The 69,884-nt window shown below is 54.2% G+C and overlaps 1 long non-coding RNA gene across 1 annotated transcript; it reads right to left on the reverse strand.

Annotated features, from left to right (window-relative positions):
* Window positions 1-1,443: 1,443 nt before the first annotated feature.
* LOC144673818 (uncharacterized) lies at window positions 1,444-39,400 on the reverse strand. Its single transcript, XR_013574431.1, has 3 exons — window positions 39,270-39,400; window positions 21,422-21,498; window positions 1,444-1,526 (listed from the first exon to the last, which is right to left on the reverse strand). It is a non-coding gene; the product is annotated as an uncharacterized LOC144673818 (long non-coding RNA).
* Between the last annotated feature and the right edge of the window lie 30,484 nt (window positions 39,401-69,884).

Genomic DNA, 69,884 nt, shown 5'->3' on the forward strand with positions numbered 1-69,884 from the left:
CTCAGTGTTAGTGGGGTTTGGGGCTCAGTGTTATTGGGGTTTGGGGGTTCAATATTAGTGAGGTTTCGGGGTTCAGTATAAGTGGGGTTTGGGGGCTCAGTGTTAGTGTGGTTTGGGGGTTCAGTATTAGTGAGGTTTGGGGGCTCAGTGTTATTGGGGTTTGGCGGCTCAGTGTTATTGGGGTTTAGGATTTCAGTGTTACTGTGGTTTGGGGGCTCAGTGTTACTGTGGTTTGGGGGCTCAGTGTTAGTGGGGTTTGGAGGCTCAGTATTAGTGGGGTTTGGAGGCTCAGTGTTAGTGTGGTTTGGGGGCTCAGTGTTAGTGGGGTTTGGGGGCTCATTGTTACTGGGGTTTGGGCGCTCAGTGTTAGTGGGCTTTGGGGGCTCAGTGTTAGTATGGTTTGGGGGCTCAGTGTTAGTGGGTTTTGGAGGCTCAGTGTTAGTGGGGTTTGGGGGCTCAGTGTTAGTGCGGTTTGGGTGCTCAGTGTTAGTGGGGTTTGGGGGCTCAGTTTTAGTGGGGTTTGGGGGCTCAGTGTTAGTGGGGCTTAGGGGCTCAGTGTTAGTGGGGTTTGGGGGCTCTGTATTAGTGGAGTTTGGGGGCTCAGTGTTAGTGGGGGTTTGTGGGCTCAGTGTTAGTGGAGTTTGGGGGCTCAGTGTTAGAGGGGTTAGTGGGCTTAGTATTATTGTGTTTCAGGAGTTCAGTATTATTGGAGTTTGGGGGCTCAGTGTTAGTGGGTTTTGGGGGCTCAGTTTTAGTGGGGTTTGGGGGCTAGGTGTTATTGGGGTTTTGGGGCTCAGTGTTACTGGTGTTTGGGGGCTCAGTGTGAATGGGTTTTGGGGGCTCAGTATTAGTGGGTTTGGGGGCTTATTATTAGTGGGGTTTGGGGGCTCAGTATTAGTGCGGTTTGGGGGCTCAAGTACTTGTGGGGTTTGGGGGCTCAGTTTTATTGTGGTTTTGGCGCTCAGTGTAAGTGTGGATTGTGTGTTTAGTGTTTTTGAGGTTTGGGTTTCAGTGAACAAGGGATTTGGGGGTTCAGTGTTTGTGGAGTTTAGTGTTCAGTGTTACCTTGGATTGGGGATCAGCGCTCATGGCGTTAATGAGGACCCTCAGTCACTGCAACTCATCTCCGCTCTATCACTGCATCCCACTCCCTTCAGTCGCTGCATCCCGGCCCCCTCAGTCACTGCACCCTACTCCCCTCAGTCTCTGCATCCCGCTCCCCACAGTCGCTAAATCCCTCAGGCACTGAATTCCTGAGGCACAGTGACTAAAAGGAGATGTGTGTGTGCCTTCTTGTATTTCTGTTAGTGACCCGGCACATCCATAATCACCCTCCTGGGTCATTTATAAACAGCAATGTACCTGTACAATAAGCAGCATTACAGAATGGCGGCGGCTTCAGCTCATAAACGAAGTAACTGCTGCAGAATTAAGCTTTATCTTTCGGTTCCATAAGCAGCGATTTCCACCCGAGTTAAAACAAACTGTCCTGGTCACAACCCCCTGTCCCAGGGTGGGATGTGAACCTGAAATGAGGTTTATAAATATTGAAGAATGTAACCGATGTGAACAATGCTGGAGAATGAATGTAAATCTGATATTAGAAAGTCTGAAATTACCCTTTAACCAGCCTGGACGATATGTCGAGCAATGAGGCACTGAGACAACAGAGTCAGGAATCTTCCATCCTCCAGAACTGAAACAACAATCACAGAATCATAGGATTAAGAAAAAATACAGCTCAGAATGAAAACAGAATTACCTGCAAAAACTCAGCAGGTCTGGCAGCATCGGTGGAACAAAATCAGTTAACGTTTCGAGTCCTCATGACCCTTCGGCAGAACTGAGTATAGTTAGGAGAGAGGTGAAATATAAGCTGTTCTAAGGTGGGGGGGGGGGCGGGGGGAGAGAGAAGTTGAGGGTGTGGTGATTCTGGGGATAAGCAAGCAGTGATAGGAGCAGATAATCAAAAGATGTCACAGGCAAAAGGATCAAAGAGGTGTTGAAGGTGGTGATATTGTCTAAGAAAAGTGCTAATTAAGAATGAAGACGGGACACTCAAGGTACAGCTCTAGTGGGGATGGGGTGGAAAGACTAACAAAGTTTTAGTATTAGATTTAAAAATAATGGAAATAGGTGGGAAAAGAAGAATCTATATAAAATATTGTAAAAAAAAGGGGGAGGGGGGAGAAACGGGGTGGGGATGTGGGGAGGGGGAGTTTAACATCTAAAGTTGTTGAATTCAATATTCAGCCCGGAAGGCTGTAAAGTGCCTAGTCGGAAGATGAGGTGCTGTTCCTCCAGTTTGCGTTGGGCTTCACTGGAACATTGCAGCAAGCCAAGGACAGACATGTGGGCAAGAGAACAGGGTGGAGTGTTAAAATGGCAAGCGACAGGGAGGTTTGGGTCTTTCTTGCGAACAGACCGCAGGTGTTCTGCAAAGCGGTCGCCCAGTTTGCGTTTGGTCTCTCCAATGTAGAGGAGACCGCATTGGGAGCAACGAATGCAGTAGACTAAGTTAGGGGAAATGGAAGTGATATGCTGCTTCACTTGAAAGGAGTGTTTGGGCCCTTGGACGGTGAGGGGAAATAAAGTGAAGGGGCAGGTGTCACTGACCTTATATATTCTGGAGATCTTCCTCCCACAGCTTCCAACTTGATAGTCGCCAAACCTCGGACAGCCCGCTTTTACCTCCTACTCAAAATCCACGAACAGAACTGTCCTGGCAGACCGATCGTGTCAGCCTGTTCCTGCCCCAAGGAACTCATTTCTCGTTATCTTGACTCCCTTCTCTCTCCCCTTGACCAGTCCCTTCCCACCTACATCCGTGATTCCTCAGACACCTTACATCACATCAACAATTTCCAGTTCCCAGGCCCCAAACGCTTCCTCTTCACCATAGATGTCCAATCGCTCTACACCTCCATCCCCCACCAGGATGGTCTGAGGGCCCTTAGCTTCTTCCTTGAACAGAGGCCCAAACAATCCCCATCCACCACTACTCTCCTCCGTCTGGCTGAACTTGTTCTCACACTGAACAATTTATCCTTTAACTCCTCTCACTTCCTCCAAATAAAAGGTGTGGCAATGGGTACCCGCAAGGGCCCTAGCTATGCCTGCCTCTTTATGGGGTATGTGGAACATTCCTTTTTCCAGTCCTACTCCGGCCCCCTCCCACAACTCTTTCTCCGGTACATCGATGATTACTTCGGTGCTGCTTCATGCTCTCATCGGGACCTGGAAAAATTTATTAATTTTGCTTCCAATCTCCACCCCTCCATCATTTTCACATGGTCCATCTCTGACACTTCTCTTCCCTTCCTTGACCTCTCTGTCTCAATTTCTGATGATAGACTGTCCACCAATATCCATTACAAGCCTACCGACTCCCACAGCTACCTCGACTACAGCTCCTCACATCCCGCTTCCTGTAAGGACTCCATCCCATTCTCTCAGTTCCTTTGCCTCCGTCGCATCTGTTCTGATGACGGTAACTCCAAAAACAGCTCCTCTGACATGTCCTCCTTCTTCCTTAACCGAGGTTTTCCACCCACGGTCGTTGACAAGGCCCTCAAATGTGTCCGGCCCATAACCCGCGCATCCGCCCTCATGCCTTCTCCACCTTCCCAGAAACATGATAGGGTTCCCCTTGTCCTCACTTATCACACCACCAGCCTCGGCATTCAAAGGATCATCCTCCGCCATTTCCGCCAACTCCAGCATGATGCCACCACCAAACACATCTTCCCTTCACTCCCCCTGGCGGCATTCCGTAGGGATCGTTCCCTCCGTGACACCCTGGTCCACTCCTCCCTCACCCCCTACTCCTCAACCCCCACCTATGGCACCTCCCCATGCCCACGCAGAAGATGCAACACCTGCCCCTTCACTTCCTCTCTCCTCACCGTCCAAGGGCCCAAACACTCCTTTCAAGTGAAGCAGCATTTCACTTGCATTTCCCCTAACTTATTCTACTGCACTCGTTGCTCCCAATGCGATCTCCTCTACATTGGAGAGACCAAATGCAAACTGGGCGACCGCTTTGCAGCACACCTGCGGTCTGTCCGCAAGAAAGACCCAAACATCCCTGTCGCTTGCCATTTTAACACTCCACCCTGTTCTCTTGCCCACATGTCTGTCCTTGGCTTGCTGCATTGTTCCAGTGAAGCCCAACGCAAACTGGAGGAACAGCAACTCATCTTCCGACTTGGCACTTTACAGCCTTCCGGGCTGAATATTGAATTCAACAACTTTAGATCTTAAACTCCCCCTCCCCCCATGCCCACCCCGTTTCTCCCCCCTCCCCCTTTTTTTATCCAATAATTTATATAGATTCTTCTTTTCCCACCTATTTCCATTATTTTTAAATCTTAAACTAAAACTTTGTTAGTCTTTCCACCCCATCCCCACTAGAGCTGTACCTTGAGTATCCTGTCTTCCATTCTTAATTAGCACTTTTCTTAGATAATATCACCAACCTCAACACCTCTTTGATCCTTTTGCCTGTGACATCTTTTGATTATCTGCTCCTATCACTGCTTGCTTATCCCCACAATCACCCCACCCTCAACTTCTCTCCACCCGGCCCCCCACCCCGCAACCTTAGACCAGCTTATATTTCACCTCTCTCCTAACTATACTCAGTTCTGCCGAAGGGCCATGAAGACTCGAAAGGTTAACTGATTTCTTCTCCACCGATGCTGCCAGACCTGCTGAGTTTTTCCAGCTAATTCTGTTCTTGTTTTGGATTTCCAGCATCCGCAGTAGCTTTTAGCTTTTCATTTTTATTTCTGTGTTTAATTAACTGCCACCTCCCTTCAAGAAATGCCCTCTCTGAAGAAGTATTGTGCTGTACTCCGACAGGATTTCCGCCTGTCTCTTCTGCCCTGCTCACCTTCATTGCTTTCCATTTCTCTCCTGGTGTTTGACAAGGTCTTTACTAAAACCCACTTTCACAGCCATATCGCCTTTCTCAGCGACTGTCTCCGTCTCCGACTCACCCCACGTGGATTTCAATTGAAATTCCATGCCTCTTGTTTCGAACTGACCGAGGATTACAGGTATCTCCGGGACATAAAACGTTTCTCGGACTGCTGTTCCCGTCGCATTCTGAGATCCACAGTCAGTGCCGTGCGCCGCTTAATGAACACAATCGACCTCTCCCTTCAGCAGCACTGCTGCACCCTTTCTCAAAGCTGCACGTGCCCCCAGTTTCATTTTATTCTTCGCCTCATCCGACGCCTCAACAAGAAACTTTTTCTCTTTCTCTCAAGTGCTAAGGAACGCAAGCTCCAACAACTCATCGACACCTAACACCCATCTGGGACCCTCCACCCCTGCTTGTCCCTCCGTCCCCACCCCATCTTCCAATCCCAGCCTCAGCCGCGTATTCACTGTACCCCCTGACCTTCCCCTCTCCGATTCTGAACGTTCAGTGCTCAGCAAAGGACTTAGCTGCATACCCTTACGCCCTCATCTCAATGAATTACGGGCTTGGCATGATGCTGAAGTCTTCTTCCGCCGTCTTCGTCTCCGTGCTCACTTCTTTGGGCAAGAGTCCTCTCCCCATTCAACGGATCCTTTTACCCACCTCCAATGTTCTCCCTCCACCTGGACCCCTCCCTCTGGATTCTTACCTTCTCTTGATCTTTTCATTGAGAACTGTTGGCGTGACATTAGCCGTCTCAATTTCTCTGCTCCTCTCACCCATTCTAATCTGTCTCTCTCTGAACTTACTGCACTCCGTTCTCTCAGGTCCAACCCCAACTTTGTCATCAAACCCTCTGACAAGGCTGGTACTGTTGTTGTCTGGCGCATGGACCTCTACCTTGCGGAGGCTGAGCGCCAACTCACAGACACTTCCTCCTACCTCTCCCTGGACCACGACACCACCACAGAACAACAAGCCATTGTTTCCAGGACTGTCACTGACCTCATCTCCTCTGGAGATCTTCCTCCCACGGCTTCCAACTTGATAGTCGCCCAACCTCGGACGGCCCGCTTCTACCTCCTACCCAAAATCCACAAACAGAACTGTCCTGGCAGACCGATCGTGTCAGCTTGTTCCTGCCCCACGGAACTCATTTCTCGTTATCTTGACTCCCTTCTCTCTCCCCTTGTCCAGTCCCTTCCCACCTACATCCGTGATTCCTCTGAAACCTTACGTCATATCAACAATTTCCAGTTCCCTGGCCCCAAACGCTTCCTCTTCACCATGGATGTCCAATCCCTCTACACCTCCACCCCCCACCAGGATGGTCTGAGGGCCCTTAGCTTCTTCCTTGAACAGAGGCCCAAACAATCCCCATCCACCACTACTCTCCTCCGTCTGGCTGAACTTGTTCTCACACTGAACAATTTATCCTTTAACTCCTCTCACTTCCTCCAAATAAAAGGTGTGGCTATGGGTACCCGCATGGGCCCCAGCTATGCCTGCCTCTTTATGGGGTATGTGGAACATTCCTTGTTTCAGTCCTACTCCGGCCCCCTCCCACAACTCTTTTTCCGGTATATCGATGATTACTTCGGTGCTGCTTCATGCTCTCGTCGGGACCTGGAAAAATTTATTAATTTTGCTTCCAATCTCCACCCCTCCATCATTTTCAGATGGTCCATCACTGACACTTCTCTTCCCTTCCTTGAGTACTCTGTCTCAATTTCTGGTGATAGACTGTCCACCAATATCCATTACAAGCCTACCGACTCCCACAGCTACCTCGACTACAGCTCCTCACATCCCGCTTCCTGTAAGGACTCCATCCCATTCTCTCTGTTCCTTCGCCTCCGTCGCATCTATTCTGATGACGCTACCTCCAAAAACAGCTCCTCTGACATGTCCTCCTTCTTCCTTAACCAAGGTTTTCCACCTACGGGCGTTGACAAGGCCCTCAACCGTGTCTGGCCCATATCCCGCGCATTCACCCTCACGCCTTCTCCTCCCTCCCAGAAATATGATAGGGATCCCCTTGTCCTCACTTATCACCCCACCAGCCTCCGCATTCAAAGGATCATCCTCTGCCATTTCCGCCAACTCCAACATGATGCCACCACCAAACACATCTTCCCTTCACCCCCCCTGGCGGCATTCCGTAGGGATCGTTCCCTCCGGGACACCCTGGTCCACTCCTCCATCACCCCCTACTTCTCAACCCCGACCTATGGCACCTTCCCATGCCCACGCAGAAGATGCAACACCTGCCCCTTCACTTCCTCTCTCCTCACCGTCCAAGGGCGCAAATACTCCTTTCATGTGAAGCAGCATTTCACTTGCATTTCCCCAAACTTAGTCTACTGCATTCGTTGCTCCCATTGTGGTCTCCTCTACATTGGAGAGACCAAACGCAAACTGGGCGACCGCTTTGCAGAACTCCTGCGGTCTGTCCGCAAGAAAGACCCAAACCTCCCTGTCGCTTGCCATTTTAACACTCCACCCTGTTCTCTTGCCCACATGTCTGTCCTTGGCTTGCTGCATTGTTCCAGTGAAGCCCAAAGCAAACTGGAGAAACAGCACCTCATCTTCCGACTAGGCACTTTACAGCCTTCCGGGCTGAATATTGAATTCAACAACTTTAGATCTTAAACTCCCCCTCCCGCCATCCCCACCCCGTTTCTCCACCCTCCCCTTTTTTTTTCAATAATTTATTTAGATCCTTCTTTTCCCACCTATTTCCATTATTTTTAAATCTAAAACTAAAACTTTGTTAGTCTTTCCACCCCATCCCCACTAGAGCTGTACCTTGAGTGTCCTGTCTTCCATTCTTAATTAGCACTTTTCTTAGATAATATCACCACCTTCAACACCTCTTTGATGCTTTTGTCTGTGACATCTTTTGATTATCTGCTCCTATCACTGCTTTTTTATCCCCACATTCACCCCACCCTCAACTTCTCTCTCCACCCGCCCCCCCCACCTTAGACCAGCTTATATTTCACCTCTTTCCTAACTATACTCAGTTCTGCCGAAGGGTCGTGAGGACTCGAAAAGTTAACTGATTTCTTCTCCACCGATGCTGCCAGACCAGCTGAGTTTTTCCAGGTAATTCTGTTTTTGTTTTGGATTTCCAGCATCTGCAGTAGCTTTTAGCTTTTCGTTTTTATTACAGCTCAGAATGAGGTCATTTGGTCCATTATTTTGCCAGTAGCTCTTTGATTGATCTGTGCAATTAATCCAACTCCGCTCCTGTTCTAACCCATTAACCTGAAAACCTCCCCTTCCAGAATTGACCTCGTCTGGGGGCGAGCTGCACATGCGCAGTATGGGAGTGAACTGCACATGCGCAGATTGGGAGCAGCAGTACATGCGCAGAAACGGAGCGAGTAATGCATGCGCAGTTTTGAGAGAACTGAGAGGGCGCGGGAAGAGCTGGCGGTGAGAGGTAGAGGGGGCTGGGAGAGAGAGAGGGCATGGAGAGGGAGAAGTGACGGGGTGGGGAGAGGGGGCAGGAAGAGGGTCAGGGGGTGGGGAGTGGGTGAGGGGGCGGGGAGTGGGAGAGGGGGCGGGGAGAGGGAGCGGGAAGAGGGAGAGGGGGCAGGAGAGTGAGATGGGGTGGGGAGAGCGAGAGCGGGCGGGGAGAGTGAGATTGGCCGGGGAGAGGGAGAGCGGGGGGCGGAGAGTGAGAGGGGGCGGAGAGAGAATGAGGGAGCGGGGAGAGGGGGAGGGGGCGGTGAGAGTGAGAAGGGGCGGGGAGAGGGAGAGCGGGTGGCGAGAGTGAGAGGGGGGAGAGGGAGAGGGGGTGGGGAGAGGGAGAGGGGGCGAGGAGAGTGAGAGGGTGCGGGGAGAGTGAGAGAGGTGGAGAAGGAGTGAGGAAGGCGAGAGTGAGATGGGGCGGGGAAAGTTAGAGGGGGCGGGGAGTGGGAGACGGGGCGAGGAGAGGGGGCGGGGAAAAGGAGAGGGGACCGGGAGGGTGAGAGGGGACGGAGATAGGGAGAGGGGGTCGGGAGAGGAAGAGGGGGTGGGGAGAGGCATAGAGGACAGGGAGAGAGAGAGGGGGCTGGAAGATTGAGAGAGGAGGTGGGGAAAGGGAGAGAGGGCGGGTGGAGGTGTCGGGGAGAGGGAGAGGGGAAGGGGTGAGGGAGAGAAGGGAAGGAGAGGTGGCGGGGAGAGTGAGAGGGGGCGGGGAGAAGGGATAGGGGCGGGGAGAGGGGAAGTGGGCGTAGAGAGGGAGAGGGGGTGGGAAGATTGAGAGGAAATGGGGAGGGCGGATCGGGAGAGGGAGAGGGGGCGAGGAAGTGGGATGCGGATAGGGGGCGGGGATGGGGAGAGCGTTGGGGGAGAGGCAGAGGGGGCGGGGAGAGGGAGAGGGGATGGGGAGAGGGGGAGAGGGAGAGGGGATGGGGAGAGGGGGCGGGGAGAAGGACGGGGGGCGGGGAGAGGCAAGGGGGCGGGGAGAGGAGTCGGGAAGAATGAGAGGGTGAGAGGAGAGTGAGAGGGGGCTGTGAGAGCGAGAGGGGGCGGGAAGTGGGAGAGGGGGTGGGTCGAGTGAGAGAGGACGATGAGAGGGAGAGGGGGCTGGAAGATGGAGAGAGTAGGTGGGGAAAGGGAGAGAGGGTGTAGGGAGAGAGAGAGGGTGCGGTGAGAGTGAGAGGGTTCGGTGAGAGTGAGAATGGCATGGAGAGGGAGAATGGGCGGGCACACAGAGAGGAGGTGGGGAGAGGGTGCGGGGTCGGGGAGAGTAAGAGTTGAGGCAGAGAGAGGGGGCGGGGAGAGGGAGAGGGTGCAGGGAGAGAGAGAGGCGGTGGGGAGAGTGAGAGACGAGGCAGGGAGAGGGAGAGGGGTCGGGGAGATGGAGAGACGAGGCAGGGAGAGGGAGGGAGGTCGGGGAGAGTGAGCGGAGGTGTGGAGAGTAGAGGGGGTGGGGAGAGGGAGAGGGGGCAGAGATTGAGTTAGGGCGTTGGGAGAGAGCGGGGGCGGGGAGATAGAGAGAGGATGCGGGGAGAGGATGGGGGGGCAGGGAGAGGGGGCGGGGAGAGGGAGTGTGGGCGGGGCGAGTAAGAGGGGGCGGGGAGACAGAGAGAAAGTGGGCAGAGGGGGTGGGGAGACAGAGAGGAAGTGGGGAGATGGGGTGTGCAGACAGAGAGGAGGTGGGAAGAGGGAGAGTGGGCGGGGAGAGTGAGAGATGAGGCACGGAGAGGGAGAGGGGGCGGGGAGATGGAAAGGTGGGGTGGAGAGAGGGAACGGGGGCATGGAGAATGAGAGGGGGTGCAGAAAGTTAGAGAGGATGGGGACAGTGAGAGGGGACGGGCATAGTGAGAGTAGGCGGGGAGAGTGAGCGATGAGGCACAGAGAGGGAGAGGGGGCGCGGAGAAGGAATGGGGGGAGGGAGATGTGTTGGGGAGAGGGATAGGGATCGGGGAGAAGGAGGGGAGGTTGGAAGAGTGAAAGTGGAGAGGCGGAGAGGGAGAGGGGTTGCTGAGAGTGGGCAAGGAGCGGGAGAGGAGGTAGCGAGAAGGTGAGTGGATGGGAAGAGGGACAGCTGTCGGGGAGAAGGTGAGCGGATAGGGGGCGGGGAGTGGGAGAGGAGAGAGGGGGCGGGGAGTGGGAGAGGTGCAGTGAGCGGGTGAGGGAGCGGGGAGAGGATGAGGGGAGAGGGGGCAGGGAGAGGGAGAGGGGTCGTTGAAATGCAGAAGGTGCGGGGAGAGGGAGGGGAGATGGGGAGAGGGGGCGGTGTGAAGGAGAGGGGGTGGAGAAAGCGGGTGGGGTGAGTGTGCGGGGAGAGGGGACGGGTAGAGTGAGAGGGGCGGGGATAGGGAGACGTGTTTTAGAGAGGCAGAGAGGGCCGGGAGATGGAGAGGGAATGGGGGGAGGGGGTGGAGAGAAAGATAGGGGGCGGGGAGAGAGAGAGGGTTTGGGGAGAGGGGGCGCATAGAGGTGGGCGGAGATAGTGAGAGGGGTTGGGAATTGGCAGAGAGGGTTGGGAGAGTGAGAGTGGGCAGGGAGAGGGGGCGGGGAGTGGGCAAGGGGGCGGGTAGAGGGAGAGGGGGAGGGGGAGTAAGAGGGGACAGAGAGAGGGAGAGTGTTTGGGGATATTCAGAGTGGGCGGGGAGAGGGAGAGGGAACGGGGGAGGGGGCGGAGAGAGTGAGGTGTTTGGGGAGAGTGAGGGGGGGCGTGGAGAGGGAGTGGGGGCGGGGAGAGTGGAGAGGGGAAGTGGAGAGGCAGAGGGTGTGGTGAGAGGGGGCGGAGGGAGGGGGAGGGGTTGGGGTTGGGCAGAGACGTCGGGGAGAGGGAGAGCGGGCGTGGAGAGGGAAAGGAAACGGGGGGGAGCGGATAGAAAGTGAGGGGGCGGGGAGAGTGAGAGGGGGTTGGGAGAGTGAGAGGGGGCGGGAATAGTGAGAGGTTGTGGGGAGAGTGAGAGGGTGCGGGGAGAGTGAGAGGGGACGGTGATTGTGAGAGGGGGAGGGGAGTGTGAATGAGGTCGGGTAGTGTGACTGGGGTTGGGGAGAGTGAGAGGGGGCGGGGCATGTTAGAGGGGGCGGAGATAGTGAGAGGGGTTCTGGAGAGAGCGGCGTCGGGGAGACTGAGCGAGGAGGTGGTGAGAGGTAGAGGGGGCGGGGAGAGGGAGAAGGTTCGGGGAGAGGGAGAGGGGGTGGGGAGAGGGAGAGGGGGCGGGGTGAGGGAGAAGGAGTGGGGAGAGGTAGAGGGGGTGGGGAGAGGGAGGGGCGAGAGGGGGCGTGCGAGGGGGGGCAGAGATGGACTGATGTGGGGAGAGGTTGAGGAGGTGGGGAGAGTGTGCAGACAGAGGGAGAGGGCTCGGGGAGAGGGAGAGGGAATAGGGGAGGGAGCGGGGAGAAGGAGATGGGGCAGGGAGAGGGAGAGGGTGCGGGGAGTGAGAGAGGGTGAGAGGGTGTCAGGGAGAGGGAGTGGGGTCGCGGAGAGTGAGAGAGGTCGGGGGAGAGTGAGATGGGATGTGCAGAATGAGTGGGGGCAGGGAGATGGAGAGGGGGCAGAGATAAAGTGAGGGGGTCGGGAGCGATCGGGTGCGGGGAGATTGAGAGAGGGCGGGGAGAAGGAGAGGGGGCGGGGAGAGTGAGAGATGAGGCACGGAGAGTGAGAGGGGTTGGGGAGAAGGAGAGAGTGTGGGGAGAGGGAGAGGGGTCATCGAGAGGGAGAGGCATCGTGGAGAGGGAGAGGGGTTTGGGGAGAGGGAGAGGGAGCTGGAAGAGTGAGTGAGGAGGTGCGGAGAGGGGGTGGTGAGAGTTACGAAGGAGCGGCAGAGGTAGCAGCGTGTAGGAGAGGGGGCGGGAAGAGGGAGAGGGAGTGGGGAGACGGAGAGTGGTCGGGGAGAGGTCGAGGGGGCTGGAAGAGTGAGAGAGGAGGTGCGGAGTGGGGGTGGTGAGAGTGGGCAAGGAGCGGCAGAGGGAGCAGCGAGAAGGAGAGGGGGCTTGGAGAGGGACAGGTGTCAGTGAGAAGGTGAGGGGAGAGGGGGCGGGGCCGGGGGCGTGGAGAGGGGGCGGGGAGAGGGAGAGAGGACGGGGAGAGGAGGCGGGGTGAAGGAGAGGGGGCAGGGAGAGGGGGCGGGGTTAAAGAGAGGGGGCGGGGAGAGGGGAAGGGGAGAGGGAGAGGGGTTAGGGACAGGCAGAGAGGGCGGGGAGAGGGAGAGGGAACGGGGGAGTGGGTGGAGGGAAAGAGAGGGGGCGGGCAGAGTGAGAGTGGGCAGGTAGAGTTAGTGGGGCGGGGAGAGTGAGAGGGGGCGTGGAGAGGGAGTGCGGGTGGGGAGAGGGGATGTGGAGAGGGTGCGGGGAGAGGGGGCGCGGAGATGGAGAGTGCGGCGTGCGGTTGAGGAGGCGGGGAGAGGGAGAGGGGACGGGGAGAGGGGGAAGGTTGCAGGAGGTGTGGGGAAAGAGGGTGGGGAGAAGTAGAGGGGGCGGGGAGAGGGCGAAGGGAGAGAGCACGGGGCCAGGGGGCATGGGGAGGGTGCAGGGAGAGGGGGAGGGTTGGGGAGAGGCAGAGAGGGCGGGGAGAATGGGGGAGGGGGCGGTGAATGGGGGAGGAGTCGGTGAGAGTGAGGTGTTTGGGGAGATTGAGAGGGTGAATGGAGAGGGAGTGGGGGCAGTGAGAGGGAGAGGGGGCATGGAGAGGGAGTGGGGGTGGGGATAGGGGAGAGAGGAAGAGGAAAGGGAGAGGGTGTGGGGAGAGGGGGCGGAGGGAGGCGGAGGGGTTGGGGATAGGCAGAGAGTGCGGAGAGATTGAGAGGTGGCGTGGAGAGGGAAAGGGAACGTGGTGAGTGGGCAGGGAGAAGGAGAGGTTGCGGGGAGAGTGAGAGGGTGTGGGGAGAGTGTGAGGGGGCGGGGAGTGTGAGAGAGGGCGGCGAGTGTGAAAGGGGGCGGGAAGTGTGAGAGGGGGCGGGGAGTGGGAAAGGGAGCGGGGAGTGTCAGAGGGGGAGGGGAGGGTAAGAGAGGGCAGGGAGAGGAAGAGGGGGCGGGGAGAGGGAGAGGGGTCGGGGACAGAGAGATGTGGTGGGGAGTGGGAGAGGGGCGGGAAGAGGAGAGGGTGCGGGGAGAGTGAGAGGGTGCGGGGAGAGTGAGAGGGGGCGGGGAGAGGGGGTGGAGAAATGGGGTGGTGTGGGGAGAGGTTGAGGAGGTGGGGAGAGTGGAGATGGAGCGGACAGAGGGACAGGGATCGGGCGGGGAGAGGGGGCGGGCAGGGTGAGGGCAGCGGGGAGAGTGAGAGGGGTCTTGGAGAAGGAGTGGGGGTGGTGAGAGGGGAAGGGGAGAGGGAGAGGGTGCCGGGAGAGGGCGCGGAGAGAGGTGAATGGGTTGGGGATAGGCAGAGAGGGCGGGGAGAGTGAGAGGGGGCGTGGAGAGGGAATGGGAGCGGGGGGATGGGGCGGGGAGAATGAGAGGGGGCGGGGAGATTGACAGGGGTCGGGGTGAGTGAGGGGGCGGGGAGAGTGAGAGGGGGCGGGGAGAGGGAATGGGAACGGGGGGATGGGGCGAGGAGATGGAGTGGGGGCGGGGAGATGGAGAGGGGTCGGGGAGATGGAGAGGGGTCGGGGAGAGTGAGAGGGGTCGGGGAGAGTGAGAGGGGGCGGGGAGAGTGAGAGGGGGCGGGGAGAATGAGAGGTGGCGGGGAGAGGGAGAGTGTGCGGGGAGAGAGAGGAGGTGGAGAGAGGGAGCAGGGAGAGGGAGAGGGGTCGGTGAGAGGGAATGGGGAGAGGGAGAGGGGGCGGGGAGAGGGAATGGGGAGAGGGAGAGGGGGTTGGAAGGGAGAGAGGAGGTGCGGAGAGGGAGATGGGGCAGGGAGAGGGTGACAGGAGAGGGGGCTGGGCGAGGGGGCGTGGAGAGGGGGCAGCGAGAGGGAGATGGGAGAAAGAGAGTGGGTGCAGAGAGGGGGCGGGGAGAGTGCTCCAAATATGGTCCAACTGACAGTTAACGAGTCTAGAACTGTGCACAGTGCTCTGAATGTGGTCTAACCGAGGGTACAGAGACCAGAACTGTGCACAGTGCTCTGAACGTGGTCTAACCGAGGGTACAGAGACCAGAACTGTGCACAGCTCTCTGAATGTGGTCTAACTGAAAGATACAGAGACCAGAACAGTGCACAGTGCTCTGGATGTGGTCTAACCGTGTGTACAGAGACTGGAAATGTGCACTGTGCTCCGAGTGTGGTCTGAGCGAGGCATACGGAGAGCAGGACCGTGCTCAGTGCTCCGAGTGTCGTTTAACCGAGTGATACACAGACCGGAACTGTGCACAGTGCTCCGAGTGTGGTCTATCTGAGAGATACAGAGACCGGAACTGTGCACGAGCTCCAAGTTTGAATAAATGAAACTTCTGTACAGGTTTAACATCCCATCTCTCTCTCTCAGTCCCGTACTCTACAAATTTACCCCAGAGCGCTGTTTCTTTCCTGGTGACCTTATTGACTTGTGTCAGTTTTTATTGCTTTGTGTACCTGTGCTGTCAGATTCCTCTACACCTCTGTGTCATTTAGACTCTCTCTTTTCTTAATCTTTATCACCTCGTGACTCTTTCTGCCTCATTCACCCACCCCACAATGACCGAATTTTGAGTTCCTTTGCTAATTACCCCATCATTCTGCAAATGTGCTCACACCTTCCTGGAGCATGTCAACTGTCCTTCTGTATGAGCTACACTGTGCAGTTTGCTATCAGCATCAGATTTTGATGATGTGATTCTGGTTCGTGTGTCCATATTGGGACATTGTAAATGTTAAACAGCGATGGTCCCAGCATTGACCCCAGTGGATCGCCACTTCCCAGTTTTGACAGTCCCAAGCCCCACTAGTCCGAGTAACTCCCTGTTATCTGTATCTCCTTTCCACATCCCCTTTATGTTCTGTCTCTGTCGAATCCACTCCTTCCCCATTCCCTGTATTCACTCCGTATCCCATTGTCCGGAATGATTCCCCCAATCGCCCTTTGTTCTCTTCTCTATGTTCAATTCACGCCTATTGATAACTTTACCTCAGATTTCTCCTCCATCTTTGTATTGATGGGTTGACCTGGATTTCCCCCTTCAAGTTACCTGTTAAATCGGTACCATCCGTACTTCAGGTCCCTATCACACTTCCACTGGTAGAGCACTCAGCCCCAGTACAATCGATGCTCCTCCAGGGCTGGTCCAGGACGGTGTGATTTACACACGGGTCAGTGAGTGCGGAGCCTGGGTCTGAGTGACAGAAAGATGTCCCGTATTGATGCATGAAGTACAGTTAATGTCACACTGCAACTTTTAGCCACAAAGCAAAAATTACCTCAGTATCATTCTCCACCCACATGGATAATACCCACAATTCAATGCTGGAAATCTGGACCCTTCTCTGAATCAGGTTTCCACCAGCCTCCCCCTCTCACTCCCTCACCTGCTCACTGAATGCGCTCTATTCTGAAGTTCCCTGTTATCTCCCAGGTGAATAGCCACAATTCCAAATACACTTCGTCCCCATAGCAAAACGACATCCGGCAATCCAAGATTCACTCTGTGTTCCTGAGTGTTGCTGTCTTACACAGTCGGATATAGGGGACGGGAAACGTGAAATCTCCGAGAGTTACCACATCACACCCACATATATGTTGACGGCACCCACCCCTCACTCAACGCCCTCCCTCGAAATATGGAGAAAACGAAGCCACTGTCATCGGTCCCGCCAGAACCTCCTGTGGCCACTGCCGTTGTCTCTCTCACTGTGAACTGTCTAATACTGAACCATTTCGTTCACAAATTTGGTCCAAATTGAATATTCAAATGTTAAAATCTGTTTCAAGTTCAGTTGCGGAGTAAGAGATTGTTCTAGCCTACAACTAGTAGATTTTAAAGTAAGTTAAATAGTTAAACAAAGAACTGTCTCTGGATTAATTCACATTTGCCTGAATAGTTTTCAATGACTGCAGCAAGGAGCTGAGATGGAGAGGGCCTCATCAATGCTCAGTATAACACAGGGACTTATACAATGTGCTGTCAGTGATGGGGACACAGTCAGTGAAAAGGGACTTTGGCCTGAGTAATTCAGAGACTAAGCGAGAGTGTTTGTGAATTTGGCTCGATGTGAGAATTCGAACGGTAAATCTGTTTCCTGTTCAGTTTTTGAGAAAGAGTGATTCAGATTCTGGCCTGTCACACGCCCAAAGATAGAAAAGTCTGAGAGGTGGAGACACTGAAATAGCCAGACAGTAATATTCTCTAGACTAAGAGTGGAGGAACGTGCAGACTGAAAGACACAGATTCGTAAAAGGGAAAGTTTTATAAAGAGTTAGAGCTTAAGAGACAGACAGAGAGATGGATAGACTCACACACTCAGAGAGAGATACACTCAGTAACAGGGAGAGATAGAGAGAGAGAGTTAAAGAGAGTGCGACTGGTAGATATAAATAGAGACATACAGATTCAAGGAGATCGGCGGTTAGTAAAAGAGACAGGGCTTGATGGGACGAAAGTGTTAGAGAAAAGGCACAACTAACGATAGCTAGAGAGTTAGAGCTGTTGTTATTGTGAAAAAGAGGGATATAGACACGCAAGCGCGAAAGAGAGACAGATAGAGACAATGAGCAACACCATGAAGGGAAGACGTTTGAAACAGGAAGAGATAATAGGGAGAGAGAACTACAGTTTGATAGTTTAAGTTATAAATGGTGTGAGAGAGAATTGGAATGAGAGATTACGAGGGAGAGAGCGAGCAAGAGAGATATTTAAAGTCACAGATATAAAGGGAGGCAGAGGCACACAATTTGTTTTAGAGGTAGAGAGATGGAGATAGAAATAGCAGAGATAAAGAGGGATGGGTAGAGAGAGCAAGATAGAACATTATAAAATACAGTAGCAAACGGAGAGAGGGAAAATGACATTTGATAAGTATCGTTGGAGAGAATAGGAAAGGAAGACATTGAGAGAGATAGAGAAAGATAACGACACAGAGAAAACGAGAGACAGAGAGATACAGAGATAGGGAGAGAGAGAGAGATAAAGGCATTGTGTGGACAAATGAAGAGGCGGACAGGCTGTTTCAGATGGAGAGAGTGTATAGTATGATCAATAGTACATCAAAAGATGGATTTCAACAAATGACTTTACTTAGAATCTGGAATCAGGTGAAAATGTAGAACCTCCTCCCAGATTGGCTGAGATCAATGCCAGATAAACAGATGAATGAGAATTGAAAAGACGAATAGGGGTTGATGAAGGAGGAGAGCAGGATGGTCGTGAGCGGCCTGGACATAAACGTGAACGAAGTGGTCCGTGTAACCACTTGGTACGAGAGAGGAACACACAGAGTGCACAAATCATTTCCACAGATGCTTCCAGACCCATCACAAGACCTGACTGCCCTCCCTCTCTGGAAGGGATAAATCAGAGGAAGACTGGAGATGGGGATTGACAATATGTCGTCAGAGAATGCTTTTCTTATTGAGAATGTGTGGTACTCGGGGAGTGAACATTTCAGTAGGCGCTTTGGGTAACGAATGTGATTGATTTAATCACACAATACTGATACCTGAGCTGACAGACCCAGCGGGTTTAGAAGATGGTTTTTCAGTGGGTTTTTGTGATGTTGTGTATTTGGGTTTCTGAATTGTGGAAGACTCTGGTGCTGGAGTGTGGGAATATAAACAGAAATCTGCGCAGATGACTGAACAGTTCATATTAGTAACTCACAGATGCCAATCTAACTATGAACCAGTATGCTCGGTGACAGAACTAAATTGACCCGATACATAAATATGACAACCCATATTCATAGAATTCCATTCCATCAGTCTCGACATCCCACTCAACGCATTTAATAACCCCAGTCCCCTCAGTCACTACTACCCGCAATCCTCAGCCACTACATCCTGTTCGCCCCAGGCATTGTATCCCATTCCCCTCAGTCACTGCATCCCACTCCCCTTATCCCTGCATCCCACTCTCTTCAGTCAGGACATCCCATTTCCCTCAGTCACTGTATACCACTCCCCTCAGTAACTATGTAATTTCCCTTCAATCAAAACATTCTACGCACCTGACTCACTACATCAAAACACCCATCAATCACAATATCATTGCCCCATCAGTCAATAAAACCTACGCACCTCCATCACTACATCCCACACCCCTTGAGCACTACATCCCAAGCCACTCGGTCACTACATCCCAGTCCCCTCATTCACTGCACTTCACACCCCTCAGTGTTGCATCCCGCTCCCCTAGCTCACTGTATCCCATTCCCCTCAGTCACAATATCATCCCTCCCGCAGTTAATGCATTCTGCACACCTCATTCACTACATCCCACTCGCCTTGGTCACTGCAGACCACTCCCCTCGGTTAGAACACCTCACTCCCATCAGTCACAAAATCCCACTATGCTCAGTCACTATATCATTCCCCCCTCAGCCACTGCATCCAACTCCACTCAGTCACCACATCCTACTCGCCTCAGTCACTACCTCCCACTCACCTCAGTCACTACATCTCAATCCCCTCAATCACTGCATCCCACTCACCTCAGTTACTAAACCCTACTCATCTCAGTCACAATATCCCACTCACCTCAATCACTAAATCCCACTTCCCTCAGTCACTACATCCCACTCGCTTCAGTCACTACATCCCACTCCCAACAGTCACAGGATCCAACTCCCATCAGCCCCTACATTCCACTTACCTCAGACAATATAACCCACTCCCTCAGTCACTGCATTCCACTACCACCAGTCAATATATCCCACTCGCCTCAATCACGACATCCCACTCTCTTCAATAAATTAATCCAACTTTCATCAGCCACTACATCCAACTCCGATCAGCCACGACATCCCACTATAGATATCTGGCAATCTATCTCACTCCACTCAGATACTGCATCCCAATCCATTCAGTCACTACATCCCTCTCCCCTCTGTCACTTCATCACACTCCCCGCAGTCTTTACATCCCACTCCCGTCGGGTACTGCATCCAAATGCCATCAGTCACTACACCCAACACCCTTCAGTCACTACATCCCACTCCCCTCAGTCTCTACATCCTTCTCCCCTCACTCACTAAATCCCACTGCATTCAGCCTTTTGCGAAATCTGCATCGCAGCAGCTCCTCGAGCCGTATCAATGCTGGTTGGCACCTTCAGGGCAAGTGAAGACATGTGCCCTTTTTACAGAACTCGCTGTGGTATTTCAGGCACTTTTATAAGTCCCAGCAAATTAAAGAAGTCTGGGTGAATGTACTTGTGTTAGATATGATGTTGGGGAAGTGGTGGTGGTATGAATGGGGTGGGTTGGGATTGATGGATTGCTCGGCCGTCTGTGGGGTGTTGTGGGGGAGGGGTTTATGATGCTGGGCAGGGGACACTTAATAAGAGTTACCTCGCTCACTTCATAACATTCATCTCGCTGACTGAACAAGACACCGCTCAATCACTACATGACAGTAGGGAGGAGAGTCGTCTGGCTGGGGGTTAGTCAGGAATTGGAGACGGCAGCCTTGTATGTTGGGAGGTTTTGGGAGAGGGTATGGTCAATTCAGGGAGGAAAGATTTGTTGTGGTTTTCTCGAGCGTGTGTGCGGGTAACCACGTGCAGGGGATGGGGAGCATAATCAGGGGTGTGGTTGGTGGTTAGGCTTGGGGGATAGTCAGAGGTTGTGGAGGTGGTCGTTATTTGGGAAGGGTAGTTGGGGTTTGGGTTTGTGATCCAGAGGGCAGTAGGATATCAGAGTGCAGCCGTGGTCAGGGGGTAGAGGGGGGTGGGGGTGGGGGGGGGACGGGGGTGCTGTCGTCCTGTGTGAGACTGGGGTGGGGGCCAGGTCCTCACTAACTGAGCAGGTAGAAGCGGTTTTAATCTTTTTAACATTTCCTGGGTAACTATTCTGCTAAATGTCGCAGAACCATCCAAATTCCTTAACTTCAATCAGATAATTAGGTATTTCCTTGTGCAGCGTAATTGTCCATCGGAAGTTCCATATTCCGGGGCAATATCAGTGCAGCCCTCACATGGGGAGTCCCCGGGTTTCCCTCGTGAATCTCCCGGGGTACCTCCCGGGCACGAGGCCCCTCAGCCACCGGAGATGGGAAGTCCTGGGAGATTATACCAGAGGGATTTGTGGAGAGACCCAGCAACGGGAATCAGCCCATCGTAACTTTAAACCTCACAGGCAATTTAATTGCGTGTGTGTGCATCAGGAATTCCACAGGATCCTCACACATTTCCCCATTTGTATCAAATCTCAGACGATTCTGAGGTTAGAGGATTCAGGCCGTTATGTTGGTGTTTTAATCCTTGATGGTTATGCACCCCCACCCACCCGGTCCACAGTTCACTCCCACAGCCCCCACAATCCATCACAATAATATTCCTACCAGACCCACAACCCTCAAATAAACCTCTACTCCTCCAATCCCGGATCCCCAACATTGGCAGGCGTGTGTTCAGCTACCTGGGCTCTAAGCATTGGAAATCCCTCCCTAACCCGCTCTCCCTCTTCACTCCTCTCTCCCCCTGTAACAGGCTCTTTAAAGCCTATCCCTTGATCTGTGTGTGTCTGTTTGATGTCCGTGATGATAACAGGGTCTGAAACATGTCCCGATCGATTTGGGTAAAGTTGATTTCATGCTTTAAACCTTTATTCGTTGTGGTTCTCACAACAACGAGGAGCAGGTGGAACATTAATATTTCAGTGAGCAACCCGGCACATCCAGAGTCACCCTCCTGTGTCATTTATAAACAACAATGTACCTGTGCAATAAGCAGCATTACAGCCTGGCGCCGGCTTCAGCTCATAAACGAAGTAACTGCTGCAGTTTTTAATCTTTATATCTCGGGTCCGCTCGCAGGGATTTCGTTGCCAAGTAAAACAAACTGTCCTGGTTACCACCCCCTGTCCCACGGTGGGATGTGAGCCTGAAATGAGGTTTATAAATATTGATGAATGTAACCGATGTGAACAGTGATGGACAGTGAATGTAAATCTGATATTAGAAAGTCTGAAATTACCCTGTAACCAGCCTGGATGATATGTGGAGCAGTGAGACACTGAGACAACAGAGTCTGGAATCTTCCATCCACCAGAACTGAAACAACAATCACAGAATCATAGGATTAAGGAACGATACAAGTCAGAATGAGGCCATTTGGTTCAGCATGTTAACACTAGCTCTTTGAATGATCTGTGCAATTAATCCAGCTCCGCTCCTGTTCTAACCCATTAAACTGAAAACACCCCCTTCCAGGATTGACCTCGTCTGGGGCGAGCTGCACATGCGCGGAAGGGAAGCAAGCTGCATATGCGCGGATTGGGAGCGAGCTGCACATGCGCGGCTTGGGAGCGAGTTGCACATGCGCGAATTGGGAGCGAGCTGCACATGCGCGGACTGGGAATGAGCTACACATGCGCCGAATGGTTGCGACCCGCACATGCACGGAGGAGAACGAGCTGCACCTGCGCGGACTGGGAGCGAATTGCACATGCGCGGAAATAGATCGTGTTGCACATGCGGACTGGTAGCTAACTGCACCTGCGTGAATTGGTAGCGAGAAGCCCATGCACGGAAACGGAGCGAGGAACGCATATGCGGTTTTTCAGCGAGCTGCACATGCGCAATGTAAATAATTAGGGAGCCCAAATGTGGAGAGATCTGAGCGGGACAGGGAGAGGTTCGGGGAGAGGGCGAGTGGGCGAGGAGAGAGAGGGGGCGGGGAGAAAGATAGGAGGCGGGAAGAGGAAAAGGTAGAGGGGAGAGTGAGAGGGGCGGGGAGAGGGCGAGCGGGCGCAGAGTGGGAGAGGGGGCGGGAAGCGGGATTGGGGGCGCGAAGAAGGAGAGGAGGCGGGGAGAGGGATAGGGGGCGGGGAGAGGGGACGGGGAGAGTGAGAGATGTCGGGGAGAAGGAGAGTGGGCAGGGGCGGGGAGAGGGTGCGGGGAGAGTAAGGGGAGAGAGAGAGGGAGAGAGGACGGGGTGAGGGATAGGGTGCAGGGAAAGGGAGAGGGGGCGGGGAGAGGGAGAATGAGAGAGGGCGGGGAGAGTGAGAGCGGGCAGGGAGAGGGAGAGGGGTCTGGGAGAGGGGGCCGTGGAGAGGGCGAGGGGGCGTGGAGAGGGAGAGGGGTCGGGGAGAATGAGAGGAGGCGGGGTGAGGGAGTGGAGGCGGGGAGAGGGAGATTGGGAGGCGGCGGGGAGAATGAGAGGGGGCGGGGTGTGGGCGAAGCGGTGCGGAGAGGGAGAGGGGATGGGGAGAAGGCACGAGGAGAGTGAGAAAGGTGGCGGGGAAAAGGAGAAGGAGAGGGGGCGGGTAGCGGGGGAGGGGAGAGTGAGAGGGGGCGGGGAGGGGGAGAGGGGGGGGGGGAAGCGATCCGGGATAGGGAGAGGGGGCGGGGAGAGGGAGAGGGGCGGGGAGAGGGAGAGTGGACGGGGAGAGGGAGAGGGGGCGGGGAGAGGGAGAGGGGGGCGGGGAGGGGGAGAGGGGGCGTGGAGAGGGAGAGGGGGTGCGGATCTTGAGAGGGGGCGGGGAGAGGCTGAGCGGGCGGGGAGAGGGAGAGAGGGAGGGGTGGGTGGTGGGGCGGTGTGAGGTAATGGGTGGCGGGGGTAGGGAGAGGAGGCGGGGAGAGGAAGAGGGGGCGCGGAAAATGAGAGGGGGCGAGGTGAAGGAGTGGAGACCGGGAGAGGGACAGGGAGAGTGAGAGAGGGGGGGGAGAGTAAGAGGGGGCGGGTATTGTGAGTGGGGGCGGTGTGAGGGAATTGGTGCGGGAAAAGGAGAGTGAGAGGGGGCGGGGAGAGTGAGAGGGGGCGTGGAGAGGGAGAGTGAGAGGGGGCGTGGAGAATTAGAGGAGGCGTGGAGAGGGAGAAGGGGCGGGGTGTTGGAGTGGGGGCGGGGAGAGGGAGAGTGAGGGGGGCGGGGAAAGTGAGAGGGTGCGGGTAGAGGGAGAGGGGGCGGGGAGTGGGAGAGGGAGAATGGGCGTGGAGAGGGACAGGGGGAGCAGAGACGGAGAGGGGGCTTGGATCGGGGGTGTGAGATGGGAGGGGAGATGGAGAGGGGGCGCAGAGAGGGAACGGGGGCGGGGAGAGGGAGTGTGAGAAGGGAGGGGAGATGGAGAGGGGGCGCAGAGAGGGAGAGGGGGCGGGGAGAGGGAGAGGGGGCGGGGTGAGGGAGTGCGGGTGGGGAGAGGGAGATTGAGAGGCGGCGGGGAGAGTGAGAGGGGGCGGGGTGTGGGAGAAGCAGCGGGGAGAGGGAGAGGGGACGGGGAGAGTGAGAGAGGTGGCGGGGAAAAGGAGAAGGAGAGAGGGCGCGGAGAGGGAGAGGCGGCGGGCAGCGGAGGCGGGGAAATTGAGAGGGGGTTGGGAGTTTGAGAGGGGGCGGGGAGAGGAGTCGGGTGAGGCAGAGTGTTCGGGGAGAGGGAGAAGGGGCGGGAGAGCGTTCCGGGAGAGGGAGAGTGGGCGGGGAGAGGGAGAGGGGGCGGAGAGAGGGTGAGGGGGCGGGGAGAGGCAGAGGGGGCGGGAAGAGGGAGAAGGGTCAGGGAGAAGGAGAGGGGGCCGGGAGAGGGAGACGGGGAGGGGAGGGGGAGAGGTGGTTTGGAGAGGGAGAGGGGGTACGGATATTGAGAGGGGGCAGGGAGAGGGAGATGGGGCGAGGTGAGCGATCCGCGAGAGGGAGAGTGGGCGGTGAGAGGGAGACGGGGTGGAGAGGGGGAGAGTGGGCGGGGAGAGGGAGAGGGGGTGGGGAGTGGGAGAGTGGGCGGGGAGAGGGAGAGGGTGCGGGGAGAGTGAGAGTGGACGGGGAGAGGGAGAGGGGGCGGGGAGAGGGAGAGGGGACTGGGAGGGGGAGAGGGGGCGTGGAGAGGGAGAGGGGGTGCGGATCTTGAGAGGGGGCGGGGAGAGGCTGAGCGGGCGGGGAGAGGGAGAGGGGGTGGGGTGGGTGGTGGGGCGGTGTGAGGTAATGGGTGGCGGGGGTAGGGAGAGGAGGCGGGGAGAGGGAGAGGTGGGTGTGGAGAGGAGGCAGAGAGAGGAAGAGGGGGCGCGGAGAATGAGAGGGGGCGAGGTGAAGGAGTGGAGACCGGGAGAGGGAGAGGGAGAGTGAGAGAGGGGGGGGGGAGTTAGAGGGGGCGGGTATTGTGAGTGGGGGCGTTGTGAGGGAATGGGTGCGGGAAGAGGGAGAGTGAGAGGGGGCGTGGAGAGTTAGAGGAGGCGTGGAGAGGGAGTGGGGGCGGGGGGTGGGAGAGGGTGATGGGGCGGGGAGAGGGAGAAGGGGCGGTGTGATGGAGTGGGGCGGGGAGAGGGAGAGTGAGGGGGCGGGAAAGTGAGGGGGTGCGGGTAGAGGGAGAGTGGGCGGGGAGTGGGAGAGGGAGAATGGGCGTGGAGAGGGACAGGGGGAGCAGAGACGGAGAGGGGGCGGGGATCGGGGATGTGAGGTGGGAGGGGAGATGGAGAGGGGGCGCAGAGAGGGAGCGGGGGCGGGGAGAGGGAGTGTGAGAGGGGGCGGGGAGATGGAGAGGGGGAGCAGAGAGGGCGAGGTGGCGGGGACAGGGAGTGTGAGAGAGGGCGGGGAGATTGAGACGGGGAGCAAAGAGGGAGAGGGGGCAATGTGAGTGAGTGTGAGAGGGGGCGGTGGGATGGAGAGGGGGAGCAGAGAGGGAGAGGTGGCGGTGTGAGGGAGTGTGAGAGGGGGCGGGGAGATGGAGAGTGGGGTAGAGAGGGAGAGGGGCGGGAAGAGGGTGATCGAGTTGAAAGGGGACGGGAAATACAGGATTGAAGGGGTTTTATCTGAATGCACGCAGTGTACAGAATGTGATAAATGAGCTTTTGGTGCAGATTGAAATTGGCAGTTATGATGTGGTTGGCATTACAGAGACATGGCTGCAAGGTGATTAGGACTGGAAGCTAAATATTCAAGGATATACATCCTATCGAAAAGATAGGCACGTTAGCAGAGGGGGTGGGGATGCTTTGTTCATAAGAAATGAAACTAAATCGATAGCAAGAAATGATGTAGGGTCAGATGATGTAGAATCTGTGTGGTAGAGTTGAGGAACAGCAAAGGTAAAAAAAAAATCATAATGGGAATTTTATTTAGGCCTCCGAACAGTAGTCAGGATGTGGGGCACAATATAGACCAGGAGATAGAAAAGATTTGTAAAACAGGCAAGGTTACAGTTATCATGGGGGATTTCAATCTACACGTAGCCTGGGAAAATCAGGTTGGTAGTGGATCCCGAGAAAAGGAATTTGTGGAATGTCTACAAGATGGCTTTTAGGAGTAGCTTGTGGTGGAGCCCCTAAGGAACAGGCAATTTGGAGGTATGTAATGAGGCAGATTTGATAAGGGAGCTTAAGATGAAAGAACCCTTAGGAGGAAGTGAGCATAATATGATATAATTTACCGTGCAATTTGAGAGGTAAAAAGCTGGAATCAGATGTAATGGTATTATAGTTGAATTAAGGCAACTACAGAGGAATGAGGGAGGAGCTGGCCAGAATTGACTGGGAGATGATCATAGCAGGAACGACAGTGGAACGGCAATGGCAGGAGTTTCTGGGAGTAATTTGGGAGGCAAAAATTCATCCCTAGGAAGAAGAAGCATACTAAAGGGAGGACGAGGCAACCATGGCTGACAAGGAAAGTCAGGGACAGCATAAAAGCTAAGGAGAAAGCATACAATGCAGCGAAGAGCAGTGGGAAACCAGGGGATTGGGAAGCCAATAGAGGCATAGACTATTTTCTAAATGGGCAGAGAATTCAGAAGTCTGGAGTGCAAAGGGACTTCGGAGTCCTAGTCCAGGATTCTGTAAAGGTTAACTTGCAGGTTGAGTCAGGGAGGGAAAGGCGGGGGGTGGGTAGGGAGATGTGAGGGGGATGTTGAGGGAGCGGGGAGAGCGGGCGGGGAGAGGGGGCGGGGATAGGGAGAGGGGAGATGCTTTGTGGAGAGGGAGAGGGGATGGAAGAGGGAGAGCGGGCGGTGAGACGGGGCGGGGGCGGGGTGAGGGGCCGTGGGCGGGGATAGGGGACAGATAGAGGGAGAGGGGAGAGAGGGCAGTGAGTGGGACAGTGTTACTGGAGAGTTGGAGGGGTCCTGGAGCGTGTGCACGGTTAATGAGAGGGTGAGGGGAGAGGGGGCATGGAGTGAGAGAGGGGGCGGCGAGAGGGAGAAGGGGCGGGGACATTGAGAGTTTTTGGGAAAGGGATAGGGGTCGGAGAGAGGCTGAGGGGTTTTGAAAGGCAGAGGGGTGGAGAGAGTGAGAAATGGCGGCAGAGGGATAGGGTGTGCGGGACGGGAGGGAGCGGAGAGAGGGCGCGGGGAGAGGGTGCAGGAGCGGGGGTGAGGAGAGTGAGAGGGGACGGGGAGAGTGAGGGGGGCGAGAGGGAGAGGCGGCAGGGAGAGGGAGAGGGGGCGGGGATAGTGGGAGAGGGTGGGGAGAAGAACAGTGGGCGGGGAGAGGGAGAGTGGGCGGAGAGAGGGAGAGGGGGCGGGGAGAGGGAGAGCATATGGGGAGAAGGCGAGCGTATGGGGAGAGATGGCGGGAACAGGGACTGGGGGCGGGGACAGGGGGAGTGGGTGTGGAGCGGGTGAGGTGGCGGGGGAGATGTAGAGGGGGCGGAGAGAGGGAGGGTGTGGGGAGAGGGGGTGTGTAGAGGGAGCAGGAGAGGGGTTGAGGAATTTAAGAGGGGATGGGAAGAGTGAGGAGGGGCGAGAGGGAGAGAGGGTGGTGAGAGTGAGAGGGGGTCGGGAGAAGAACAGGCGGAGGGGAGATGGAGAGCTGGCAGGAAGATGAAGAGTGGGTGGAGAGAGGGAGAGGAGGCGGGGAGTGGGAAATGGAATGGTGCCGGTGATAGTGTGATGGGGCGGGGAGAAGGAGAGTGGGTGGGGAGAGGGGGCGGGGGTGGGGAGAGGGAGAGGGGCTGAGAGAGAGGGAGGGGAGAGCGAGATGAGGCGGGTTAGGGGGCGGTGATATTGAGAAGAGGTTGGGATACGGGGCGGGCGAGGGGGCGGGGAGAGGGGGCAGGGAGTGTGAGAAGGTGTGGGGTGAGGGGGCGGGGAGTGTGAGTGAGGACGGGGAGAAGGAGAGGGGTAATGGAGAGGGAGCGGGGTGGGGATAGTCATAGGAGGTGTGGGGAGGGAGATGGGGTGGGGAGAGGGAGAAAGGGTGGGGGGAGGGTGTGGGTAGAGGGAGAGGGTAGATGGGGTAATGAAAAGGAGAGGGGACGGGCAGAGTGAGAGGGGGCAGGGAGAGGGGGGCAGGGTATGTGAGAGGAGGCAGGGAGACGGAGAGGGAGAGTGGGTGGGGAGGGGGAAAGGGGGCGGGGAGAGGGAGAGCGTGCGGGGAGAGTAAGAGCGTGCGGGGAGAGGGAGTGGGGGTGGGGAGATTGAGAGTTGGCGGGGAGTGGGGGCCTGAACAGGGAGAGGGGGCATGGACTGGGAGAGGGGTGGCAAGAGGGAGAGGGGGCGGGCAGAGTAGGCGAGGGCGGCTATAGTGAGAGGAGGTGGGGATAGGGAGAAAGGGCGGTGACTGGGGTTGTGAGAGAGGGCGGGGAGAAAGAATGGGGCAGGGAGAGGGAGGTGGGTGAGGAGAGGGAGTGGGGCCGGTTGGTGGACAGGGGGCGGAGGGAGTGAAAGTGTGTGGCTGATGGGTGAGGAGGCGGGGTGATGGAGATGGAGCAGGGAGAGGGGGCTGGGTGAAGGAGAGTGGGTGCCGAGAGGGGGCAGAAGAGGGAGAGGCCTGGGGAGAGGGAGAGGGGGTGGGGAGAGGTGAGGGGGTGGGGAGAGGGGGCGGGGAGAGCGCTGGGGGAGAGGGAAAGGGGGTGGTGATAAGGAGAGGAGAGGTGGAATGGTGAGGGTGGGAGAGTGTGTGTGAGAGGGGGCGTGGAGAGGCGGCATGAGAGTGATTGGGGGCGGGGAGTGTGAGAGGGGGTGGTGAGAAGGAAAGGGAGAGGTGGCAGTGTTAGTGTGAGGGGGCGGGGAGAAGGAGAGGGGGCGGAGAGAGTGGGCAGGGGGAGTAAGAGGGAGAGGGGGTGGGGAGAGGGGTCATTGAGAGGGGGCGTGGAGAGGGAGAGTGAGAGGGGCGGGGAGAGGGAGATGGGCGGGGAGAGGGAGAAAGGGTGGAGTGAGTGTGAGTGGGCGGGGAGAATGAGAAGGGGCGGTTAGAGGGGGCGGGGAGAGGGAGAAGGAGTGGGGAGTGTACGAGAGGGCGGGGAGTGGACAAGCGGGCGGGGAGAAGGGGAGCGGGCGAGGAGAGGGTGCCGGGGCGGGAGTGGGGTGAGGAGAGGGGACGGAGAGAGAGAGAGTGGGCGGTGAAACTGAGAGGGGGCTGGGAGAGGGACTGGGGAGTGGGTGAGGGTGCAGGGAGAGGGGGTGGGGCTATTGAGAGTGGGTGGGGATACGGGGCGTTTGAGGGGGCGGGGAGAGGTTATTGGGAGAGTGAGAGTGGGCGGGTAGAGGGAGGGGGCGGGGAGAGGGACTGGAGGCAGGGACATGGAGAGATGGGGCAGGGACAGGGAGATGGGGCTGGCAGAATGAGAGGGTGCGTGGAGACTGAGATGGGGCAGGGAGAGAGAGAGGGGGCAGGGAAAGGGTGAGTGGGTGGGGAGAGGGAGCGGGGTCGTTGAGAGGGAGAGGCAGCGGGGAGAGGGGGTGTGGCCAGTGAGTGGGAGTGGGAGTGGAGAGAGTGAGAGGGGGCGGAGAGAGGGTGAGTGGGCCGGGAGAGCGAGAGTGGGCGGGAAGAGTGGGTGGGGAGAGGGATGGTGGTCAGGGATAGGGAGAGGGGGCTGGGTGAGGGCGTGGTTAGAGGGTGGGGAGGAGGGGAATTGGGAGAGGATGCGGAGAGAGGGAGAGATGACGGGGCGAGTGAGGAAAAGGGGCGGGGATAGGGGGGTGGGGTGGTAGAGGGAGAGGGGTCGGAGAGAGGGTGAGGGGTCGGGGTGAGGGAGAGGGGGCGTGTATAGGGGGAGGGGGATGGGAGAGGGAGAGGGGCCGGTGAGAGTGAGATGGGGCGGAGAGTAGGAGAGGGGGCGGAGAGAAAGAGAGGGGCAGAGAGCGGGGGCGGGGAGAGGGAGAGAGTTTGGGAGAGGGAGAGGGGGCGAGGAGAGGGGTAGGGGCGGTGAGAGTGAGATGGGTTGGGGAGTGGGAGAGGGTGCAGAGAGAGGGAGTGGTGGCGTGGAGAGGTGGCCAGGGCCGGGAGAGAGTGAGGTGGCGGGGATAGTGAGAGGAGGCGTGGAGATTGAGAGGAGGCGGGGAGAATGAGAGGGACGGGGAGAAGGAGTGGGGGCGGGGAGGGTAAGAGGATGCGGGGAGAGTGAGTGGGGCAGGAAGTGGGAGAGGTGGCAGAGAGAGGTGGATGTGGCATGGAGAGGTGGCGGGGGCCGGGAGAAGTAGAGGGAGAGGGGTTGCAGAGTATGAGACTGGGAGCGGGGACAGGGAGAGGGGGCTGGGAGAGAGAGAGGGGGGCAGGGAGAGTGAGAGGAGGCGGGGAGAGTGAGAGGAGGTGGTGAGAGTGAGGGTGGCAGGGAGAGGGGGCGTGGAGAGTGAGAGGATGCTGGGAGAGTGAGAGGGGGCATGGAGAGGGACTGCGGCTTGGACAGGGAGAGGGAGTGGGGAGTGTTTGACGGGGCGGGGAGTGTGAGAGTGGGCGAGGAGAGGGAGAGTGGCAGGGAGAGTGAGCGGAAGCAGGGTGAGGGAGAGCGGGCGGGAATAGGGAGAGGGAGAGTGGGCGGGAATAGGGAGAGGGCGAGGTGGGTGGGTAGAGGGAGAGTGTGTGGGGAGAGTGTGAGGGGGCGGGGAGAGCGAGAGCGGGCGGGGGTGGGAGAGATGAAAGGGAGAGGGGGCCGGGAGAGGGAGAGGGGGCGGGGAGAATGATAGTGGGCAAGGAGAGTGAGAGGGGGAGGGGAGTGTGAGAGGGGTGGGGAAGAGTGAGAGGGATGGGGAGAGTGAGAGGGGGTGGGGATAGGGAGAGGGAGAGGTGGCGGTGATAGGCAGAGGGAGAGGGTGCGGGGAGAGGGAGAGTGGGTGAGTAGATCGAGGGTGGGGAAAGGGAAGGGGTGCAGGGAGTGTTAGATGGGGTGGGGAGAGGGAGAGGGTGTGGGGAGAGGGAGAATTGCTGGGGAGATGGAGCGGGGTGGGGAGAGGGATAGGGGGTGGAGAGAGGTAGAGGGGATGTGGAAAGGGAGAGGGGGCGGGGAAGGGAGAGCTGGCGGGGAGATGGAAAGGGAGCGGGGAGTTGTAGAGGGCATGGGAAGTGGGAGAGTGGGCGGAGAGAGCGGGAGGGGATGGGGAGAGGGGGAGGGGACGGGGAGAGGGAGGGGGCGGGGAGAGGCAGAGTGGCCGGGAGAGGGACAGGGGACGGGGATAGGGAGAGGGAGATGGCGTGGGGAGAGTGAAAGGGGGTGTGGAGTGGAAGAGGGCGTGGGGAAAGGGCGTGGGGAGAGGGCGAGGGAGCGGGGAGTGGGAGATGGGGCGGAGAGAGGGAGAGGGGCCTGGGAGAGAGATTGGGCGGGGAGTGGAAGATTGTGCGGGGAGTGGGAGAGGGGATGGTGAGAGGGATATGGGGCGGGGATAGAGAGAGGGAGCTGGGAGACGGAGGGGGGCAGGGAGACGGAGAGCGGGCAGGGAGTGTGAGACGGTCGGGGAGAGTGAGAGGTGTGGGGAGAGTGAGAGGACGGCAGGGCGAGGGAGAGGGGGTGGGGATAGGGAGAGGGAGAGTGGGCGTGGAGAGGGAGTGTGGGCGGGGAGAGGGAGATGGTGCAGGGAGTGGGAGAGCACATGGGGAGAGGTAGAGTGGGCGGGGAGAGTGAGAGGGGGTGGGGAGAGTGAGAGGGGTGGGGAGAGTGAAAGGGGGCTGCGATTCGGGAGAGGGAGAGATGACGTTGATAGGGAGAATGGGTTTGGAGAGTGGGAGTGGGTGGGGCGAGGGAGAGGGGGCGAGGAGTGTAAGAGAGGGGGTGAGAGTGAGAGTGGGTGGGGAGTGTGAGAGGGGTCAGGGAGAGGGAGAGCGGGCAGGGAGAGGTAGAGGGAATGGAGGGAGGGAGGGGGACGGGGAGAGGGAGAGGGGGAGAGGTAGAGGGAGAGGGGGCGGAGAGTGGGAGAGGCGGAGAGGGAGAGGGAGACTGGGCAGTGAGTGAGAGAGGGGACGGGGAGAGGGAGAGGGGACGGGGAGAGGGAGAGCGGGTGGGGAGTGGGAGAGGGGGTGGAGAGAGCGACAGGCAACGGGGAGAGGGAGAGGGGATGGGGAGAGGGAGAAGGAGAGGGGATGGGGAGAGCGAGATGGGGCTGGGAAAGTGAGAGCAGGCGGGGAGAGGGGGTGGGGTGAGGGAGTGGGGGTGGGGATTGGAAGAGGGCGTTGGGAGTGGGAGAGGGCGTGGGGAGAAGGAGAGGGGGTGGTGAGTGGAAGAGGGTGTTTGGAGTGGGAGAGGGGGCGGGGAGTGTGAGAGGGGCAGAGAGAGGGAGAGGGGAAGCGGAGAGGGAGAGGGGGCTGGGAGAGGGAGAGGGTGCGTGGAGAGGGGGTGGGAAGGGTGGGCGCGAGAGCGAGATGGGGCGGGGAAAGGGAGAGGGGGCTGGGAGAGGGAGAGGGGGCGGGGAGAGGGAGAGGCGTCGGGGTGAGGGAGAGGGGGCGGGGAGAGGGAGAGGGGGCAGGGAGTGGGAGAGGGTGCGGTGAGAGGGAGATGGGGCGGGGAGAGGGGGAGGGTGCCGGGAGAGGGAGAGGCGACGGGGAGAGTGAGATGGGGCTGGGAGAGTGAGTTGGGATGGGGAGAGTGGGAGGGATGGGTAGAGGGAGAGGCGTCTGGGAGAGGGAGAGAGGGCAGGGGCAGGAGAGGGGATTGGAGAGTGAGAGTGGGCGGGGAGATGGAGGGGCCGGGGAGTGGGAGAGGGGTGTAGAGAGGGAGTGGGCGGTGGGAGGGAGCGTGGATGGGGAGAGGGATAGGGGGCGGGGAGAGGGAGAGGGGGCGGGGAGTTTGACAGTGGGGGGGAATAGGGAGAGGGGGCTATTAGAGGGAGAGGGGGCGGCAAGTGAGAGAGGGGGCGGGGAGAGGGAGTGGGGAGTGGGAGAGGTGGCGGAGAGAGGGAGAGGGGACGGGGAGATGGGGCGGGAGCGGGAATAGTGGGCAGGGAGTGGGAGAGGGGGTAGCGAATGGAAGTGGGCGTTGGGAGGGGGACAGGGAGCAGGGATTTGTTAGAGAGTGAGGGGGCAGGGAGTGTGAGAAGGGGTGGAGAGAGGGAAAGGGAATGGGGAGAGGGAGAGGGTGTGGGGAGAGGGTTAAGGGACGGGGATAGGGAGAGGCGGCTGGGAGAGGGAGAGAGGGCGGGGAGAGTGAGATGGGGCGGAGAGAGGGAAAGTGGGCGGAGAGACAGAGAGTGGACGGAGAGAGGGGGCGGGGAGACAGGGAGGAGGCGGTGACAGAAAGAGGGGGTGGTAAGTGGGACGGTGGGTGTGGAGAAGGGTCGGGGAGAGGGACAGCGGTTGTGAAGAGGGAGACGGGATGAGGAGAGGGAGAGGGGCAGTGAGAGTGAGAGTGGGCGGGGAATGGGAGAGGAGGCGGGGAGTGGGAGAGCGGGCGGAGAGAGGGAGTGGTGGCGGGGGCTGGGAGAGGGAGAGAAAGAGGGGGTGCGGAGTAGGAGAGTGGGCGGGGTGAGCGGGCGGGAATAGGGAGAGGAGGTTCGGAGAGGGAGCGTGGCGCGGAGAGTGAGAGGGGGCTGGGAGAGTGAGAGGGGGCGGGGAGAGGGAGAGGAGGTGTGGAGAGTGAGAGGGATTGGGGAGAGGGAGAGCGAGTGGAGAGAGTGAGAGGGGGTGGGGTAAGAGGGTGGGGTGGTGACAGGGAGAGGGGGCTTGCAGAGGGAGAGTGTGCGGGGAGAGTAAGAGGAGGCGGGGAGAGTGTGAGGGCGGGGATAGGGAGAGGGCGTGGGGTGGGTCAGAGGGAGCAGGGAGTGGGAGAAGGTGTGGTTAGAGGGAGAGTGGGCGGAGAGATATAAAGGCGATGGGGAGAGGGAAAGGGAGTGGGGACAGGGAAAGGGGATGGGGAGAGGTAGAGGGGGCGGGGATATGGAGAGGAGACGGAGAGAGGGAGAGGGGTCGGAGAGAAAGAGAGTGGGCAGAGAGAGGGCACTGGGAGATGAGGAGGGGGTGGGGAGAGGGAGAGCGGGTGGTGAGTGGGAGGGGAGAGCGGGCGTGGAGAGGGAGACGGGGTGAGGAGATACAGATGGGCAGTGAGAGTGAGAGGTGGCGGTGAATGGGAGAGGAGGCGGGGAGTGGGAGAGGGGGCGGAGAGAGGGAGAGGTGGCATGATGAGGTGGCGGTGGCCGGGAGAGGGGGTGGAAGAAGGGGTGCGGAGTAGGAGAGTGGGCGGGGAGAGTGGGCGGGGATAGGGAGAGGAGGAGGGGAGAAGGAGAGTGGGCGGGGAGAGTGTGAGGGGATGGGGAGAGTGAGAGTGTGCGGGGAGAGTGAGGCGGGACGGGGTGAGGGAGAGGAGGCGGGGAGAGTGAGAGGGATTGGGGAGAGGGAGAGGGGGTGGAGAGCGTGAGAGGGGGTGGTGACAGGGAGAGCGGTCTGGGAGCGGGAGAGGGTGCGGGGAGAGTGACAGGGGGCAGGGAGAGGGAGAGGGGGCGGGGATAGGTAGAGGGCATGGGGATGGGCACAGGGAGCAGGGAATGGGAGAAGGCGTGGTTAGAGGGTTAGGGTGCAGGGAGTGGGAGAAGGGGCGGAGAGATGTAAAGGGGATGGGGAGAGGGAGAGGGGGCCGGGATAGAGAGAGGGGGCAGGGAGAGGGAAATGGGACGGGGATAGGGAGAAGGGGCGGGGATAGGGAGAGGGGGCTGGGAGAGGGAGAGTGGGTGGGGAGAGTGAGATGCGGCGGAGAGAGGGTGAGAGGTCAGAGAGAAAGAGAACGGGCGGAGAGAGAGGGCGGGGAGATGGGGAGGGGGCGGGGAGAGGGAGACGGGTTGTGGAGAGGGAGAGGGGCGGTGAGAGTGAGAGGTGACGGGGAATGGGAGAGGAGGCGGTGAGTGTGAGAGGGGCGGAGAGAGGGAGAGGTGGCGTGTAGAGGTGGCGTAGGCCAGGAGATTGAGAGGAAGAGGGGTTTCGGAGTAGGAGCTTGGGCGGGGAGGGAGGGCGGGGATAGGGAGAGGAGGTGCGTTGAGGGAGAGGGGCGGGGAGAGTGTCAGTGGGCGGGGAGAGTGAGAGGGTCGGGGAGAGGGAGAGGAGGCGAGGAGAGTGAGAGGAAGAGGGGAGACTGAGAGGGGGCGGTGAGAGTGAGAGGGTGTGGGGAGAGGGAGAGGGGGCGCTGAGAGTGCGACGATGCGGGGAGAGTGAGAGGGGGCAGGGTGAGAAATTGCGGCGGGGACAGATAAAGGGGGCGGGGAGAGTGAGTGGGGGCGGGGAGAGTGAAAGGAGGCGGTGAGAGTGAGAGGGGGCAGTGAGAGTGAGACGATGCGGGGAGATTGAGAGGGGGCGGAGAGAGGGAGTGGGGAGAGGTAGAGGGGGCGGAGAGAGGGAGAGGGAGTGAGGAGAGGGAGAGGGGGCAAGGATAAGGAGAGTGGGCTGGGTGAGGAAGATGGGGCGGGGAGAAGGAGATAGGGCGGGGAGAAGGAGATGGGCTGGCGAGACTGAGGGCGCGGGGAGAGAGAGAGGGGGCAGAGAAAGTGAGAGGGGGCAGGGAGAGGGAGAGGGTCGGGGAGAGGATAAGTGGGCCAGGAGTGGAAGAGGGCGTGGGGTGAGAGAGATGGCCGGGGACACTTAGATGAGTGGGGAGAGTGAGAGGAGTGGGGACAGTGAGCGTGGACAGGGAGGGGGAGAGGGGCTGTGGATATGGAGAGGGGATGGTGAGAAGGAGGGTGGGTGGTGAGAGGGAGCGGGGAGTGGGAGAGGGCGCGGGGATTGGGAGTGTGTGCGGAGAGAGCGAGAGGGGAGCGGGAGAGGGGATGGGGAGAGGGAGAGTGGGTGGAGAGTAGTCGGTGATAGGGATAGGTGTGGGGAGTGGGAGAGAGGGCGGGGATAGGGAGGGGGCGTGGAGTGTGAGAGGGGGCTGGGAGAGTGAGAGGCGGCAGCGAGTGGGAGAGGGGTCTGGAAGATCGAGAGGGGTCTGGGAGAGGGAGAGAGAGTGGGGAGAGGGAGAGGGGAGGTGCAGTGGGAGGGTGGGCGGGGAGAAGGGGCGGGGAGAGCAAGAGGGCCTGGGGAGAGGGAGAGGGAGAGGGGGCTCGAAGAGAGAAAGGGGGCGGGGAGTGTGAGAGGGCTAGGGAGAGTGGGTGGTGCAGGGCAAGGGAGAGGGGGCGGGAGAGGGAGAGGGGCTGGAGTGAGGGGGATGGGGCGGGTAGAGTGAGAAGGGGTAGGGAGAGGGAGAGGGAGAGGAGGCGGGGAAAGTTCCAGGGGGTGGGGAGAGGTGGAGGGAGCGGGGAGAGGGAGAGGGGGCGGGGAGAGTGGGCGGGGAGAGGGAGAGGGGGCGGGGAGAAGGAGAGGGGGCAGGGAGAGGGAGAGTGCGCGGGCAGAGGGAGACGAGGTGGGGTGAGTGAGAAGGATTGGGGAGAGGGAGAGGGGGCGGAGAGAGAGAGTGGGGGCGGGGACAAGGACAGGGGGCTGGAAGAGGGAGAGAGGGCGGGGATAGTGAGAGGAGGCGGGGAGAGTGAGAGGGGGCGGGGAGAATGAGAGGGCGCAGGGAGAGGTAGAGGGCGCGGGGAGAGGTAGAGGGCGCGGGGAGAGGGAGAGGGCGCGGGGAGAGGAAGAGGGGACAGGGAGAGCGGACAGGGAGAGCGGACAGGGAGTGGGGAAAGGGGATGGTTCCCGATGGAGAGGGGATTGGGAGAGGGGACAGGGTGTGGCTCCCGATGGAGAGGGGACGGGGAGGGTTCCCCCGGGTGAGGGGACGCATAGAGGCCCTGGAGTGAGAGGGTACGGTGGGAGGGGACAGGGGTAGGGCCTCGAGGGAGAAGGAATGGGATGAGGTCCCCTTGGTGCAGAGGATCTGGACGGGTCCCCGAGCGAGAGGGGACGGAGAGGTTCACGAGGAAGCGGGGACAGGGAGAGGGTCACCGGGAAGCGGGGACAGGGAGAGGTTCACGAGGAAGCGGGGACAGGGAGAGGTTCACGAGGAAGCGGGGACAGGGAGAGGTTCACGAAGAAGCTGGGACAGGGAGAGGTTCACGAAGAAGCGGGGACAGGGAGAGGTTCGAGGAAGCGGGGACAGGGAGAGTTTCACAAGGTAGAGGGGACAGGGAAAGGTCCGTGAGGGAAAGAGGGCAGCGAGAGGTTCACCTGGGGTAGGTGAGGGAGGGAGGTTCCCGAATGTGACCGAACGGGGAAATTTTCCCAAGGGAGAGGGGACTGGGAGATGTCCCTGAGAGACTGTGGACGGGGAGAGGTTCCCGAGGGAGATGGGAGAAGAAGGGGTCCCTGGACAGTGGCACGGGTAGCGGCCCTCCAGGAAAAGGGACCGGGGCGGTCCACGAGGGAGTGGGGACGAGGTGAGAGGACGGGGAGAGGGCACAGTGAGAGTTTCCCGATTGAGAGGGGACCGCGAAAGTTGACCCCATGGGCGTGGACGCGGAGAGGCTCCCGAGGTGGAGAACTGAATCACGAGGCGACAGGAAGATGCCCCCGCGGGAGAGGGAACGCGGCGAGGTTCCCGAGGGATAGGGGACGGGGAGAGATTCCCGAAGTAGGGGCCCGAATGGCGAGGCGACAGGAAGAGACCCCCGGGCGAGAGGGGACATGGAGAGGTTCCTGAGGTAGGGGACCGAATGGCGAGGCGACAGGAAGATGCCCCCAGGGGAGAGTGGATGGGGAGAGGTTCCTGAGGGAGAGGGGTGGGGAGAGGTTCCCGAGGTAAAGGGGACGGGGAGAGGTCCCCGAGGTACAGCCCCGAATACCGGGGCGACAGGAAGAGGCTCCCAGGGGAGAGTGGATGTGGAGATTTTCCTGATGGAGAGGGGACGGGGAGAGGTCCCCGAGGGATAGGGGACGGGGAGAGATTGCCGATGTAGGGGCCCGAATGGCGAGGCGACAGGATGAGGCCCCCAGGGGAGAGGGACGGGGAGAGGTTCCCGAGGGAGAAGGGACGGTGAGACGTCCCCGAGGGAGAGGGGATGTTGAGAGATCCTCGAGGTGGAGGGAACGGGGTAAATTCCACCCAGTCTTGGGGAATGGGTCAGGTCCCCGACGGAGACGGGACAGGGAGATGTCCCCGAGGGACAGGGGACTGAGTGGTGTCCCTGATGGAGAGGGATGCGAAAGGACACCGAGGGAGAGGGGTCTGGGAGTGGACACCGAGGGAGATGGGACTGGGAGAGGACACCGAGGAGATGGGACTGGGAGAGGTGCCTAGTTCATAACAAAGTACACATTTACGTTGTACGTGTTTTTATACTAATGACTTTCAATCTGTGCCTCCTTGTTTCCAGTTGTAATTACAGTGTAAATAATTTCTCATTACCTGCTCTATTCAAACCCTTCATACATTTGAACACCTCTGCTAACCCTCTCCGCTCCAATTCTCTGCCCGAGGGAGAACAATCCATGTTTCTCCCCATGTGGTTCCAGACCCCCAACACCGCCCACACCCGCCCTCCGCACCCACCCCGCGCCATTCCATAGCGTGGAGACATTCTGGTGAATCCCCTCTCTTCCCTGTTCAAAGCCTTGAAACCATTATTAAAATGTGGTGCCAGCGATCGATACATGCCTCGAGATGAGGCCTCGTCCCAAGTTACTAAAAACTATTTCGAGATGTGGGAATCATTGGGTGGCCCAGAATATATTACCCACCCATAGTTATACTTGAGAAGGTGATGGTGAGCCGCCTTCTCGAGCAGCTGTAGTCCATGTGGAGTAGTTACAACGAAAGTGCTGTTAGGGAGGGAACTCCAGGCTTTTCACCCAGCGACAGTGAAGAAACAACGATACAATTCCAAGGATGGTGAGTGACCTGGAGTGAAACGTCCAGGTGGTGGAGTTCCAATGTGTCTGCTGCCCTTGTCCTCCTCGGTGTTAGAGGCTGTGCGTTTGGAATGTGCTGCCTAAGGAGGCTTGGTGAGTTTCTGCAGTGCATCTTGTAGATGTTATACACTGCTGCTACCATGGATCGGTGGTGGAAGGAGTGAACGTTTAAAGTGCTCGATGAGTGTCAATCAGGTAGGGCTGCTTTATCCCGGAAGGTCTTGAGTTTATTGAGTTGTTGGAGCTGCACTAATCCAGGTACATGGAGATTATTCCATCACACCCCTGACTTGTGCCTTAGAGATGTGGACAGGTGCCTTGTGGACAGGCTTTGGGGAGTTAGGTGGGTAGTTATTCATTTCGTTTATAGTGGAGGATTGCGCTATTGTAATGCCTTTGGGTGCCACGGATAAAAGGTTAGATTCTCTCTTGTTTTTGATGGGCATTGCCTGGTGATTGTGTCGTGCGAATGTTACTGTCCACTTATGGTAAGGCTGTGGCCTAGTGCTCATGTCAGTAAACGAGTGACCCAGTGAGCCAGGCTCATGGCCTGGGGACACAGGCTCAAGTCCAAACACTGCAGCTGTTAAATTAAATGCACTGAGTTAATCTGGAATATAAAGCTCATCTCAGTAACTGGGCAACAGGCCATGGAGCATTGTCGGAACAAATTACGTGTTTATCTTTTGGGAAGGAAATCTGCTGTCCTTCCCTGGACTGCCCTACATGTGACTCCAGACCCACAGCAATGTTCTCGAGTCTGAAATGTCAGAACAATCCGCTCAGTTGTATCAAACTGCTATCTAAAAAAGGAAAATTAATTTGCTTTTGTTCTCTCTGTCTCCATTGATTTCACTGATGATCTCTGCTTCTCTCCACTTGCTGTGTCTACACACACACACTTTCCTTTCTTTGTCTTGTTTAATCAGAAAGTTTCCCTGAACATTACCTTTTAAATCGGTACCATCCTTCCTGAAGATTGTCATCACACTTCACCTGGCCGGAACACTCACTCCATTTACAATCGATGCTCCTCCATGCCTGGTCCAGGACGGTGTGATCTACACAGGGGTCAGTGAGTCCCGAGACTGCGACTGAGGGACAAAAGATGTTTCACATTAATATAAAATAGATCTGAAGTTTCACAGCGAATTCCCTGTAACCCCCAAAGCCGCAATAAGATCAGTTTCTCTGCCCCCCACCCCGACACATCCCCACCCCCCACCCCATCCACCCCCACACTGCCCCACGCCCCTCACCCGCACCACACAAACCGTTTGAAAATGTCGCAAATTCAACCTGGAATCATTCCTCCTTCTCTGAACCGGGTTCCCATCTGTTTCCCAGCTCAACCTCGCCCTCTAACTCAATGCTCAAGGAGTGTGTTCCCTATATTGGATTAAACATTCACACACAAGTAACAGAAAACAACAACAACATCAACATCACCTCAAACTAACATAAAAGCTGGAGTTAGAGAGCAGGGTTGGGGGGAGAGAGAGCGGGGCCCAGGGTAAAGAGCGGGGCCGGGGAATAGAGTGCGGGGCCTGGCGGATAAAGAGCGGGGCCGGGGGGACAGAGATCAGGGCCATGGATATAGAGAGTGGGGACGGTGGGAGAGAGCAGGACCAGGGATACGGAGTGGGCCCGGATGGATAGAGTGTGGGGCCGGGGGGATAGAGATTGGGGCCGGGGGGATAGAGAGCGGGTACGGGGGGATAGAGAGCAGGGCAGGGGGGATAGAGAGAGGGGCCGGGGGGAGAGAGAGCGGGGTCGAGGTGATAGAGAGCGTGGTCGCGGTGATAGAGAGCGGGGCAGGAGGATAGAGAGCTTGGTCGAGGGGAGAGAGTGCGGGGACGGGGAGAAAAAAAAACCGGACCAGGGGAAGAGACAGCTGGGCCAGGGGGATAGAGAGCGGAGTTTGGCAGATAGAGAGAGTGGAGCTGGGGTGAGACAGCGGGGCCGGGGTGGGAGAGCGGGGCCGGGGTCAGAGAGCGGGGCTGGGGTGAGAGAGCGGGGCCGGTGGGATAGAGAGCGGAGTTTGGGGGATAGAGAGCGGGGCCGGGGGGATAGAGAGCAGGGTTTGGCAGATAGAGAGAGTGGAGCTGGGGTGAGACAGCGGGGCCAGGGTGGGAGAGCGGGGCCGGGGTCAGAGAGTGGAGCTGGGGTGAGAGAGCGGGGCCGGTGGGATAGAGAGCGGGGTTTGGGGGATAGAGATCGGGGCCGGGGGGATAGAGAGCGGGGTTTGGCAGATAGAGAGAGTGGAGCTGGGGTGAGACAGCGGGGCCGGGGTGGGAGAGCGGGGCCGGGGTCAGAGAGCGGGGCTGGGGTGAGAGAGCGGGGCCGGTGGGATAGAGAGCGGGGTTTGGGGGATAGAGAGCGGGGCCGGGGGGATAGAGAGCGGGGTTTGGGGGATAGAGAGCGGGGCTGGGGGGATAGAGAGCGGGAACAGGGGGATAGGGAGCGGAGCTCGGGGGATAGAGAGCGGGGCCGGGGGGAGAGAGAGCGGGGCCGGGGGGATAGAGAGTGGGGCCGGGGGGATAGAGAGCGGGGCCGGGGGGATAGAGAGCGGGGCCGGGGGGATAGAGAACGGGGACGGGGGGATAGAGAGCTGGGCCGGGGGGATAGAGAGCGGGGCCGGGGGTATAGAGAGCGGGGCCGGGGGGATAGAGAGAGGGGCCGGGGGGATAGAGAGCGGGAACAGGGGGATAGAGAGCGGAGCTCCGGGGATAGAGAGCGGGGCCGGGGGGGAGAGAGACCGGGGCCGGGGGGATAGAGAGCGGGGCCGGTGTGATAGAGAGCGGAGATGGGGGAATAGAGAGCAGGGCTGGGGAGATAGAGAGCGGGGCCAGGGGGATAGAGAGAGGGGCCGGGGGGATAGAGAGCGGGGCCGGGGGGATAGAGAGTGGGGCCGGGGGGAAAGAGAGCGGGGCTGAGGGATTAGAGAGCGGGGCCGGGGGGATAGAGAGAGGGGCCGGGGGGATAGAGAGCGGGCCCGGGGGAATAGAGAGCGGGGCCGGGGGAATAGAGAGCGGGGCCGGGGGGATAGAGAGCGGGGCCGGGGGGATAGAGAGCGGGGCCGGGGGGATAGAGAGCGGGGCCGGGGGGATAGAGAGCGGGGCCGGGGGGATAGAGAGCGGGGCCGGGGGGATAGAGAGCAGGATCGGGGGTTATAGAGAGTGGGCGAACAGTGGGCAAGAGAGCGGTTTTTGGGGGATAGAGAGAGGGGAGGGTGGGATAGCGATTGGCGCGAGGGGATGGAGAGAGGAGCCGGGGGGATAGAGAGCGGGCCCGGGGGAATAGAGAGCGGGGCCGGGGGGATAGAGAGCGGGCCCGGGGGAATAGAGAGCGGGGCCGGAGGGATAGAGAGTGGGGCTGGGGGGATAGAGAGCGGGGACGGGGGGATAGAGAGCAGGATCGGGGGTTATAGAGAGTGCGAACAGTGGGCGAGAGAACGGTTTTGGGGAGATAGAGAGAGGCGAGGGCGTATAGAGATTGGCGCAAGGGGATGGAGAGAGGGGCCGGGGGGATACAGAGACGGGGCCGGGCGGATAGAGACAGGGGCCTGTGAGTTAGAGAGCGGGGCCGGGGTGAAAAGAGAGCACGGCCGGGGGGATGGAGAGTGGGGCCGGGGGGATGGAAAGTGGGGTCGGGGGGATCGACAGCGGGGCCGGGGGGATAATGAGCGGGGCCGGGGGGATAGATAGCGGGGCCGGGGGGATCGAGAGCGGGGCCGGGGTGATAGAGCGTAGGGCTGGGGGGATACAAAATGTAGCTGGGGGATAGAGAGCGGTCTGGGGGGATAGAGAGCGAGACCGGGGGGTTAGAGAGCGGGGCCGAGGGGATAGAGTGCGGGGCCGCGGGGAGAGAGAGCGGGGCCGGGGGGATAGAGAGCGGGGCCGCGGGGAGAGAGAGCGGGGACGGGGGGATAGAGAGCTGGGCCGGAGTGTTAGAGAGCGGGGCCGGAGGGATAGAGAGCGGGGCCGGTGGGAGAGAGAGCAGGGTCAGAAGGATAGACAGCATTGCCGGGGGGATAGAGAGCGGTGCCGGTAGGATAGTGATCGGGGCCGGGGTGATATGGAGCATGGACAGGTGGCGAGAGAACGGTTTTTTTGGGATAGAGAGAGGGGCAGGGTGGATAGAGATTGGGGCTTAGGGATGGGGAGAGGGGCCGGGGGGATAGAGAGCAGAGCCGGGGTGATTGAGAGCGGGGCCGGGGGATAAAGTGCGGGGCCGGCGGGATGGACAGCGGGACTGGGGTGTTAGAGAGTGGGGCCGGGGGAGAGAGAGCGGTGCTGGCGTTTGAGACATCTGGGCCGGGGGGTAAGTGGGCGGGGGCAGGTTGTAGAGAGCGTGGCCCAGAGGAGAGAGTGCGTGGCCAGGGGTCGAGAGAGTGGGGCCAATTCTTAGTGAGCATGGCCGGAGGGAGAGAGGGCGGGTCTGGGAGAGAATAGAGAGCGGGGCTGGGGGGATAGAGAGCGGGGCCGATGGAATAGAGAGCTGGGCCGGGGGGATAGAGAGCGGTGCCGGGCGGATAGACAGCGGGGCCGGGGTGATAGAGGGGCCGTTTGTTACAGATCGGGGCTGGGCGAGTAGAGCGCCGGTCCAGGGTGTCGAGAGTGGGACGGGAGGGAGAGAGAGCGGGCGCATGTGGTAAGAGAGAGGGGCCAGGTCCATGAGAGAGCCGGGCTGAGGGTAGATAGAGTGGGGCTGGGGCAAAATGATGAGAGTGCAGAGGGAGCATTGCAGGAGGGAGAGACAGCGTGGCTAGGGCAAGAAAGAGTCAGCGGGGACGGGGGGAGAGTGGGAAGGGCCTGCGGCAAGTACCGTGGGTGCAGGGAGGTTTAGTGAGCGGGACCAGGGTCTAGAGAGTGAGGTCGGGGGGAGAGGGAGCGGAGCCGGGTGGGTAGAGAGCGTGACCAGGGGTTTTAGAAATTGGGGCTGGGGTAAAAGAGAGCGGGTCCGGGGGAAGTGTGTGCGGGGCTGGGGAGAGAGCGAAAGAAGGGCCATGGTTTAGGTAGCGCGGCCAGGGGTTAGAGAGCAGGGCAGGGGGAATAGAGAGTGGGGCCGAGAGTTAGAGAGCAGTGCCGGGGTGAGCGGGCGCGGTGCCAGGGAGAAAGAAATGGGGCTGGGGTTTAGATAGCGCGGCTGGGGGTTAGAGAGCGGAGCCGGGGGGTTAGAGAGCGGAGCCGGGGTTAGAGAGATGGGCCTGGGGGTTAGAGACTGGGGCCAGTGAGTTAGAGTGCGGGCAGGGGGGAGAGTGAGCGGGGCCTTGTGGTTAGAGAGCGGGTCCGAGGGGAGAGAAAGTGGGGCAAGGGAGAAAGAGAGCAGGGCAGGGGTGGTGAGAGAACTGGGGCTGAAGGGAGAGAAAGCTGGGCCATGAGGATAGAGAGCGGGGCCGGGGGATAGAGACCGGGGCCGGAGGTTATAGAGAGCGGGGACGCTGAGAGGGAGATCGGGTTTGGGGCGAGATTGAGCGGGGCCTGGGTGAGGGAGATCGGCGGCAGAATGAGTGGGGCCACGTGGAGAGAGATTGGCGCCAGGGGGATGAGAGAGCAGGACCAAGGCGATGAAAGAGCGGGGCCATGCGTTTAGAGAAAGCAGCGCCTGGGGTAGAGAGAGCGGGGCCGTGGTGGTAGCGAGCGGTACTGATGGGAGAGAGATCCGGAACGGGGTTTTAGGGAGTAGGGCCCGGGCGTATTAGGGGTAGAGAGCTTGGCCAGATGGACTGAGCACAGTACCGTGGTAGAGAGAAAGAGAGTTGGACCGGTGGCTTTGAAAGTGGGACTGGGTGGGGTTAGAAAGAGCGGGAGCACGGAGTAGAGAGCGGGTGTGTGTTGAGAGTGAGTGTGGGTTGAGTCTTTACAGAACAGGGCCGAGGCTGTTAGAGGGAGGTTCCGAAGGGTAGGGAGCAAGTCCTTGGGTAGTAAAGAGCTGGTCCCGTTATGCAGAGAGCGCTTCCGGCGTGTAGGTAGCGGATCTGGGTGATAGAGAGCTGGGCCTGGGGATAGAGAGCGGCAGTGGTGTGTAGAGAGCGTGGCCCGGAATAGAGACAGCTCGGCCAGTGTGAGAACGAGTGGGGCCAGGGCTAGAGAACGCACCTGCGGCGCGAGTCCCTGGCTGTTAGGAAAGAACGTGTCCAGATATAGAGAATGGTGCTAGTTGGAGAGAGCAGATCCAAGGGAGGTTGGTTGAGGTGGGGAGAGAGAGCGTCTTTAGGCGGAAAAGTGCAGGGACTTGTGAGGGAAAGTGTGTGAGTGTGTACCTTATAGAGAGAGAGGTGCAGCGTGTGAGTATGTCTGATGGGGGTGAGTGTGTGAGTGTGTGTGACATAGAAAGGGGGAGGATGTAATTTTGAGCGACAGAGAGAGGGGGAGAGTGTCATTGTGCGAGGGGGAGAATGTAAGTGTGTGAGGCAGAAAGAGGGAGAGAGTGTTAGTATGTCTGAAAGAGAGGGGGAGAGTGTGAGTGTCAGTGACAGAGGGAGAGAGCGTGCCTGTGTGAGAGAGAGAAGTGAGAGTGTAGTTTGTGTGACAGAGAGAGGGGGAGAAAATGTGTGCATGTGTAAATGGAGAGGGGGAGAGTGTGAGTGCGCGTGATAGAAAGAGTGGGGGAGTTTGAGTGTGGGTGAGAGAGAAGGGGAGAGTGTGAGTGTCTGTTACAGTGGGAGAGAGTGTGAGTGTATAAAAGAGAGAAGGGGAGAGAGTGGGCCTGTGTGACAGAGAGATGTGGAGAGTGTGAGTGTCTTTGACAGAGAGAGAGTGAGAGTGTGAGCATGTGTGACAGAGGGGGAATGTGAGTGAGAAAGAGAGGTGGAGAGAGTGAGAGTGAGAGTGTGACAGAAAAATGGGAGAGTGTGAGTGTGTGAGCGAGAGTGATGGGACAATGAATGTGAGAGTGAGAGAGGGGAAAGTGTGAGTATCTGTGAAAGAGAGGGGGGATAGTATGTGTTTGTGTGACAGAGAGGCAGAATGTGAGAGTATGTGTGTGAGAGAGAGTGGCAGTGTGTGAGAGGGAAAGGGGGAGAGTGTGAGTGTTTGAGAGAGAGAGTGAGTATGTATGAGAGGCAGAGGGACTGATTGTGAGTGTGTGTGAGAGACAGAGGGAGTTGGAGTGTGTGTTTGTTTGACAGAGAGAGGGGGAGAGTGTGAGTGAGAAAGAGTGGTGGAGAGTGTGATTGCTTTTGATGGGGGAAGAGTGTGAGTGTACAGAGAAATGGGAGAGTGTGTGTGTGAGCGAGATTGATGGGACAATGAATGTGAGAGTGAGAGAGGGGTTATTGTGAATATGTATGAAAGAGAGTGGTGATAGTGTGAGTTTGTGTGGTATAGAGGGAGAGAGTGTGAGAATATGTGTGTGAGAGAGAGTGGCAGTGTGTGTGAGAGGGAGAGGGAGAGAGTGTGAGTGTGTGTGAGAGAGACAGAAAGTATGTATGAGAGGCAGAAGGAGAGAATGTGATTGTAGGTGACAGAGGGAGTGGGAGTGTGTGTGTTTGACAGAGAGAGGGACAATTTGAGCGTGTGTGACAGAGAGAGATGGAGAGTGTGAGTGAGAAAGAGAGGTGGAGAGTATGATTATTTTTGAATGGGGGAAGAATTTGAGTGTGACAGAGAAATGGGGGAGTGTGAGTGTGTGAAGGAGAGAGATGGGACAATGAATGTGAGAAAGGGAGAGGTTGAACGTGTGAGTATGTTTCTCAGAGAGAGGGAGAGATTGTGAGCGTGTGTGTGAGGGGGAGAGTGGGAGTGTGTGTGAGAGGCAGAGGGAGAGAGTGTGACTTTGGTGAGAGAGAGAGGCAGAGAGTATGTATGAGAGGCATAGAGAGAGAGCATGAGTGTGTGTGTGACAGACAAGGGTGAGTGTGTGACTTAGAGAATGACAGTGCCAGTGTGTGTGACAGAGAGACGGGGACAGCGTGAGTTTCTGTGATAGAATGAGGGGGAGAGTGAGTGTGTGTGACAGAGTAAGGGGCGAGTGTGTCTGTGTGTGTAACGAGAGAGCGAGAGAGTGTGAAGTGTGTCTGAATGAGAGCGGAAGTGAGTGTGATTGTTTGTGACCCAGTGAAAGGGAGAATGTGAGTTTATGTGACAGGTAGAGGGAGAAAGTGTGAATGGATGTGACAGAGGGAGGTGGAGAGTGTGAGTGTGTGTGAGCGAGGGCGAGAATGTGAGCGAGAGAGAGAAGGGGAGAGTGTGAGTGTGTGTGACGGGGGGTGGTGGAAGAATGTTTGTATGTGTGAAAGAGGAAGGGGGAGAGTGTGCTTGTGAGCGCAGACAGAGGGGGAGAGTGTGCTTGCGTGTGACAGAGAGAGGGAAATAATGTGTGTTTGCAAGAGATGGGGGAGAATGTGCGTGTGAGAGAGAGGAAGAGAGAGTGTGAGTGCCTGAGAGAGCTAGAGTGGGAGAGTGTGAGTGTGTGTGACAGTGAGAGTGGAGAATGTGAGTGTGTAAGAGAGAGAGATGGAGAGCGTGAGTTGTTTGACAGAGAGAGGTAGAGTGTGCGAGTGTGCGTGAGAGAGGGCGGGGGAAAGAGTGTGTGTGACAGGGTGAGGGGGAGGCCGTGAGTGTGTGATAGACGTGGTGAATTTGAGCGTGTGACAGATAGAGGGATAGTGTGTGAATGCATGAGATAGAAAATGGGGGAGCGTGATTGTGTGTGAGAGAGATAGGGAGACAGTGTGTGTGAGAGGCAGAGGGTGAGAGTGTGAGTGTGTGTGAGAGATAGGGAGAGTGAGAGATTGTGTGGCAGTGAGAGTGGGAAAGTGTGATTATTGTGGCAGAGTGAGGGGGAGTGTAAATGAGTGTGATGAGAGAGCGAGAGTCTGTCTGTGTGAAAGAGAGAAGAAGTGAGTGCAAGAGTGTGTGACAGATTGAAAGGGGAGAGTGTGAGTGTGTGTGACAGTGGGAGGGAGAGTGTCACCCTGTGTGACATAGGGAGAGGGATAGTGTGAGTGTCTTTGACAGGGAGACGAGGAAGACTGTGAGCATGTGTGACATAATGAGGGGGAGAGTGTGAGTGTGTGTGACAGTAAGAGGGGGAAAGTTTCAGTGTGTGTGTGACAGAGAGAGGGGGAAAGTGTGAGTGTGTATGACAGAGAGAGGGGGAAGTGTGAGTGTGTGTAACAAGAGAGCGAGAGAGTGTGTGAGTGTTTGTGTGCCAGAGAGAGGGAGAGAGTGCCAGTGTGTAGGACAGAAGGAGGTGGTGGGTGTGAGTGTGTGACAGAGCGGGAGAGTTTGAATGTGACAGAGGGGGAGAGTGTGAGTGTTTGTGATGGCGGTGGAAGAGTTTGAGTGCGTGTGATTTACAAAGGGTGAGAGTGTGAGTGTGAGCAGCAGAGAGGGGGAGAGTGCGAGAGTTTAAGAGAGAGAGAAGGAACAATGAATGTGAAAGTGAGAGAGGGGGAGAGTGTGAGTATCTGTGAAAGAGGGAAGGGGACAGTGCGAATGTTTATGACAGGGAGAGGGAGAGAGTGTGAGTGTGTGTGAGAGAGGGGGAGAGTGTGAGTGTGCGCGAAATAGAGAGTTTAGATTGCGAGTGTGCGAGAGATAGGGGAGAACGTGAATGTATGTGACAGAGAGCGAAAGAGTGTGCGAGTGAATGAGAAAGAATGGTGGAGAGTGCCTGTGTCTTTACCAGAGAGAGAGAGAGTTTGAGTGTGTGTGACAGAGAGAGGGGGACTGTGTCAGTGTGGGTGACAGAGGGAAAGGGAGAGTGTAAAAATCTTTGACAGAGAGAGGTAGACATGTAGGTTGTGTGAGGCAGAGAGAGGGGAGAATGTGAGTTTGTGTGAAAGAGAGAAGGGGAGACTGAGTGGGTGTGAGAGAGATTGGACAATGCGTGTGAGAGTGATAGGGTGGGAGAGTCTCTGTATGTCTGAAAGAGAAAGTGGGAGATTGTGATTGTGTGTGACAGAGTTGGAGAGACTATGATTGTGTGAGAGATATTTGGGGAGAGTGTGAGTGTGTTTGACATAGAGAGGGCGTAAGTGTGTGTGTGTGAGAGAGGGGGAGAGTGTGAGTGTGGGTAACAGAGAGGTGGTAGAGTGTGAGTATATGACACAGAGAGTGGGGGAGTGTGAGTGTGTCTGACAGTGAGTGGGATGGAGTGTGTGTGAGGAGTAGAGGGAGAGATTGTGAGTGTATGGCAGGGAAAGTGGAGGAGTGTGAGCGTTTGTGATGAGAGAGTGAAGTGTGTGTGTATGTGTGACAGAGAGAGGAAGTGAGTGTGATTGTGTGTGACAGAGTGGGAGAGAGTATGAGTGTGTGTGAGATATTTGGGGAGATTGTGAGTGTGTTTGACAGAGAGAGGACGTGAGTGTGTGTGTTAGAGAGAGGGGGAGAGTGTGAGTGTTTGTAACGGAGAGGTGGTAGAGTGTGAGTATATGACACGGAGAGTGGGGAGTGTGATTGTGTCTGACAGTGACTAGAGGGAGTGTGTCTGAGAAGTAGAGGGAGAGATTGGGATTGTGTGGCTGAGAAAGTGGAAGAGTGTGAGTGTTTGTGATGAGAGAGCGAAGTGTATGTGTGTGTGTGTGTGTGTGTGACAGAGAGAGGACGTGAGTGTGTGTGTGTGTGACAGATCAAATGGAAGAGTGTGAGTGTGTGTGATCGGGAGAAGGAGTGTGTGACTATGTGTGACAGAGAGAGAGGGAGAATGTAAATGTGAGCGTAAGAGAGAGGGGGAGAGTGTGAGTATCTGGGAGGGAGAGATGGAAAAAAAATGTGTGAGAGAAGGGGAGAATGTGAGTATGTGTAAAAGAGAGAGGGGGTAGTTAGTGTGTGGCAGAGAGTGGTAGAGCGAGTGAAAGTGTGAGAGAGGGAGTGAGAGACTGTGTTTGTGTGTGACAGCGAGGGGGGGAGAGTGTGAGTATTTGCGAGAGAGAGGGAGAGAGTGTGAGCATGTGTGACAGAGAGTGAGAGTCGCTGTGTGAGAGAGAGAGGAGGAGAGAGTGAGTATGTGTGACAGAGCGGGGGAGGGTGTAAGTTTGTGTGACAGAGAGGGAGAGAGTGTGAGTGTGTGACAGAGGGAGGGGGCGAGAGTGAGCCTGTGAGAGAGTGAGATGGGGCAATAAATGTGAGTTTGAGAGAGGTGGAAAGTGTGCGTTTGTGTGGGAGAGTCAGCGAAAGAGTTGGAGTGTATGTGAGAGAGAGGGAGAGGGTGTGTTTGTCTGTAGCAGAGGGAGGGGGAGAGTGTGAATTTGTGTGACAGAGGGAGGGGGAGAGTGTGAGTTTGTGTGACAGAGCGAAGGGGTGATTGTGATTGTGTGTCAAAAAGAGAGGGAGAGACTGGGATTCTTTGTGTCAGAGAGAGGGGAATAGTGTGAGTGCCTGTGACAGAGGGAGGGGGAGAGTGTGGATTTACTTGACAGAGGGGGAGAGTGTGAGCGAAAGAGTGGGGCTGATTGTGAGTGAGTTTGACCCAGGGGTGGAAGAGTGCGAGTGTGTGTGACAAGGAGAGGGATAGTGTGAGTTTATTTGACAGGCAGAAGGGGAGATGTGTGAGTTTATGTGTGACATAATGAGAGGGAGAGGGTGAGTGTGCGTATCGAGAGAGCTAGAGAGTGTGTGTGACAGAGAGAAGGAGAACGTATGAGTGTGTGTGACAGAAGGAGGGGGCGGGAGTGAGAGTGTGTGACAGAGGGGGAGAGTGTGAGTGTGGGTGAATGCGCTGGAAGAGTTTATGTGCGTGTGACAGAGAAAGGGGGGGGATGTGAGTGTGAGCAACAGAGTGAGGGGGAGAGTGCGAGAGTGTGAGAGAGAGATGGGAAATTAAGTGTGAGAATGAGTGAGAGGGAGAGTGTGAGTATGTGTGAAAGTGGTAAGCGGAGAGTGTGAGTGTGGGTGACAGGGAGAATGAGAGAGTGTGAGTGCGAGAGAGAGGAATAGAGTATGAATGTGAGAAAGAGAGACAGAGGAGAGAGCGAGTGTGTGCGGCTGAGAGAGGGGTGAGTGTGAGTGTGAGCGAGAGAGAAGGCGAGTGCCTGAGTCATTACCCGAGAAAGACAGTTTGAGTGTGTGTGACAGAGAAAGGGGGAGAGTTTGAGTGTGTGTCAGAGAGAGGGGGAGAGTTTGAGTATGTATGACAGAATGGGGGGCAGGGTCTGAGTATGTGACAGAGAGAGGGAGAGAGTTTGATTGTGTGAGACAGAGAGGGGAAAGTGTGAGTTTGTGTGACAGAGAAAAAGGGAGACTGTGAATGTGTGTCAGAGAGAGATTGGAAGACGAATGTGAGAGTGATAGAGGGGGAGAGTGTGTACATGTGTGAACGAGAGAGGGGAGATTGTGATTGTGACAGAGCTGGGCAGAGAGTGTGTGTGTGAGAGATAGTTGTGGAGAGTGATTTTCTGTGACAGAGAGAGGGTGTGAATGTGTGACAGAGAGAGTGGGAGAGTGTATGTGTGTGACAGAGAGAGGGAGAGAATGAGTGTGAAAGGCAGAGGGTGAGTGTGTGTGAGAGGGAGGGAGAGTGTGAGTGTGTATGACGACAAGGCGATAGTGTGTGCATGTGTGTGTGACAGAGAGAGGAATTGATTGTGAGTGTGTGTGACAGAGTGAAGGAGAGAATTGGAGTGTGTGTGACTGGGAGAGATAGAGTGTGAATGTGTGCGACATAGAGAGAGGGCGAGTGTGTGATTGTGCTTGACAGAGAAAGAGTGAGAATGTGAGTTTGTGTGACAGAGAGAGGAAAAGCGTATGTGTGTTTGACAGGGAGGGCAAGAATCTGAGAGTCTGTAACAGACAGGTGAGGAGAGTGTGAATTTTTGTGACTGAGAAAGGGGAGGGTGTGAGTTTGTGTGACAGAGAGAGAGGGTGAGATTGTGAGTTTGTGTGAGACAGGGAGAGGTAGAGAGTGTAACTGTTTGTGTGACAGGGAGAGATGGCGAGAGTGTGAGTGTGTGTGACGGAGAGAGGGAAAGAGTATGAGTGTGTGGGAGAAAGGGAGAGAATGTGAGAGTGTGTGACAGAGTGGTGAGGAGAGCGTGAGTGTGTGTGAGAGAGAGAGGGGAGTGTGTGCTTTTGTGTTACAGTGTTAGTGGAGAGGGTGATATTGTGTGACAGAGAGAGCGAGATTGTGAGAGGGTGTGTGGCAGAGAGAGCGGGAAACCGTGAGTGTCTGTGACAGATGGAGGGGGAGAGTGTGAGTTTGTGTGACAGAAGGGGAGAGTGTGAGGGAAAGAGTGGGATGTGAGTGTGTGTGACGTGATGGTGAAGAGTTAGTGTATGTGTGAGAGATAAAGAGGGAGAGTGTGAGTGTGAGCTACTAAAATAGGTGGAGAGCGTCTGTGTGTGACAGAGAAACAGGGAGAGTGTAAGATTGTGTGACAGGGAGTGAGGGCGAGATTGTGAGTGTGTGTGAAAGAGAGTGGGAGAGATTGTGAGTTTGGGTGGCAGTGAGAGAGGAGAGTGTGAGTGTGTCTGACAGAGAGATGAGGATAGTGTGAATGTGTGGGAAAGAGAAAGAGGGAGAGTGTGTTTTTCTGAGAGAGAAGACGATATTCTGAGTTTGTGTAACAGAAATAGGGAGAGAGTGTGAATGCGTGTGAAAGAGAGGGCAAGGGTGTTTTGTGGCAGAGAGAAGGGGAGAGTTTGAGTGTGTGCGACCGGGGGAGGGAGAGTGTGACTGTGTGTGACAGAGAGAGAGGGCGAGGGTGTGACTGTGTGTGACAGAGGAAGGGGTAGAGTGTGAGTTTGAGAGACAGAGAGGGCGAGGGTGTGAGTGAGTGTGACAGAGAGAGGGAGAGTTTGTGTGTTTGTGTGACAGAGAAAGGGGGAGAGTGTAATTGTGTGTGACAGAGGGAGAGAGTGGGAGTGAATGTGACACAGAGAGGGAGAGATTGTGAGTGTCTATGACAGAGAGAGGGGGAGAATGTGAGCTAACGAGTGGGGGTGAGTGAGAGTATGTGTGACGTGGTAGGGGGTGAAATGTGATATTTTGTGTGACAGAGAAAGGGGGAGTGTGTTTGCGTGAGAGGGAGAGATGTGATAATGAACGTGAGTCTGAGAGACGGGGAGAGTGAGATTGTGTGCGACAGAGATAGGGACAGAATTTGAGTGTGTGAGAGAGGGAGGGAAGAATGTGATTGTGTGAGAAAGTGAGATGGGACAATGAATTTGAGGGTGAGAGAGGTGGAGAGTGTGACTATGTGTGATAGAGAGCCTGGGATTGTGTGAGTATGAGAGAGAGAGAGATGGGAAAATGAATGTGTGACTGAGAGAGGGGGAGAGTGGGAGCGTGTTTGAGTCATCGTGGGGGGGGGGGGTGGGGGGGGGGGGTCGGTGGTGGGCGATTGTGAATTTGTGTGAAAGGAAAACTGGGAGTGAGTGATTGTGAGTGACAGAGAGAGCGGGAGAAGGTTCGTGTCAGAGAGAGAGAGATGGGACAATGAATGTGAGAGTGAGAGAGGGGGAGAATGTGAGTGAGTGTGAACGACAGATGGTCAGAGTGTGAGTTTTTGAGGGAGAGGGGATGTGTGTTATCATGTTTGACTAAGAGAGGGAACAAGTGTTTGCCTGTGTGTGACAGAGAGAGTGGGAGAGTGTGAGCTTGTGTGAAAGAGAGATGGGGAGAGAGTGTGTGCCTGTGACAGGCAGAGGAGAGATTATCTGTTTGAGTGTCAGAGAGAGGGGGATAGTGTGTGTGTGACAGAGGGAGAGGGAGAGAGTGAGTGTGTGTGACAGGTAAATGGAGATTGTGAGTGTGAGCGTATGAGAGTGTGGGAGAGTGGGAGTATGTGTGAGAGAGAGAGGGAGTGAGTTTGTGTGAAAGAGAGAGCGAGAGAGAGTGTGTGTGAGAGAGAGAGAGGGAGAGTGTGAGTATGTGTGAATAAGAGCGGGTGAGAGTGTGAGTGTGTGTGACATAGAGAGAGACAGAGTGTGAGTGTGTAAGAGATGGAGGTGGAAAGTGTTAGCGTCAGCGTCAGAGAGAGGGGATTGTCTATGTATGAGAGAGGGATAGATGGGGCAATGAATATGAGGGAGAGAGTGTGATTATGTGTAAAAGTGAGAGGGCGAGAGTGAGTGTGTGTGGGAGAGTGAGCGAGAGTGTGTGTGCGTGTGAGGGAGGGAGAGAGCATAAGTGTGTGATACAGCGAGAGGTAGAGAGAATGAATGTGTGTGTGTGAGAGGGAGCGAGAGTGAGTGTTTGAGAGAGAGAGGGACGAGTATGAATGTGTTTGACAGAGAGAGGGGATGTGTGTGAGTTTGAGAGAGAGAGAGGTGGGTTAGTATGTGTGTCTGACAGAGAGGGTGAGTGTGTGTGTGTCCCTAACAGAGAGGGGGGAGAGTGTGAATGTGGGTGACAGAGGGAGGGAGGGTGAGTTTTTGTAAAGGAGAGAGGGGAGAGTGTGATTACGTGTCTCAGGGGTTGGGGTCGTGTGTGTGACAGAGAGAGGGGGAGAGTGTGACTGTGACAGAGAAAACGGGAGAGTGTGAATGTGTCCTTGGGGGTGGGTTAGTGTGTGAGTGTGTGTGACAGAGAGTGGGGGGAATTTGCATCTGAAGGTTGTGAAGGCATTGGAGAGGGCACGTAAAAGGTCCACGAGATTTGTTCCAGGGATGTGGAACTTCAATTCCGTGGATAGACTGGAGCAGTTGGGACTGTTTACCTTGGGGTGAGAAGGTTGAGAGGAGATATGATTGACGTGTTCAAAATCTTGATGGGTCAAAATCGTGAGGGATCTGGGCCGAGTCAATCGGGAGAAACTGTTCCCACTGGGGGAAGGAGTGAGGATGAGAGAAGCACAGATATAAGGGGATTGGGAAAAGAAGAGATGGAGACACGAGGAGAAAATTTCTCAGGCAGCGAGTGGTGAGTGTCAGGGATGCGCTGCCTGAGGATGTAGGGGAGGCAGGTTCAATCGAGGCGATCGATAGAGAATCAGACTGTTATCTGAAATGGAAGAATATGCGGGGTTACAGGGAGAGGGGGTGAGGGGTTGAGTGGCACTAGTTCAACATCTCATTGGGAGAGCCAGTGCTGACACAATGGGCCGAATGGCCTCCTCCTGCACTGCAATAATTGTGTGATTCAGGAGGACATGAAGGATAGAAAACGCTGGTGTATAACAAACAATATTAATAAGCAAATGAAATGAATAAAGCGTTGAATAATGTCGGATTTACAGCAGAGAAACAGTCCATTCAGCTCATTTGCTCTATATAGTTGTTAATGTTACAAACGAGCCTCCTTCCAGCCCCTCTTCAATTTAACCCATTGAAATAACTTCCTATTCATTTCTCCTTCGAATGTTTATCCAGCTTTCCCTCAAACCCATCTCTGTTGCTCGCCCCATCCATTTCCTGGTATCAATTTCCACATTCTCACCATTATCCGGTGAAATAGATCCCTCCTGAATTCCCACTTGGATTTACTGGTGAGTATCTGAGATTTCTGAGCCCTAATTATTCTCCATCCCGCGTGTGAGGACACCTTCTCTACGTCTAACTTATCAGGAACCGTCACAATAATAAATATCGCTATCGGGCTGCCCCTCAGTCTTCAACCTTAAGAACAGAAAGAGGCTCCTGTCAGCTCAGTATTTCCAGGTAAATTAAAATCTCTCCGTTCAGGTATCTTCCTTGTGAATTATTTTTTCAGCACCTTAAACAGGGCTTTCAGAGATTTTATTGTAGGCAATTTGGAGATCACACTGTGTAGGTTAAATATCTAACAGCGATGAGACATGGGGTAAAATTTAATTCAGATTTGTGATTGTGAGTATGAGAAATTGGGACGAGAGAATTTTAAAATTCACTTCATATTTGAAACTTTCCAATCAGTTTTGAGAATCCAGGAAGAGGAGGTGTTCATTCAGCCCCTCGAGTTTATTCCAGCAGTCAGTCAACTATGGCTGATCTGTGAAATAACTCAATCCGCCAGTCCTTGCCCCCTGTCCTTTCAGATCATTGATAATTAAAATATAACAATCCCAGTTTTCTAAGTTAATCATCCATTGCTTTTTACAGAAGAAGAATTCATACTTCTACTAATGTTATGTGTAGAAGTGTTTGCTAATTTCACTCAAGAAACTCTGAATCTAATTTTTAGAACACGCCCCCTCATCCTCCACATCCAAAGTCACGGAAAGAGATTCTATCCCCCTTCCCATGAATAGATGGAACATTTTGATCAAATCAGCCCCCCTTCTAAAATGGGACTACAACCTCAGTTTGTTTAAAATCTCCTAATAATTTAATTCTTGGAATCCAGGTTCAGTTCTAGTAAATCTACACGTCGCTCCCTCCGAGGACAATCTATCCTTGCTGAGGTGTGGTGCACAGGACTGCTCACAATTACTCCTTGTGTGGCCTGACCAGGGCTTTATCAATCTGACAAAGGACGTCCACAAACGTGTCCATTACTACCGATATAAAGGTCAGCATCCCATTAGGATTTTAGATTATTTTCTGAACCTGTTTACGACAGGCCATAATCTGTGTAAATGATCCCCAAGTCCCTGTGGACCTCCAGCACTCTGGATGTTCACCAATTAAAAATATCCCTGGCTTATCCATTTTCGGGCACAGAATGTATGAGCTCACACTAGGTAACATCCAAGCCATTTGACAAAATGCTGTCATCCTGTGAGCCGAGCAATAACTTGCAACTCTTTATATCATCTATATTGCTAACAATTCCTTGTGCCTCAGGCACAGCAGTGAAACCGCCCTCGTCAAAACCATAAATGAACTCTCTCTCCATAATTAGTTTAACCATGCACGGTGGAGCTGGATAAAAATGTACATAACTTACTCAGGAAACCGAGGATCAGCAGCAGAGTCCACATCTCACTGGGTGATATTCTGGGAAGTGAAAGGCAGAATTAGCATTAGGAAGAGTGAATGAAATGGGAAAGTGAGGGAAAAGTAATTAGAGAGTGGGACAGTGGATTATTGATTATATCGATTTATAATAGGTGAAACGTATCTCTCCCTCTCACTGGAAAACCAACATTTAGTGCAAGACCTACCTCCCCCTCTCACTGGAGCACCAACAGGTAGTGCATGCTCTACCTCCTTCTCTCACTGAGACCTCTACAGCCAGAGGTGAAGTTCACTTGCTTACATGCTCTTAATTTAAATCAATTCATTCACTCGAATCCTTCGCTTTTCCTTGTTCAATTCCCAAAACACAATTTTTTAAATCATTAGTATTCCTGACATTCCTGCTCTCTTCTCTAGCTCCTCCTCCAGCTCCCCTCCTGAGACACCTTGCTAATATTCGAATCCTGTTCCATTGCTGAGCCATGTCAGCGTACAGGAAAAGCAGCACACACACCACCAAGCCAATGCCCAGCAAGTGCCAAATTCTTGAACTTGTTATAAAGGTCGATTCATACGTGAACTGCTTACCAGAGACCCCAAGTGAGATACTGCTGTGTAAGATTCAGTGGGGGCCAGTCAATTAGCTTCTTCTTCACTCTCAGGTACAAGCTGCTGTGAGTGGTGTCAGCCTCTGTAACGATACATTCAACACCGCTCATTATATGGGATTCACATGTGAACATTGCCTGCACTGGTTGGCTGATAAATTCAGCAATGATGTACATTGTAGCAGCAACCATGCAAATTAAGGTTTTTTTCATAAAAGAATGTGTGAAAACAAAACAAGGAAACATCTCACCTGATATTTGGAAGTTTTCTTTTCCTGTAACCTAACCTGACTTCAGTTGTCCATCATTAAAGGTCTAGGGGGTGTGTAATTGGCAACAGGCTTGAGCATTTTCTAGATAACATTGTGTAATGGTCCGGGTATATATTTTTATTGCTCCTTGGGTTGTGAGCATCTCTGGCTGGGCCAGCTTTTATTGCCCATCACTTATCGATCTTGAGGAGGTGGTGCTGAGGTGACTTCTTGAACCTTTGCATTCCATATGATGTAGGTACACCCACAGCGCTGTTAGGGAGGCAGTTCCAGGATGTTGTCGTAGCGACAGTCAAGGAACGGCTGACAGAGTTCCAAGTCAGGATGGTGTTTGACTTGGAGGGAGACTTGCAGGTGGTGGCGTTCCCATGAATCTGCTGCCCTTGTCCTTCTAATTTGTTTGTTTCATCAGGTTGGAAAGTGCTGTCAAGGGGCCTTGGCAAGTTGTGATGTGAAATCTTAATGGTCAGTGTTTTAGAGAGAGAATTTTCACTGTGACAATCCCTATAACATTCGCAATCTGTCAGTGGCTTATTCTGGTAGAGGCTGTTTGTATACCGACCTGTTTTTAAAGTCAAGTTCTCAAACCCTAGGAGTGCAATTTGAAGTCACACTCTCTGTATTAGTCACCCAGTAACCGACTGATTTTCGGTCTCAGTCCCAAACCTCACATTATCGTTTGGTTGCTCCCCAATAATCTTCATCAAATTCCATCTTCACCAAATTTACAATCTGTATCAGTGACTTAATGAGGGGACTGGGTGTTCTGTGTCCAAGCTTGGCCACAACACCAAGCTGGTTAGTAAATTGTCCTCATCTTCGCCTGTCCCTCGATTCGAAGGTGATGTCTTCTCGGGGTCGCCACTTCCTGCCGTGTATCTTCATGTTGGTGAACAGGCCGATTCTCGAGCGTGATGCAGAGTAATGGACACGTTGTCGCCATTTTGACCGATTGGCAGTGAGCTGCTCCCAGTCATTAATGTCAATGCGTTAACAAATCAAGTGTGAGTCCTTTTGGGTTTCGTTCTTATAAACACATCTGTCTTTGTCTCCTCCTATTAGTTATTTGTTCAATTGTAAATAATTCTGCAAGTTGGTTGATAGATCTTTAATTGTTTGATAAGTGCATTGTTTCATTTTGCTTTTGGTCAATAAAAGTCAGCATTATTTGCCAATTCAGTGTCAGAGACTCTGCCTGATTGTACTGTTTCTGTCAAACTAAGTCAGTTTGAATGGTTAATTCAAGTTCCTCTAATTAGCCTGTTCACTGTTAAATTAATTCAAGTCTAAGTTTATAAAAACAAACAACACTTTAAATCTACAGGGTGAGTTTCACCTTCTCCTGCCCCTATTTCTAAGGTTCTTCGATGGGTGGTTCAGTGAGCTAACTCCAGGTTGCAGGGTAGTTTTTCAGCTCCCCTCCACCCGCACTGTGGGGCCATTGTCAACACTGAGGTTGCATGATGGAGACAGGCTCTGTGCTGATCAGATTTGAATGCTGCACACCGTGTATCAATAACAAGGATAAGTCAGCCTCTAAATATTTGTGAGGTTGCTGTGTTTGACAGTAACTGTTCACAACAGAGGTGGAGATAAGATCTCTCCGAAACCACGCATCCAGGAACATGCGCAAACAGGAGCAGGGGAACAGAGAGCTGCTTTAAATATGAGTACAGGAGAAGGTAATACACCCCCTTACCCTTGTTCCAGTATTCAGGGGATCTACCACACATCTGTATTATTACAACAGTGAGTTAATTGACACACAGATCCTTTAACATCCTTACGTAACACAGACCCATCGATCTATGTCTGACATTCCCAATTCACACAGGGAGCAGTTTTCCACTGGCTTGTGAATGATTGTGTGATTCCGGACATTTAACCTGAATTGCCCAAATCGCATTATAAAATGAGGTACCTCGGGAGCAGACCAGTCAGTGATCTCAACACTATTCAAATAGATTATTCATCCATGTTACACTGGCTGCCTCAGTACTGGTCCTCCAACAGTGTAGCATCCCCTCAGTGGAGACCATCAGACAGTGTGGCGCTCCATCACTACTGGCCCTCCGACAGAGTGGTGCTCCATGACTACTGTCCCTCTGATAGTGTATTGCTCGCTAGGTATTGACACTCCAACAGTGCTGTGGACCCTCTGTATTAACCTTCCGACAGTACAGTGCTCTCACATTACTGACCCTCCGACATAGCAACACCTCCTCAGTACTCTAAATCTGGAAGTACAGCGCTCCCACAGTACTGACCCTCCGACAGTGCGGCGCACCCTCAGCATTGACCATGTACATGGCAGCACTGCTTCAGTATTGACACTCCAACAGAGCGGCTCTCCGTCAATACTGACCCTCCGACGGTGCAGCTCTCCATCAGTATTGTCCCTCCGACATTGCAACACGTCCTCAGCATCCACCAAGTGGCAGCGCAGGGGAGAGTGTGCGTGTCTGTTACAGGGGGGGAGAGTGTGAGTGTGTTAAAGAGAGTAGGGGAGAGAGTGAGCCTGTGTGACAGAGAGATGAGGAGACTGTGATTGTCTTTGACAGAGAATGTGAGTGTGTGTGACAGAGGGGGAATGTGAGTGTGAAAGAGAGGTGGAGAGTGAGAGTCTTTGTGAAGGGTAAGAGGGCAAATGTGACAGAGAAATGGGAGAGTGTGAGTGTGTGAGCGAGAATGATGCGACAATGATTGTGGCAGTGAGAGAGGAGGAAAGTGTGAGTATGTGTGAAAGAGAGGGGGGATAGTGTGAGTCTGTGTGACAGAGAGGCAGAGAGTGTGAGAGAGTGTGAGTGTCTGTGAGAGAGTGTGAGTGTGTGTGAGAGAGTGTGAGTGTGTGTGACAGAGTATGTATGAGAGGCAGAGGGAGAGAATGTGAGTATTTGTGACAGAGGGAGGGCGAGTTGATTGTGTGTGACAGAGAGAGGGGGAGAATGTGAGTTAGAAGGAAATGTGGAGAGTGTAATTGTTTTTGATGGGGAAAGAGTTTGACTGTGACAGAGAAATGCGGGAGTGTGAGTGTGTGAGGGAGTGAGATGGGCCGATGAATGTGAGAGTGGGAGAGGTTGAATGTATGAGTATGCTTGTCAGAGAGAAGGGAAATGTGTGATTTTTGTGTAAGAGAGATGGAGAGAGTGTGTTTGTGTGAAAGGGAGAGAGTGGGAGTTTGTATGAGAGGCAGAGGGAGAGAGCGTGAGTGTGTGTGACAGTGGGAGGGGGAGTGTGAGAGAGTGACTGAGAGAGGGTCAGTGTAGTGTGTGTGACAGAGAGAGGGGGAGAGTTTTAGTTTGTGTGATAGAATGAGGGGGAGAGTGTGAATGTGTGTGACAGAGAAAGGGGCGAGTGTGAGCGTGTGTAACCAGATTGTGAGAGATTGTGAAGTGTGTGTGAATGAGAGTGGAAGTGAGTGTGACTGTGTGTGACCGAGGGGGAGAAGGTGAGAGGGAGAGAGAAGGGGAGAGTGTGAGTGTGTGTGAAGGGGGGGAGGGGTGGAAGAATGTTTGTGTGTGTGAGAGTGGAAGGGGGAGAGTGTGCTTGTAAGTGACAGAGAGAGGGGGAGAGTGTCTTTGTGTGTGACAGAGAGATGGAAGGAGTGTGTGTGCAAGAGGTGGGGGAGAGTGTGCGTGAGAGAGAGAGAGAAACATAGAGTGTGTGTGCCTGAGAGAGAGTGGGAGAGTGAGTCTGTGTGACAGTGAGAGTGGAGAGAGTGAGTGTGTAAGAGAGAGAGAGAGAGCGTGAGTTGTGTGACAGAGAGAGTAAAGAGTGCGAGTGTGTCTGAGGGAGGGCGGGGAATAGAATGTGTGTGTGACAGAGAGAGGGGGCGGCCGTGAGCGTGTGATAGACGTGGAGAATTTGAGTGTGTGTGACAGAGAGAGGGATAGAGTATGAGTGCATGAGTTAGGGAATGGAGGAGAGTGATTGTGTGTGAGAGAGATAGGGGCAGAGTTTGTGTGAGAGGCAGAGGGAGAGAGTGTGAGTGTGTGAGATAGAGAGGGATCGTGAGAGATTGTGTGGAAGAGAGAGTGGGAAAGTGTGATTATGTGTGGAAGAGTGAGGGGGAGAGTGTGAATGTGTGTGATGAGAGAGCGAGAGTGTGTCTGTGTGAAAGAGATAAGTGCAGACCCTCGGACAGTGTGGCGCTCCCTGACTACTGTCCCTCTGATAGTGTATTGCTCGCTAGGTATTGACCCTCCAACAGTGCTGTGGACCCTCAGCATTAACTCCGACGGTGCAGCACTCCCTCAGTATTGTCCCTCCGACATTGCAACACGTCCTCAGCATCCACCAAGTGGCAGTGCAGCGCTCCCTCAGTACTGTCCAGTGATGACCACAGAAAGCCATTTTAAAAAGCAATAGAGTTTTATTAACTGTATTTCTCATCTATTTGCACATTTACCTCAATCTCCCCAAGTTATGAATTGCATTCATTATCTACTTGAATATTGTATTGAACTCTCCCCCACTGTATTTATTTAATTGTATTAGCGTTCTATGTGCACACTGGGTTGCTCCCTCCCTCTCTCTAATTTATCAATTCTATTCCTATTCAATGTGCAAACTGGGTTGCTGTCTCTCTCCCTCTGTAGTTATTTAAATGCATCTATCCTTTATTTGCACATTGGATTGCTCTGTCTTTAATTTGTTAATTATATTCCTCTTCTATTTGTGCACTGGCCTGCATTGTCACTCTTCCTAACGGATCAATTGCCTTCCTCCTCTGCAAACATTTTCACTCTCAATCTCTCTCTCTTTCAGTTATTAACTGAATTCCTCCTACATTTGCACACTCAGATGCACTCACTCTCTGTCCCTCATATATGAATTACATTTCCCCATTTTTTGCACACTGGCTTGCTCCCTCTCTCTCTAATTTATTAATTGTATTCATCTTCTATTAGCACACTGGTTTGCTTTCTCTCTCTCTCTCAACTTTATCAATTACATTCCTCCTTTATTTGCAAATTGGTTTGCTCTCTCTCTAATTTATTAATTGCATTTCTCTTCTATCTGCATACTTGTTTGCTCTCTCGCTATCAAATTTATAAATTTAATTCCCCGTCTATTTGCACACTGTTTTGCTTTCTCTCTGTCTAATGTATAAATTATATTTCTCTTCTCTTTGCACAATAGTTCGCTCCCTCTCACTCTCTCTCTCTCGAATTCATAAATTACATTGCTCCTCTCTTTGCACACTGGGTTGCTCTCTCTTTCTCTCTCTAATTTATTAATCACATCCCTCCTCTACTTGCACACTGTGTTGCTATTTCTCTAATTTTTAAATTACATTCCTCCTTGTTTGCACCCAGGTTTGCCCCTCTCTCTACCTCTCTCTCTAATTTATTAATTACAATCCTCCTCTATTTGCACACCATGTTGCTCTTTTTCTATTTTTAAAATTATTTTCCTCCTCTATTTGTACACTGGCTTGTTCTCTCTCTAATTTATTAATTGCATTCACCCTCTATTTGCTCACTGAGTTGCTCTCTCCAATTTATAACTTAAATTTCTCCTCTATTTGCACACTGGGTTGCTCTCTCTCTCTCTCTCTCTCATTTATTAATCACATTCCTCCTCTATTTTCAGAATGAATTGCCTTCTCTATCCATAAATTGGAGTCTTCTATTTGCACACAGGTTTTTTTCTCTCTCTCTCAAATTGATACAATAATTGTTTCCGCTGTTTGCACACTGGCTTGCTCCATCTTGCTCTCTAATTTATTAATTGCATTCCTCCTCTATTTGCACACTGGCTTGCTCCATCTTGCTCTCTAATTTATTATTTGCATTCTTCCTCTATTTGCACACTGGCTTGCTCCATCTTGCTCTCTAATTTATTAATTGCATTCCTATTCTATTTGCACACTGGCTTGCTCCATCTTGCTCTCTAATTTATTAATTGCATTCCTATTCTATTTGCACACTGGTTTGCTCTCTCGCTCTCTCTCTCTCTCTAATTTAATCGTACTCATTTTCTATTTGCGCACTGGTCTGCTCTCTCTCTCTCTCCCAAATTCATAAATTTCCTTCCTCCTTTATATGCACACTGGTTTGCTCTCTCTCTCGGAATTTTATTAATTAAATTCCTCCTCTATTTTCACACTGGGTTTCTCTCCCTATAATTTAAGCATTACATTCCTCCACAATTTGCACACTGGTTTGCTCTCTCTCTCACTCTAATTCATTAATTACATTCCACCTCCATTTGCACATTGGGGTACTTTCTCTCTCTCTCTAATTTATTCATTGCAATCCTCCGCTTTTTGCATAGTGGCTTATTCTCACTCTAATTTATTAATTGCATTCCCCCTCTATTTGCACACTGGCTTGCTCTCTCTCCAAGTTATAAATTATATTCCTCTCTATTTGCAGACTGGCTTCCTCTCCCCCTCTCTGACTCTCTCTAATTTATTAGCTGTATTGCTCTTTAATTTGAACACTGGTTTGCTTTCTCCCTCAAAATTATAAATTAAATTCCTCCTCTGCACACTGTGTTGGCCTCTCGCTATTTTGTTAATCACAATCCTCCTCTATTTGCACACAGTTTTGCTCTCTCTCTAATTTATTAATTACATTACTCCTCTCTTTGCACACTAGGTTGGTCTATCTCCAATTTATGAATTACATTCCTGCTCGATTGGCACACTAGACATCTCTCTCTGTCGCTCTCTCTCTCTCTCTCTCTCTCTCTCTCTCATTTATTAATTGCATTGCTTCTGTATTGACACGCTGGGATGCTCTCTCTGTCCCTCTCGCTGTAATATATTAATTACATTGCTCCTCTATTGGCAGTCTGGGTTGTTCTCTCTGTCTTTAAATTATTAATTATGTCGCTCATTTTGCTATCTGGATGGCTTTCTCTCTCGAATTTATTAATTTATTTCCTCCTCTGTTTGGACATTGGGTTGCACCCTGTCTCCAATTTATTAATTTATTTCCTCCTATGTTTGCACACTGGGTTGATCTCTCTCTCTCCAATTTATTAATTGCATTCCTCCTCAATTTGCATAGTGTTGGTATCTCTCTCTCTCTCTCTAATTTATTAATTTCTTTCCTCCTTTATTTGCACACTAGATTTCTCTCTCTCCCTTTCTAATTTATTAATTTATTTCCGCCTGAATTTGCACACTGGGGTGCCCTCGCTCTCTCTAATTTATTAATTACATTCCTCCACTACTTGCACACTGGATTGTTCCAATACTGTCCCTCATTAATTAGTTACATCCTACCATTTTCTGACTGGGTTCCTCTCCCTCACTCTCTCAACTTATAGTCACATTACCCCTCTGTTCCACGCTGGGTTACTCTCTCTTTCTCTAATAGATTAATTAAAATTAATTAATTTCTCTAAATAATTAATTAGTTTCCTAATCTATTTGCACATTGGGTTACTATCTCTTTCTCTGTAATTTGCGAATCAAATGATTTAAGAATTATTTCCCACTTAAACAGATGTCAGCGGGGAAGGGAGGCAACTCGAGGGAGACTTACTCTGAATCTAACCCCGTGCAGTCCCTGCCCTGGGAGTGTTTGATGGGGACAGTTTAGCCGGAGCTTTACTCTGTATCTAACCCCGTGCAATAACTGTCATGGGAGTGTTTGATGGGGACAGTGGAGAGGGATCTTTACTCTGTCTTTAACCCTGTGCTGTTCCTGTCCTGGGAGTGTTTGATGGGGACAGTGGACAGGGAGCTTTACTTTGTATTTAACCCTGTGCTGTTACTTTCCTGGGAGTGTTTGATGGGGACAATGTAGAGGGGGCTTTACTCTGTATCGAGCCCCGTGCTGTAGCTGTCCTGGGAATGTTTGCTGTGGACAGTGAAGAGGGAGATTTACTCTGTATCTAACCCCGTGCTGCAACTGTCCTGGGAGTGTTTGATGGGGACGGTATGGAGGGAGGTGTACTCTGTATCTATCCCATGCTGAACCTGTCCTAGCAGTGTTTGATGTGGGCAGTGCAGAGTGAGCTTTACACTGTACGTAACCCCATGCAATACCTTTCCTGGGTGTGTTTCATGGGGACAGTGAAGAGGGAGAATTACAAGATATCAACCCTCCTCTATAACTGTCTTGTTTGCGTACAGGCTTGTTTTTAAATTGAAACTCTTAAGCCCCAGGGATGCAATTTGAAGTCACACTCCCTGTATTAGTAGCCCTGTGACGTACTGATTTTCCACCACACTCCCAACCCCACCATTGACCACCGCCTGGTCCCCAGTAACCTTCACCAATCCCCATTCTCACCAAATTTACAATCTATACCAATGACTTAATTAGGGGACGGAGTGTTCTGTGTCCAAGCTTGGTCACAACACCAAGCTGGATAGAAAATTGTCCTCGTCTTCGGCTGTCCCTCGATTTGAGGATACAACATCGGGGTGGACACTTCCTGCCCTGGGTCTTCATGTGGATGAAAAGTCCGATTGTAGAGCCGCAGAGCTTCGGGAACAAGGGGCAGGACATCCCACCAGGTATTGGGAACCGGAGAGGAGGAGTTTCTTCCTTCCCTTCCTTGCCCTGCGGCCGCTCTGCCTCAGCAATAAGAGATGGCGGCTCAACGCGAGATGCAGAATGTTGGATACGTTGTCGTCATTGTGACCGATTGGTAGTGAGCTCCTCCTAGTCATTAACATCAAAGCGTTAACACTTCAAGTGTGAGTCCTGTAAGGTTTCGGTGATAAATACACTTTTCCCTTTGTCCACTCTTAGCAGTTACATGAAGTGTTATTAATAATTCTGCAAGTTGATTGATGAATCTTTCATTGTTTGATAAGTGCATTGTTGTTTGATTTCCCATCTGTCCAATAAACGTCAGCATCATTCGCTAATACAGTGTCTGAATCTCTGCCTGATGGTTCTGTCCCTGCTGAAATAAATCAGTTTGAATGGTTAATTCTGGTTCCAGAATTTAGCCTCTTCACTGCTCAATTAATTCAAGTCTAAGTTTATAAAAACAAACACCCCTTTTTAAAAGTACAGGGTAAGATTAACCTCCTTTTGCCCCTATGCACATCAATGGCCGGTTCAGTGAGCTAACGCCAGGGTACAGGGTAGATTTTCAACTCCCCCCAACCCATACCATGCTACCATTGTCAACACTGAGGTTGTGTGATGGAGACAGGCTCTCTGCTGAGCGGATTTGAATGCTGCACGTCATGTGTCAGAAACAAGACAATGGCAGCTGGTGTAAAAGTTGTGATGTTTCTGTGTTTGGCAGCAACAGCTCACAACAGAGGTAGATATAAGATCTCTCAGAAACCACACATCCAGGAACATGCACAAACAGGAGCAAGGGAACAGAGAGATGTTTGAAATATGAGAAGAGGAGAAAGTAATACATTCCCTTAGCCTTGCTCAAGTGCTCAGGGGGCCTACCGCACATCTGTATTATTCCAGCAGTGACCCAGCTTGCACTCAGAACCTTTAATAACCTTTCACAACACAAGCCCATCAACCTATGTCTTGACATTCCCAATTGACACACGGAACAGCTTTCCACAGTCTAGTGTGTGATTCTGTGATTCATGACATTAGCCCTAAATGTCACAAATCTAATTTGATTTATGTTTCCGTCGGGAGCAGATCACTCAATGATCTCAGTAGAAGGGCAACAGATTATGCCTCCATGTTACGATTACAGATTCAGTACATTCATCCGACAGTAGGGAACACTCTCAGTACATAACATCCGAAAATTCTGCCGTACCTCTGGACTTACTCTCTGACAGTTAATCACACCTAGAGTACTGATCCTCCGACAGTGCAGCACTCCCTCATTACTGTCCACTGGCAGCGTGGCGCTCCCTCAGTACTCACCCTCCGAAAGTGCCTTACTCCCACCTTACTGTCCCTTTGACAGTGCGGCACCCCCTCAGTACTGGTTCCCAACAGTGAAGGGCTCCCTCAGTACTGACTCTCCGACATTGCGGTGCTCATTCGGTCTAACCCTCCCAGAGTGCGGCTCTCCCTCATTACTTACCCTCCAACAGTGCAGCACTCCCTCAGCACTGGCCCTCCGACATTGTGGCACACCCTCAGCACTGACCATCCGAAATGGCAACACCCTCTCAGTGCCGGCCCTCAGATATTGCAGCGGTCCCACATAACCGACACTCCGGCATTGCACCACTTCCTCACGATGTCAGATCGCAGCGCTCCCTCAATACTGAACAATGATGACCAGAGTAAGAGATTCTGGAAAACACATGGGGTCATATTAATTGCATTTCTCCTCTATTTGCACACTGGGTTAATATCTTTCTCACCAATTAATAAACTGCATTCGTCACCTATTTGCACTCGGCATTTTTCTCTCCTCCTCTGTAGTTTTTAAATTGCATTCCACCTGTATTTGCACACTGGGTTTCTCTCTTTGTGATTATTTAATTGCATTATCTCTCTATTTTCACACTGGATTGCTCACTGCCTAAGGTTTAAATTATATTCCTCCTCTATTTGCACAGGGGTCTGCTTTGTTTCTCTACCTAATCTATCAATTGCATTCGTCCGGTGAGTTGAATTTATACTAACCTGGCAGGCGGATGGGATCCTTAGAGAAAGTTCAGCACGGGGAAATGCACAACAAAAAATATAAAAGAGGGCAAGTGAGTCTGGAAGGCATAGAAATTATGGGCCAGTTAAGGAACAAGGGGGTTTGGCAGGGTTGGATAGTATTTATTTTTATAAAAGGAGTCTGGCGAATAAGGCACATGAGTTGGGGGCACAAATCAACACATGGACGTATGAAATCATTGCTGCCACAGAGGCATGGTTGAGAGAGGGACAGGATTGGCAGCTCAATATTCAAGGATATCGGGCCTTCAGGCGAGACAGGGACTGAGTTAAATGAGTTGGAGTTTTCGCAATATTGATCAATTACAGCAGCAAGGAGGGATGATATCTTAGAAGGCTCCTCAAATGAAGCCTTATGTGTAGAACCGAAAATCAAAAAATGAGAAATCACATTGCTGGGAGTTTAGTATATTCCCCCCAAACAGCCAGAGAGAGACAGAAGAACAGATGCTTAGGCAGATTTCAGAGAAGTCTGAAAATGATAGGATGCTAGTAGTGGGGGATTTCAACTTCCCCAACATTAACCGGTTTGTTGATAGGGTGAACAGTTTAGAGGAAGCAGGATTTTTAATATGCATCCTAGAGAACTTTTTAAGCCAGTACGTAGAGGGTCCTACAAGAGAGAAAGCGGTCCTGGACTAAATATTAGGGAATGAATCCGGGTAAGTAGCAGAGGTGTCATTGGAGAACATTTTGCAGATAGTGATCATAACTCCATTAGATTAAAGGTTGTTATTGAAAAGGAAAAGTCCAGTGATAAGAGTTCTAAATTGGGGGAAGGCCGATTTTAATAAGATCAGATATGGTTTGTCCAGAGTGGACTGGGAGCAGGTTCTTTCAGGTAAATCTGTGTCAAAGCAGTGGGGCTCATTCAACAGGGAAATAGGGTGAGTACAGGGCCAACGTATTTCAGGAAAGACAAAGAGTTGAACCAACAAATCCAGGGAACCCTGAATGTCAAGGGATATACAGGATTGGATAAAGAGATAACGGGAGGCTTATGGCAGATACCAAGGGCTCGAAGCTGCAGTAGCCCTAGAGGAGTGTAGGACATGAAGAGGGGGCACGTAAAAAGAAAATTAGGAGAGCAGAAAGGGGGCATGAGAAAACATTGGCTGGTAAAATAAAGGAAAATCGCAAGTTATTTTACAATTGCATTAAGAGTGAGATGATAACTAAGGAAAGAATAGGGCCCACTAAGGACCATAGTGGTAATTTGTTTGTGGAGCCGGAAAACGTAGGTAGGGTTCAAAGTGAATACTTTGTGTCGGTGTTCAAAAGTGAGAGGATTGACATGGGTATGGGAATGAGGCTGAAGTGCTGTGATATAATAAATGAAATTAGTATAGAAAGGGAGGAGTTTCTAAGTGGTCTGACAGGCTTAAAATTAGATAAATCTCCATGCCCAGATCGAGTGTATCCCTGGCTGTCGATTGTGACAAGGGAGGACATAACAGGGGCGCAGGCAATAATTTTCAACACTCCTCTGGCCACAGGAGAGTTACCAAATTACTGGAGGTACCGGTATTCAAGAAGGGAGGGATAAAGCAGGGATCTACAGGACAATCAGTCTAACCTCACTGTTGGGGAAGCCATTGGAAGCAATTCCGAGGTTGATAATTAATCTACACTTGGAGATGCAGGGATTAATCAAGGAGAGTCAGCTTGGTTTTGTTAAGGAGAGTTCATGTCTGATCAAATTGACTGAACTTTCCGAAAGTTTATCCAGGTTTATGGAGGACAGTGCATTTTATGTAGCCTACTTGGACTTCAGAATGGCTTTTGATAAGGTCCCGCATGGGAGACTGATAACAAACGTAAGAGACCATGGGATCCAAGACAATTTGGCAAGTTGGATCCAGAATTGGCTGAATTGCAGGAACCAGAGAGTGAAGGTCGAGGATGTTTCTTTTCTGACTGGATTCCTGTGTCCATTGGGTTTCCACAGGGATCTGTGTTGGGTCTCTTTCTGTTTATGGTATGTATTAACGACTTAGACTTCAATGTAGGAGGGTTAATCAGTATGTTCGAGGATTAAACGTGAATTCGTGGGTTGGCAAACATTTGGAAGGATAGCCTTAGATTACAGTAGGATATAGACGGGCTGGTCATATGGGCTGATCAGTGGAAAATTGAATTGAATCCAAATAAGTGTGAGATGATGCACTTGGGCAGGACAAAAAAGGCCCGGGAATACATTATGAACGGTAGGACCCTTGGAAGAACTAGGTATCTGAGGGATCTTGGTGTGCATGTCCACCAGTCCCTTAAGTTAGTGAGACAGGTGGAACAGGTGGTTAAGGAGGCATATGGGATACTTTCCTTTATTAGCCGAGACATAG

The sequence above is a fragment of the Cetorhinus maximus genome, unplaced genomic scaffold (genome assembly GCF_964194155.1).
Source record: "Cetorhinus maximus unplaced genomic scaffold, sCetMax3.hap1.1 HAP1_SCAFFOLD_482, whole genome shotgun sequence".
Lineage (NCBI taxonomy): Eukaryota > Metazoa > Chordata > Chondrichthyes > Lamniformes > Cetorhinidae > Cetorhinus > Cetorhinus maximus.